At 36.7% G+C, this 71,002-nt stretch overlaps 1 protein-coding gene across 2 annotated transcripts; it reads right to left on the bottom strand.

Annotated features, from left to right (window-relative positions):
- Positions 1-43,428: 43,428 nt before the first annotated feature.
- wnt9a (Wnt family member 9A) lies at positions 43,429-69,551 on the bottom strand. Of its 2 annotated transcripts, none has more exons than XM_005809438.2 (4): positions 69,409-69,551; positions 49,381-49,640; positions 47,236-47,498; positions 43,429-44,463 (listed from the first exon to the last, which is right to left on the bottom strand). In XM_005809438.2, the coding sequence occupies exons 1-4, from the start codon at positions 69,498-69,500 to the stop codon at positions 43,969-43,971; spliced, it is 1,110 nt and encodes a 369-aa protein (XP_005809495.1). In that variant the 5' UTR covers positions 69,501-69,551; the 3' UTR covers positions 43,429-43,968. The 2 variants fall into 2 exon arrangements, with proteins under 2 accessions (XP_005809495.1, XP_023191847.1); XM_023336079.1 differs by lacking the exon at positions 69,409-69,551 and adding an exon at positions 66,371-66,457.
- Positions 69,552-71,002: the final 1,451 nt, after the last annotated feature.

The raw sequence follows: 71,002 nt of genomic DNA, 5'->3' as shown, positions 1-71,002 counted from the left end.
TGTAAAATATCCCTTTCATGCATAGTGGTCACTTCAGTGGACAGCTATCTAAAAGCCATTTTCTTGTGCTTCCTGTGGATTTTTATGTTATAAATGCACACAGACCACTGAAGTGGACACTAATGCATCATAAAATATACCATCAACTACTGGCCATCAGCTGCAAATGCAAGAAATTATTTTTGTTAAATACAATATGGCCGACAGACAAAAAAGCATGAGAACCGACCCGGTCCCTCCTACTGTAGATGACTCTTGCAAGTAAAAAAAAATATTGTGACATCAGATAACCCCTAAGGAACAATACTACTGATGTATTTTTCAAATAACAACTTTGTATTTGGACAAAATTACAATTGATCACATAAAAATAAAAAATTATTGATTTTTACAAAAAAAAATTTCCTACCTTTTTTATGCCTTAAGAAAAGAATTTTAAAAAATGGAAAAAAAAATTCTGACACAAAGGATCATAATTCATGCATGAGAGTCTTTTTTTAATCTGAAAATAGTCCCAAGTTAGATCACAAAACAAATATCCACTCAAAGCTTAATTTTGTTATATTGTACAATTTTAATTTATGTTATCATTGTGCCATGTCAAATGGAACAATTGCTTATAAATAATATGAAATTGCTCAGTTTTATATACATCATCTGAAGTTCCACATTGCGCTGTCACTGCTGCATACATGACTGAAAGATACAGTGTGTAGGTACTGCCACACTGACAGATTACTGTGGTTGTTTTATATCTGAAAATATTTCCATTGAGCATTGGATGTTCATTAAGCAGATTCTGAGATTTATTAGGTTTCTAGTTCTTCCTGTTCCCTGTCTTCAGGCTGAGCTGACATTTCTCCGTGGCTCTTTAGTTTCCGTCTGTTTGTGCACCAAGTGCGATACGATGATGCTCGCAGTTTTAATGGCTTTCCTGTGTCTCAGGGTCTGTTGCCATGAATCATGCCCACCTCAGTGTGCTCTCCAGACACTGAGGTGTCATTTCATAATAAATAACATGTGCTTGAGTGGGGGAGGACGATGATAAGTGAGCAGAGAGAATCATCATTTACTCTCCTGGGGAAAACAAATACATATGGTGGTTAGATAAACTTCAAACAGGGACAGACATCCTCCGAGTAGAGCTGTTTTGCATGTCTCTTTGGACTCTAGAGGAAAGAGAGATTTGGCTGTGTTTAGAAATCAGAAGGCCCTCCCGATAAGATAGATGTGAGATGTCTAAACAGAGATAAGCATATTTGTTGTTTTTTGCAACTGTGAAAGATGCACAGTTCTCCATCTTTTGAAAATCACTGTTGCAATTTAAATATTTACCATGGTACATTTGCAGTCATTTTCAGGTTTATTTATACACTTACAAAGACTTGGTTGTTGTTTTTTTTTCCAAGTTTCAGAATGTGTGCCAAGATATGTTGTTGCCACTAAAAAATTTATGATGTATTTTTTTTAATTTATGAAACTATTTCATGTGGAATTTTATGCTTTTTAAGGAGTGTATAAACAAAAGTCCAGAAAAGAAACAACAATTCAAAATCTTCATGTAGACACTCAGAGAGGAAAAAGCAATTAGTTAGAAAAGGATTACAAAAAAAACACAGATTACAGTTTGAAAACGCACCCAGGGAAAGGTCCATATTTCTGTATACATGTAAATTCTCAAAGGGGGAGTGTAATATAAAACCTACATTTTTGTCCTTTATATCATGTTATAATGTTATTCCTTCATCAAAAACATTCTTGAAGTGAATTTCCTGTGGCAGCCATTGAGGGGATGCATTAATGTTTGCTCTCACAAAGCAATACAGTATGTGGTTTCAACTGGTAACCATATGCAATTGGTTAGAGACAAGAATACAATCATTTTTTTCTCGTAAAAATTAAGCAGATTCTGAACTGATATACCGAACTTATCAATCTATTTTATACCGAATTGATAAATAAGTAAAATGAATGGACTCGCATTGTTTCAGTACCATTTGAAGTCAAGAAAGTGAAGCATTTCATGCTTCACAGAGTACAACTTCAGTTAACTAAAAATTCAGCAGCTTTAGTGCAGGACTGCATTCATGAAATTTCTGGTTTTCTTTTGAGACGACACCCACAGAGCTACATGTACTTCACAAGTTCAAACAAAACCTGAGAATCCATGTTTCCCCAGCATGATCCAACATTGTTCCAAGGTTCCTCTTTTGATATCAGGAATGCTTTGTTTTCACAAAGTTCTCTGTTCGGTACAGTTCAGGTCAGATCTCTGCAAATGGAACTATTTTGGAGTCAGATCAACAAATGTTTCCTTCAAATGTTAGGCATCTTTTTAACCTGAAAAAAAAGCAGAAAGTTGTAGTATTAAGGATCCAGTTAACTCTACTTGGTCATAGTAGAGTTCTGAAAATGCAGGAGGCCAACACCGGCAAAGGACATTATTAAGGTTTTGATTTGTCCAAACTTTGGTGTTAAATTCTGAACAAACAGATTAGAATCAGCACATTTTATAGAAGTATTTGTACAAACAGTGCTCCATCTGAGGTCACTCAAACTGCTTTCTCCACCTGGTAAGATACTGACAGATGATAACTCCTTGGCCTCCAACAAAAGGGGAAACAAATCAACACTGTTAGTTTATGGATACTAACTGAGCACAGTAAATAATGCAAATCCTACACCAAATAATGCAAATACTAAATACAAAATTAATTAATTTGTTTAGAAGGTTACAGACAAAAAGAAAACAATAAATTGCATCCGCTCTGTAGGTGAATTCATCGTTTAGTTTCATATTATTGGTTGTAGTTCAGACAGCACAAAAAAGCCAAAATTAGTAAAACAAACCAACAGCTAATGGACAGGGCCCATAAACTCCTTATTCAGTGGGTTGTGGTTTTATTTTGAGTCATATTTTACCTCCTGCAGCACAATTTGTACAACTGCCTCAAAATGTGTTTATCCACCCTCATAGGGACCTGTAGTTTACAAAAGTGGCACCTGTCAAGTTTACACGAGCAGATAGCATCATTTAACCCTGAAAAGATGCCTCGTAAGAATGCTATTTATCCCGTATTACTTTGCAGCAGCAGAGAACTTGAGAGCCCAACAGACAGAGGGACTTTCCCTGGTGTTTTCACTAGAGAGCTGCATGTTTGTCTGGTACCTGCACAATGAAAACAAACCAGAAACACACAGTAGCTTTACAAATGGAAAAAAAATGGTGGAAAGCTCACAGAACATAGGATCGCTGCAAGGTCGCCATGGTAACATGATAAACATCATCAACCTCAGAATAAAGCAAATAAAATGAGTCACTGATCCTCGTTTTTCATCCCTCAATCCACCTTGCATCAGCAACATATATGCTAAAGAAAACAGGTGGGCCTGAGAGCACTGGGTGGGTTTGTTCTTCAGTTTCAACTTTGGCTTTGAGGTTGTGAAAAAGCTGGTTGGGGGAAAATGTGAGCTGAGGAGGCAGCAGCCAGCATCAGGTGAGTCATTTTATGTGTCACTTCAGGTTGCAGTAGGTCTGAACCACCCGCGTCTTCTCGTGGTCACTATAGGTTAAACGTTGTTGAGAGGGAGAAGGGAAAAATCCCGGTGCAATAAACTTCTCCTTGTCTCTTGCAGGTATGTTTTTTTGTTTTTATTTGTTTAGTTTACACAAACCCGTCTTTTGCAGGACAGGAGGCCTGCAGTACCACTGCCAAATGACTGCATGCACCACTTAGGTGCTTTCCAGGCCTTTTTACCCTATGACACAGACCAGACCAAAGTCTAGACTCAGGTCTACATATGAACCAAATGGCAAGTCACACTTCATACCTTTTTAGGGCATGTTCTGATGTAGCTCAAACGACAATCATGTGGAAGAGACCTGATCACAGCCTAACTTGCAAAAGGGTGACTAGCACACCATAAGGAAGGTTGTAATAATATTATGCTAGATCAGTTTATCTTTGATATTTTGGGGAATTAATACCACATGGTTGCTTCATAAATGCCTTCATAAACACTGAATGCAGTATTATTTTTCTGTTCTATTTTCTAAATTGCAGTTTATTTGTTTTTTGTTTTTTCTTTTTGAGGCTTTATATATTACTGTTGCTGTAACGGGCTATCTGGTTTGTTGTTTTGCCCAACACTTTTGTGCCATGCTTCTCGGAGCACTGCAGTAAAGTAAAGGAAACCAACAATTTGGTGACATAATCCTCTGGGTACTGGAAATGTTTACAAAAACTTGGGGAAATCCATTTACTTGTGGGGACTGTCGTTCTCTCAAGCTCAGAAGTGCATAATGCAAAAATCAACAAACTTTTGACATTATTATTGTCGCTGCACTGTAAGTAAGATTAAAATTGTAAATTATCACTAACAGTATATCTGCAAACAAGTGATCTCAGCATAACAGCATTCCTATATTGCCACAATTTATTTCCTACAGTTGTAGGAAATATGCACGAAGGAGTCCAATAAATGACTTGAGGTTATTGAGAGCTGTTACTGGAAACCAAATGACAACCATCTTTGAAGAAGCAGGGAGAAGACATTCTAAGGAGGAGGTGATTTTCCATCCAGATGTTTTTATTTTTAGACAATTGTATTTAGAATCCAGTGGTTGACCTTTGCTGCGCCTGCCCCCTTCCCCTGCCTCTCCAATATTGTTTAAGCCTTTAATCAAAAGGGCATCTGGATTGCATTGGGTGTTGCAGAAAAAGGCCTGATTGCTGTTTAGCAGACCACGCGATGATGTCACTTTTCATTAATAAAGACGCTACCCACAACCGAAGCATTTATCTTCTGTGTCACAAGATTCAGAAACCTCCAGCTGTGGGACATGACAGCGCCTCTTCGACCACTTTAGTCAACAATCGAGAAAACATGCAGATGCTTCAAAACTCTGCTGCTCTCATTTATGACAGCTCCAATAAGAAGAAAGTTTAAAACAAAGAACAGTTAAATAAACATGTAAAAAATGTATTGAGTACCCCAACATGTTTAAACAGTCCAATTTTGTCCGTCTAATTTTGTCACAGCTAGTGCTCATCTGTTTTGTCCTGATCTTACAGTCTATGGAGCAGTTTTATTTTTAAAACCTTTCTGAATTGTTTCAAGATTTCCTTAGACACCACTTACACACATTTTAACAACAAAATCTTTAAGAAAAAAAAAAAGACTACTTAACTACTTTGTTGTACTTACAAGCAATAAATCACGTGTAAGTGATTTATTGCTTACAAGTGTTTTCCAAACATCCAAGCTGTTTTTATGTCTTTTCCATGCCATAATAATAGAAAACTACTCATGCCTGCTTTCTGCCTAAAAAGGGTGACATCTGTACATCCAAACACACCTGATGACCCAACAAAGCTGTCCTTGATAAAGAGCTCCTCAATGAACTCGTCAAACCTTTTCTCTTCAACTCATCCAGTTCTGACAGTGAGGGGAGGGCTTGGTTTAAGACCATTGTTTCCACGAATCTAATCTGTTACTGTTGAGTCTACACCCTTTTCCCAGACTGTGTCATGACTGACTTGTATTCTGCATAACAGTGTCAAAGCAGATTAAAATCAAATTAGATGATAGAAAAATAAATTTTTTATTTTTTTTCTCCATATAGGAAGCACGGCATCTTCAGCTTTTCTCAAGCTTTTGCCTCTACCTGCGGGTTTTAGACAAAGAGATAATTAGAAAAAGCTTGTAGGATTCTCATAATAATTATTAATGCCTTCTTAAAATGTAGACAACTTGTGTAGCCTGAAGGGTGAACTTTATGACCTTATGGACCCAGTCTAACTCTTTCTGGCCAATTAAACTGCAGTCTCACTTGACATGTACTGGTTTAAGTTTATTTAATAACTTTAGCTTAAATCAGAAAACAACCTTTTTCCTTTACTGCATTAAAATGATATATTTTTGTATTTGTAACAGTGTGCAGTAATTAGTTAAATAATTATAGCCTTTGCTGTTCTGCACTTTTAAAAAATGCACAACTTTAACAAGATGACATTAGCTCGCCTGCGGTGAGCTGCTTCACAGCATGAACAATCTTAAAATGTGTTACTTCAATAACAGTGATCAATGTCTCTCTTTTAGTTTCCACAATTTGACCCTCAGTTTTAGTGACTGGAAATGCTGTCCAACACCTGAACTTTTCTCTGTTGCAAAAAGGGAAATCATTGTGGGATTTTCAGCCTGATGTCCAGCAGTGTGCAGCAACAGACCAGCCCAAGTCTTATTTCCAGACAGAGAAAACACTGGCCTTTTATTTCACATCTTTTTAAAATGACTACCTTACAATACGACTGACAATGGTAAAGATTTTGAAACTATAACTTTTTAGATTTGTGGCACACCTTAATATGGGAAGATGGTTTAAGTCTAGCTTGGACTTCATGAATATTTCTCCCACTTTTGATAAAAACCCACCTGTTTAGAATTGTATTTGAAATGTAATCAAGTACAAATTTATTGATGAAACTTGACTTAATGCTGTGTTTTGATTGTTGATTCTATCAGTGGCGGGCCGTGCATTTCATACCGAGGCCTTCAGTAGTGCTCCGTCTGAATCAATCCAACCCTCAATAACTATTTTATGGCTATAAAACTTCTACAGCTGCGACACACATAAAAAAGCATCAAAAATAACCTGATAAAATTGCAATATTATTTAGGAATATAGCAACATTTTACTCACCAAAAATCCTGATTATTTGTACACAAAATCCAACCTCCTTTCTTTCCTCAAGAAGATTTCAATTGGTCTGTTGTGCAGATTATCCATGCGTTTCAGTTCCATGAAGAAGTCCTTTTCTATCGCCGTCGAAGCTAATGCTGAAAGTCGAGCCTGCCCTGTCGTATTTCTGGCATAAGTTTTAGTTAGTAGACTGAAAGTGGTGTACAAATCCTTTTCCCGGTTGTTACAGGCTTGCTAGCTCCGGAGTTGCCCGACCTTGCTTAACAATGTCCAGCTTTTCTTGAAAAGTCCGCCTTGAAAATGGCTTTGACAGTAAATCTCCAACCAAATCCATTTCTTCTCCTCCTTCACCCATTGTGGGTTGACAAACCAGCTATTAAATCAACACAACAATATCTTTGCTTGTGCAGCTTGCTACAGATGCAGTTTGCTAGCTGTGGCTAGTACACGCTTTGACTATCCAATCAGAGCGTGTGAATACGCTGACGTTACGCCTGCTAGAGGGCCTTGGTGTCGCCAACTCAAAATCTGATTGGTTGAAGCAACAGTTTGATCGACATTTATTTTATGCTACAGGGCCCGCGGAACTGATTGTGAAGGCCTCCAGGCAGATTTCTTTGACCCTGGCAACAAACAGTGGCTGAAATGTGATTGGTTAAATGCTTAAATATGAAAATACACGTCTGGAAACAGCGCAACCAGGGGGCTAGCAATGAGAGGAAGCGGGCAGACCATTTGGAATTATTTAATACATATTCATGGACAAAATATAATTTACATCAGTCTGTGATTCAGATATTTTTAGGCCAGCAGAGAAGGCCTTGCAGGCCCTGACGGCCCACCACTGGATTCTATCTTGCATTGTGTTTCTGTGTTTGTAATGATGTAAACCACTTTGAAATGCCTTGCTGCTGAAATGTGCTATATGTAGAGGAGTGAAAAACAAGTTAGTAAACAAAACCAAGAAGTAAGAAAATAGGCACCCCAACATAATTTTTCATTTTGTATCTTTAATTTCTCATCGTAATAAGTTATTTAGTGTTATTTCAGTTAGTCCGTGCAATTCTACACATGGCCGCTAGGGGCGCTGACGCGCTAGTGACCAAGAAAAGATTGAGCACACCAGAAGAATAAATCTTCCTGTTGAAGGTAAAAGGAGCTCAACGTGTGTGTCTCGTCTTTTCTATATCGCAGGTAAGTAAAAATGTATTTTGATGCATAAATGTGGTGTCCTTCAAGAATTAAGAGGTTATAGACTCGAGAGTCAACTGGTGGGTCACTTTGTACAGCTTTGGATGGATATTGTGTAGAAAACGGGACGTATTTCTGGAGGCTAACTAATGCTAATGCGAGCAAACATTGTACATACGTGTTGAGCTAGCTGAGAAACAGTTGGAGGACTAGAGATTTAATTCATTTTGAACCTATTGTATTTTTCACTTTTGGAAACGGTAAAATATATTTTTCTGGTGTCTTTTCTTTATGGGTTATTTTAATAACACAGAAACAATGTTGTCAAACTCAATGAGTAAATGTTGGGCAGAATAAAAATTGTAAAAGCTATTAAAATAGTTAAAAGCAAATCCATATGTTTTTATTTTGAAAGTTAAAAATATAAAATGTCTGAGGAAAAGGGACAAGGTATTTGAGTTAAAACAAAGCTAATTGGTTTGGATAATTAAAAGCTATCTAAAATATTTTGTCATTCAATAAAATTCATGATGGAGCGTGTTAAAATAATTCTCGTTCGGTTTAAAGGGGTATTGCAGTCATTTGTAATGTAATGAATCGAAGGGTTATTTGTGTAAGTTATACAGTGATACCTGAAGTATTTGATATAAGTATTGCATATGTAGTATTGTATATGGAGTACGGTCATCATAAGAAGAATAAAACTTCCTGTAGAAGGTAAAAGGAGCTCAACGTGTGTGTCTCGTCTTTTCTATATCGCAGCATCACACGTTGAGGGAAGATCACCTACTACATTACCCTCAGCCATCCGAGGTTGCAGGGTAACATATACAAATAAAATTTGATTTGATTTTGAATTGACCCGTATAGTAAGAGAAAAATCTTTGGCTAAGATGCTGCTGTTGCTATTTCTTTCTGGTTTACAGTGAGTATAATCCCATTGCCAGAGTTTATGTTCAATCGAAAGAAAACAGACACTAAAAAATTCTGTTGGTTCATCCTTGTTTGCTTGAATTTAAAATAGGAGCTTTCAAATTATTATATGGTTAGAAGTGGTCTGCTTAAATCTGCTTATTATACTCATCTGTTGCTAGCTTGATATTTAACATGTAAATGGTCTTTGCACTTTGGCGGAAAGCAGTTTCTCTTTTACAACATTTAGAGAACCTTGGGTCTGTGCACTTATTTGTTGTTCTGAGTTCACTGTCAGAAAAGGACAGTGCTTCTGCATAATATTCAACAATGTTATGCAAAAGCAAATATTCACAATATTTTCACAGAAGACAAATCTTCTGCGAAGTTGTTTTTGTGTTGAATGAAGGGAGTTTAACATTTTCATCATTTGAGGGAAATAAAATTGCAGCTTTTTGTGACATGTCAGTCATGAACTATTTTTTACAGATCTTGACACTAAAATTGGATCTAGTGTGCATTTTCTAGCAATCTACGAATTTCTTATGTCAGACAAAATCTTAGATTTGGGTTATAAAATGCAAGATGAAAAGAAAAGTTTTTCTAATTCAGTGCACAGATAAGCAAGTTCTACTTTTAGTTTGGTTGACTTAAACAATCGGGGTCCTCATGTTAAGTGCTATACATTTTACACTAGCTGATGATTTTTAATGATAAAAATGTTAATCTCTTTAAATTTAGTTTTCTGGATGTTTTCCACACCTAATGAGATGAGACAGTAAAGAAAAATGAGAGACATTTATGTAGTTACAAAACCAAAATCCTTCATGAATTTAAAATGCTTGGAAACAAATCAGTATTTAAAGATTCCCATCAGTGAAAGAGGAGCTGAGGTCTCCAAATTTGGTCACTCACTCAGTGTTTTAAGACATTCCTTTGCCATCTGCTTTTAATAGCCATCAAACTCTGCTTTCAATCAACGTTACGTCTTGTTGCTTTGGATTATCTGTTGTGGGACTTTAAAAAAATGCCAATTTAAAAAGATTATTTTCTTAATTCAAAAAATGACATATTGTGACTAAGCTGAAAAAAATGTGGCTTAGACAAAATGTATTTTTTTCTTACTTTTTGTTAATTATGGCCACTCAAAAACAACTGTTCAGATCACAAATATCTATTGAAGCCCATTTTCTTCTGTATTATCAGCTTCTTGCTTGAAAGTCCTGTTGGAGCATGGACTATGTCCAAATTAATCATGGTGTAAACAAGAATACACTGCTTTAATGTTTGAGCGGCCATTAATGAAAGCACAGCGCTTGAAAGAGTTTCACTGATTGCGTCTCTTATCCCAGTGAGGAGTGGGACCTTTCAAAAGAGGAAACCATTTATCTGCAGAGGGACTGCAGAGCTTGCCTGGAGAGTCTCACTGTGATGCTCTTATCATGAAAAACTTGAGGAGATTCAGTTTGTAAAGGCACTCATTTGATCTCAGTTGGTTGTTGGACTGTCCACTGTCAACTGCTGACCTTATCAGTTTTATATATCCAGGATATTTCATCATCTCCCCAGGATGATTAACTGGGCCATTATTATTTTGCAACATGCACGCTCAGCCATGACAACAGCATGCAGATTTAAGGTTGAGGACTCACTTGGCTTGCTATAAAGAATCTGTATTTGTGTGAAAGGTTTTCACCCAGTAAATATTTCCATGAAAGCCTCTCCAGATTTGGCTAATTCTTTTGCTTGAGAAGCAACAGCGCACTGTGATCATACACAGGGTTCTTTCTGTGGAGACTTATTCCCACAACTAGACTTCTGAAAAAAGATGAAAGACCACATCTGGACTGGCAAGGTGGCCCTTAGCAGGTCCACTGAACCATTGCGTGCTATCTGCTCGATCTTCTGAAACCTCAAGGTGAAGGGGATGAACAAAAACACATGCAACTTGCTAGCAATTTCACACTGCAGAGGCAGGTCAGGTCAGGCTCCTTCCCTGTTTGTTTCAGGATATTTCTTTGAACCTTGAGGCCAGAAGTCTGCTAAGTCCATCATAAACACAACATGAATCTTTCTGCCTTCTCCGGTATGTGACCACAACTAACACTCTGAGATTTATAGTGCTCAAAGATGTTAATACAGCATGTAAAAATAGCAACAGTTTTAGCTGTTTATACACAATAATCACAGAGGATGTGAAAAGTTTTAAAACCTGTTAAAGTGCCAGATTTTTTGTGATGTAAGAAACATACCGTCATAAATCTTTCATATTTTTTATTTCATCTTTAATGTGATGTACTTAGTGTACAATTTTACTGGAAAACAAACACATCTACTGGAGGGAAAACCATAAGAAATGAAAGAGCTACTACTTGGTTGCCAAAGTGTCCAAACGTTTAAACTACTTTACTTAAATAACATTCAGATTCTGATTCAGCATTCAGAATTTTTGGTAGTTGTTTGCCACCATCTTACATCTTTATTTGGTAATGTTTGCCTAATATACCTTACAGAAGATCTTTAACAATCAGAAACTGAAACCTCAGTTTCAAAGACTAATACTGTCATCACTACTTTTTGGTATCCTTGTGGTGTTGTATTGCTGAGGCACAGGATATTTTTTTGTTCCAAATTTAACTTGTTAAATTGTTTCAAACTATTTAGTTTAGTTTCATCTGACCAAATAAATAATTCCACGTGGCTTTGGAAGTTTTTTTGCTAGACCTTGGTGTTTTCTTTAAAGGAAAAGGTCACTGTCTTTAAAAAGTACTCTGGAGTACAAAGAAATGGAGAATACAAAAGGTTGTTGTTCTAAGTAGAAAACCACCAGCACTAAAAAGAAATTCCTGCAACTCTTCAATGTTCTCTTTAGGATCTTTGCAATCTCCCTGGCTAGTTTTGGTTTTATATTTTAAAACATAAAATGCTTTGGAGGATGTTCTTGTACCCTGCTGCTGGCGGATATGCTTGTTTGACAAGATCATGTTGACCCTTTGTGACCTCCTTGCAAACATTAATTCTAGCTAAGAGTTCTATATAATTGATGGCAGGTGTGTACAAAAAACATGAAATGCTTGAACTGAATTAAAAGAAATTGGTTTGTTTTTCATATATAGAGAATACATTTTTCTGAAATAAGAATATGTTGTGAAATTACTTATCTTGTAATTTGTTTTACAAAACAAATTACTATTTTGTTTTACAAAAATTGGCATTTTAACAGGGATTTGAGGACTTTTGAAAGTCACAATAAAGCTAGTGGGAACTAGTTGAAACAATGGATCAGATTTCTCGTTTGTGCAGCCTTAAATCTGACTGAAAATAATGTCAAATTTAATATGGTGGTATCTCACCACATTTGTGGTACCAATATGATGCAACAAAAAACATTTGTTAACATTCTATTTTAAGCAAATGTTTAAAATAGAAATATTTTAAAGACATATGTTACCAAACTTCCTTTGAAAGGGAAGTCTGGTTCTCCCTGCTTAGGGTGCTGCCAGACAATGGATGGATGGAAGGATGTAGCTGACAGGCAAAAAAGACTAAAATGATAAGCCAAGCCAGTTTGGAGCAACCACCAGACAATTTTATAAAGTGAAAATTTTGACAAAATTATTATTAAAACAGAGCTTTGGATAACAAGAGAATAAAAAGCAAGACAAAAAGAAAAACAAAACACAATCAGAGACAATGAACACTCTACAACAAACAAATGAAGTATGACAAAAAACCAAAACAAACATTTGTTCCAACTGTAGCCACTTTCTTATTTAAGTCAATGCTTTATTAATGCATTTTGCATACTGTAACATTTAGATGAATGTTCCAAACCAGTAAATTGCAGAAAAACGCTTTTTATTAGCGCCTAATTTCTATAAAAGAAATTAAACTTCAGACAAAAAAAGCTAAATCTATGATTTACAAAAAAATAATAGTAAAAAGATAATGTGTTTCTATTGTTGTTTTTAGTCAGATTAGTAACCGTATAGTTACCTTATTTTAAGATGTAATGACATAGTATGTTGTTAAGTAATCTCAAACTGTTGTAGTATATAAAATTTACGAGTAATGTTCAGCCTGTTTAATATAATTAGTACTAAATGTCAGACAACATAAACAAATATATGTTCAGGCACTTAAGAACTGATTTTCTGTTTATTACAAGTCAATTATTTTTTGTATCACAAAAGTAACAATATCATAAAATAAACGTTGTAAGTCCAAACACTGGACAAGTGCACAGTTTGAAATTTTCCTTTCATAAATTACTCCAGTGATTAACAACCAACTGTAATGTGTTTAGGAAAACGGTGATTTGAGACTCAGTTGGCTCTGTCCGTTCATATCTCTATTGCTGGCCTCCAGCATCTCTGATATTACTTGCTTTCACCCACTGTATGTAATCATGTTATCTATGTGGATCCCTTCCCCTCCCAGCTGGTTGGCAGAAGCCAACTTCTAACTGTTGGATGAAAGGCATCCAATTAGGAGGAGACATGTAGGTCGTAATGTGGAGATTTTTCCTGACAACGCTGGTGGTCATCAAGGCTGGCTGTACAGCAAACTCTCATACTGTGGGAAGTGTACATGTTCCTGTGAGATGAGGACTTGACTCAGAAATGATTCCAGTTTAGACTTTAATAGCATTTTACACCAAGCCTTTCGTATATTATTTTAATAGGGGAGCAGAGCTGACGTAAGGAGGGAGCACTGTTCTGATGGCTCTAAAGGGAGGGGAAACCAAAAGGTTTTCCATTGTCTCAAATTAAGTTGGCAGTAAAAGTGGTTTACTTAGATTCTCACTGCATGCTGTAATTTGTGAGCATTATATTGATAACCTGCATTCAGCCTCACTCATGTGTTTTGTCTGTTCTCTGTTGTAATAAGAAATGATGGCATAACTGAGGGAAGCCAAACGGAATACGATTTCAGCCAGACACTTAAGTGAATCACCAACTGTGTTGCATGTGAAGTGTACATTTGCGTGACTTGCTGTTTATTGCCCACATTCAACTTCGTGACTATCCTCAATATCTGTGCCAAGTCTGAGGCCACGTTTCTAAATCTCTTCCCTTTGTTGGTTGGGAAAGTGGCTTGAGTTCCTTCCCTGGCCTTTTCTGTTCTGCTTCACAGTCATTTCATGTCGTGGGATGTAACATGTGGATGCACTGTATTCAGTTATCTTCTGTCATTTTCTTTTTAATATCTGCACAATATATTCATGAAGCTTCATAATAAAAGCTCTGAAATTATCCTTTGGAGCCTTTGTGCTCGTTCATCTGTGTTACAAGTTCTTTTTTTTTTCTTCATTGTTTTTGCTCCTCAATCTTAAAACCCAGAAATGACAAGATGTCAGAGCTTGTCTGTGACATGTCACAGATGAATACCAGACAGGCTTTGTTCCCCCTTTGCTCCAAAACAGTGGGTTCATCCCAGTAAGCTCCAAGTTATCGCTCAGCTCTGTGAGAAATATGCAAAACCATCTGGAAAACAGACCAATTTTTAAATTAAATGAGAGAGGAATTTATTGAGTATATTGTAAAAATATGGAGCAAAGGTGTCAATCACACAGCAAAATCTGACACAAAGCAACAAGATATGTGTTAAAATAACAAGTAGCATTTATTTTGGAGTGCCTTTCATGTTCTATTTCATGGTATTGAGTAGGTTGGACATGGCAATCTCTTGGCTGTGTCACAACATCAAATGGGCTTGATGTTTTCGCCGGAAAAAATCTTTTCATTAAGCTTTCTCATCACACAACATACACAGAGAAAGACATACAGAATAAAATATGGAATTTTCCAGGACTTTCTATGTTTTTCCTGTGACTATAATACTTTTTTCATTTTTTTCCTCCTGCATTGTAAAAACACTTGTCAGAATATTTATTGTGCTGTACAATTTGTACAAGAGTCAGTGGACATTGTTGTCTTCCTTTATTTATGAATTTGTCCTGTAATTGAAAGCAGATCATTCATATATTGGTGAAAATATGTCAAAATCAGGTATCAAACAGATTGCAGGCAGAAAGTTCCAGTGAGACACTCATAGGGTTAACTGATCTATTGTTTGAACAATATGCTTCAAAGAGGCAACACCTCCTATCTGCCTTCCTCTTTTTCTTTTTTTTACATCCCCTTAAATAAATTGTAATAGACTTATTTAATATTCACTCTTAATTGTCTTTTGCTTCATCTTCTCTGTATTTTTAAAAGTTTATTTTTTTTTATGATCTGAGCCATAAGCTTTGATTTTCACTCTCTTGTTTAGTAATTATACATTCTTGCATGCTTGGGCAAGCAAACCTCAACGGCTAGCACTGAGTACAGGTCAAACAAAGTAATATTCAGCAATATTTTTAATAATGCTTCCAGGAATTGAAGACTGTTTCCAGTATCATTCTTCAATAGACCCATCGCCAGCTGTTTGGAAACTCAAAGATTCAACCTGTCCTTATATTAAGGAGGGTTTCTAAAACTACGGTCAGAAAAGGTACAATGCTGCAAAATATGTTGTAAAAGGAACTTATTCTCTGACATGGAACGCCTTCATTTAGGCTGTTAAAGAGTAAGAGAGAAGGCAAGACTTTCAGGAGACAACAAGAAGGCTAAATCGAGTAAAGTCAATTTGCTTTGTTTTATTCTTTTGAGCTTTCAACATTTTTAAGTTATAGAACAGCTGGACTTGGAAAACTTGACAGGTTTTGGGAAATAGGAGAGTTAAGGATTTACATTTTCATGGGAAACCAGCCCCCTAGTTTACGTTTTACTTTGTACAGAGGTTTGGGTTCTCAGCTATTGAAAAACAATTTCTTACTGATAGGTTGGACTCTGCAGAAGGTTAAAATTTTACCCAGTTTCTAGTGTTTAGCTGTGACGTATATAATGTGTCAGTTCAATACGTATGAAGCTTACCAGAAATTGCGTGAGATCTAAACAACCATCCTCCACTACAGAGAGAAGTGCTGAGCCAAACAAGATGGATGTTAATGTCAGCTATTATGGGGTGATGGTAGCAAAAGTGGAAGGTGTTTGTCCCATAATCGGTGGATTGCTGGTTCAAGTCGTGTCTCTATCATTGAGTCCTTAGTCAAAAAACATCATCTACCTTGTCTGCTGGTGGTGGTCAAAGGGCCTGGTGGTGACAGTCTTGCTTCTGCTCCAGGACAGCTTTGACTACAATCCAGTAGCTCGCCAACAGGGTGTGAATGTGTGCATTGATAAATGAATGAACACAAATGAGAGGCTTCTTACCATTTTTTAAATCCTTTCATCTAATTTTCTGCTCCTGAACTGATTCACTTTTATCTGTCTGGATCTGATGTACTTGAGGGCTCTCAGTAATTTCTCTTTCAGAACAAAGGCCCTTTTGCACTTCATGACCCTAATCACATCTATGACGTACGGGTGATACTCTGCAGTCTGTCAGCTTTCTAATATCTGGAGTCGACACAGCACATCAGCAGACTGCTACTAGCGTCAGGAGGTTTCAGCCGACAGCGTCTGAAAAACTGGGAGGAGGTGTTCAGACAGCAACAATTAAGAGTCCCATCTGAAGAGGGATCATCATTTCAGTGCCACTTTTATATACTTTCCCACAGCCTGTCCCAAGTCCACAGGGACAGCTGATCTTATCAACGTCCAAATGTGTTTACCTAACATGTTAAAAGCAAAATATCTTGAAGAAAATAATGTGATGTTAACCACATGAAACAGAAACCATCAACTATGCCACCATTGTCATGTTATTTGGAAAATATCATTTGTATTTTTGGGTTTTCCAAAGTCACAGGAGACAGCAAATCCCCCTCAAAAGTTCATATCTAAAACTGATACAAGTGGAGCTAATCCAAACACTGGCCCACCCTGTGATTGAATTTAATTACTTGTGGCCTTCCTGACATCTTATTCACTCAAGAAGGTTTTGCATCACTTTTTACAACCAAAAAGTGTAAAGCAGTATCTCTGCATGTCTTATAAAACCCATGACTTTAGCTCTAATTTATAAACTCTCTTTATAGTCATTACAGTATTGTTTGTCAATCCAGCTTGACCATGGTTATGAGGTGAGGCTGGGTTCAGCACAGATCAAGGAGTCATATCCTTCAGTATTTGTCAAGTTGAAATATTGCTGGCAGGATAATTGAAAGGCATGAGGTTGTCAAACTGGCGGCACAGGCACTTTAGAGAACGTTGTTTTCCTTGGGAGCACAGTGAATCTCAGACTGCTGCTTTCTCTTTTTCCTGTATGGATTTCACATTTGCATGGAAAAATCTTTCTTGTGTGTTTGGATTTCCATTGTGTGGACAATATAAAGGGCGCTGGGATGGGATGTGGGAAAAGGGAGTGTGCAGTTTTCTTAAGTGCATGTTTTGATGTCTGCATGACAGCCTTGGTCAGTGGCTGATGTCAGTGCATGCACAAAGTTAACTCAATCTTCTTTCCTGCTCTAAAATCCACCAAGGAAAACCAATGGAAGTCTGCTCCGGCAGATATCCCACAAAACAAAAAAAAATGCTAAACACTTCCATTTTTTATAATAATTGGTCATTATGCAAAACCTGGAGCAGTTTAAGCAGATGTAAAATCAAACATTTGTGGTTGCAAAGATCTAAAATTGATGGAAAGCTACAAATTGATCAGGAATTTTTGTTATGTGAACTGTAAACGGACCTGCCCTTTCATTTAAAAATAAGGGCTGATTTTTATATGCCCGTGGTTCCTTAAACACTGTTTTGAAAGGAAGTATCTCAGTCTGATGATTTGTCCTGACAAATTGTGGTCCCTGACCAATTGGGGGGAAACTATCCACGAGCATTTTTTACCAAAGTATTTACCAAACCTGGAAATAGATTTTTCCTTGAGAACTATTCAGTGTTTTGTTTTCCCCTAGGTTAATTATTTGCAAGATAATGAAAAATAAAATAATTTAAAAAACTTTTTATATCTGCTATAAAATCCAAAAGAAGTAGCTTTATAAATAAAACTAAAATAAAATGGCTTTTAAATTTCTTGTCTATTCAAACATACTGTGTGCCACCATTCAGAATCCTATTCCTCTTTTTTCCCAGCATCCAAATGAGTTCATCAAGACTCCATATTAGGACCTATACTTTTCACTTCCTTTGCCATATAATATTTGTCGTAGTTTGTGAAAAGCTGAATTACATTTCTTTGCAGATGACAATTACCCAGATATTCCAAATGCTCAAATTTCATCAGTTTGCCTTTGTTGCTGTTCTCTGAACATTAGCACAACTTAATTTGGTGTTAAGCTGAAAAGACAGGACGTTCTGAAAAATTGTCTAAATAATAAATGATCAAAACTATTCCAGGGACAACGTTGAAATAGCAAATTCTTAAAACACAATAAAAACACAATGGAAGGGTTGTTTTTAGTCAAATCTTAAATTTTGGATCATTCTTTGTTATAAGTCTAATTTCTCACTCCCTGTTAGAAAACATTCAACTTCCTCAATCACCTTGTTTTTGTTGTGGTGTGGTTATCTGATATGTATAAATACAGTGGTGGTATACCGTTGTCAAATCATACTGGTTGCCGTGAACTGTTGTTGTGTTTCATTTTGTTGTTAGATGTGGAAATCACATAGAATCCTGATCTCTGTTTGCACTTTTGAAGACTCAAATTAGTTCTCAGAAAAAAATTATAAAGAAGGGAGGAAGAGAAGGCAGAAAAATGAATTGAGTTGAAGGAGAAAATAATGAAGAAAGGAAAAAAGGAAAGAGACTGGAAGAAGGGAGAAGAAAAGAAAAATGGAAGGAACCAAGATAACAATGAAGAAAAAGGGAAATGGAAAAGGAACCAAGGAAAATGAAAGCAGGAGAAAAGCTAAAGCAGAAAAAAATAAGGAAGTATGGGTGGAAGATAAAGAAAGACAAAAGAAAAAAATCCCAGGGAAGTAAAGCAAAAAGCTGGTAAAGAAAAATGAAGGATGAAAACTAGCAAGACAAGAAGAAATACACATTCTTTTTTAGTTTTGTTTTGTTTTTTTAAGAATGAAAGGAACAAATTCATTACACATAAGACTGTGTAAGGGTTGGTTTACATAACTTTATTTTTGTCTTGATGCTTTGATTTTAACATTTTAGGTAGATATGTTTTGCTGTTGATAATATCAGCCATCCCTGTGGGCTAGACTTAGACCCAGAACAGATTTAGTGAAAAAAAGGTGAACGACATGTTTACAAGATAAGTGAAGGACATATTAATGAAAATAAATAAATCAATATGTACATTAATTTGAGGGGATGTTCATGACGTGGCTCTGAAACTTTGATAAAATTTGTTATGACTAAATTTATATCAAAAACAGATTTGCTGCTTCATTGCCTGAGCATTTCATCATTTCTGCTCCATGGCCTTGTATGAAGTATTTGACCTTCAGCGGGTGTTTTCTCCAGATAAAACTTCCGTAAAACCCAGCGCCCTTGCTTTCCCTGTTCTTCTCTGGGTTCCCATTTTTATTGCTTTTCCGTCTTTTTTTTTCCCCTGGTGGTCCAAGTGCCTCTATGACCATGGGGTGTTTAATAAGTGTAGACATTTCCTTTGTTAGAGGAAACAATAAATCGCAGTTCATTATTTTAATAAACAAAATGTACTACAATCTTTAAACAGCAAATGACAGAAAAGTGTGTTTGGCACATGCATGTAACAATGAAACACTAGGCACTGATATCCTATGAAAAACATGGGAACCATAATTTTAACTGAATATTTGCAGGGCAATGGTTGATTTTTATTAGATTTGGTTATAAAAGGACCTGACCTGATAGTCATCACTCAAAAGCTGGTGACTTAATATTTGAACATGAGGTAAACATCTGTAACTAAAAATAAAAACACACATAAATAATGTCAAGCCCCATGTAGCCAGGTCTGCAGGTCTGACACTGTCAAAGGTATATGAAGCCCTTTTGGAATCGGGAACTAGAATACCTTTCACTTTGCCCTGACTGATGTCACCTCCGCAGGCTAAATAAAACCACCCTGGATCTGGTTACACGTGCAAGTGAGCTCAAAGATTAAGCTGTCAACTGCTCCCTAAAGTGAGACAAACACCACAGGACAGCTTCAAGTATTCAAAGTACATCAAAAGGTGCAAAGCATTGCACCTCTTGTAAAATTTGAGCCCTTCTCCCAAATGAATTATGAAGTCAAAAATGTTTAGAACTAGGCCAGTCCTGAGTGAAACCAATATGATTACCAGCTATGAAACAGAGATCTAGCTAAAGGGACAATAACTAACGGCAAGTGAAAGTGCTTGATTATGCAGTTGATGAAAATACAACTCTTGATGCAGAAGCATAGTTGTTTGCTTATGTCCTTTCATTGTGAAGCAGAGATCACACCTCTATGAATTGTTCCCTTGCTAATAGGAACAGGAGATGGGACAGGTTACTTTTACACTGCTGATGATGAATGGCTACAATGGCCCAGAACAAGAGTTTCACTATACAACCCCTAGAATATACAGGGCAAAGAGTGTGGTTATAAACTACAGTACTTAAGGTTAAACATCCAATGAAATAGGACAATTAAACAGAACACTAAACCTGAGGAAATCTGAAACACGGTATATGGAATAGAAACACTTTAAGAATATTTGTGACCCTGTAATAAGATTACATTTTAATTTAGTCTTTTAATATAAAAGTAGTTCCAATCTAGACTAATACTGAAACCTGATAAACAAGATTTTTATGATTAAGTGCAAGATGTAAGTAGATGGCTTGGACGGAAGGGCAACAACTTTGTAATTATTTGTAGTTTAAAACCAGTTTTAAAGCACAATTAAAGGTAAACATTTAAATTGTATGAAATCACTCCAATACACAATAGCTTTAAACAAAAAGCAATTTAAAACTCAATCGTGAGCCAGTGCCAGAGCTTAAGGCTGGATTTTCCAGTTGAAAGACAGCTATCCCATCACTTGTGTAAGCCGTCTGACCACAGTAACTCTGGCAGCAGGAGTGCCAACACGGGATGAAAGATAATCCAAGATCAAAATACAAAAGAAAATGAAAAATATGACATGGAAATATCTCATTTGTCTGGTTTTCCATCTCTGCACACTAAAAGCCAAACCAGCAAGGCGGACCCTTGGACCCAGGGGTTTTCTCTTTGTTGAGGAAACTGCCACTCATTCTTTTTTTCCCATTTGCGTGATCAGGGTGACCACGGTTAGGATTCCCCTCTATTCTTCAAAGTGGAAAATTACAGTTTCTCTGGACAACAACTTCCAGCTTCACAGAATACCCTGAAACTTAGAGGGGGGAAAAGGAATTTCCATAAGGCTTGATATAAACATAATTGTTTCACTCAAAACCAATGATGGCTAGATGTGATCATGTTAGATCAGTGGTAAAAAACAATAGAGCAGCCAAAACATTTGAAAACATTTAAGTATAGCGCAATGAAAAAGCAATCACCCTCAGACAATTTTCTTCTGTTTTTGTGTTTGCCTCACTCTGAAAATTTTAAAGTTGCCAATAAAAGCTTAGTGGAGTAAATACAAAATTCCGTTTTCAGATTATGATTTCATGTATGGGGGCAGAAGCTACAATAAGCAGAACCAAAGCTTCCAATGTGTAACTCAGAAGCTTCCAATTTTGAGTTATTTATTTACTTTTGCAAAAGAAAAAAAAAATAAAGACTGGGATTTTTTTCTCCCAGCCTGGACCTGATTTGTAGAACATGGGTCCAGTTCAAGTAGCTTAGGCCACTGGTGGCACCTGTCTCCTCGTCAGCACCAGGCTGGGGAGACTGCCTTGCCTCTTGATCCCTCCATTAATTATTTTCAAAGCAGCAGGGATTTGTATCACTCTCATGCAGGCGCCTGTGGTGCAGCAGCTCCCTTATGAAGCAGATTGGCTTTTTTCCCCCTCGTGCCTTTTGGAAAGAGAGTGCTACTGTGGACGAGAGCAACACAGCACCAGAAACCCAAACAGACACACCGACCTGCAGTTTTAGTAATTGATAGTGTAACAAACAGTCTTGCTGTTAGAGATTGCTTAGTTCAGCTCTCTCTTGGAAAAAAAGTATTTTTCTTAACATTTTTGTTTCACAGATATGAACTGATCTGAAGAGTTCATTTCAATGCACTTATCACTTGATTAGGTCTCCTGTTGCATGTTCAGTGCATCATAGGAGGTGATCAGAGAAGTAGTAAAAGCTGACATTTCTTTGATGGCTTTGAAGGAAGCATGAAGTGCTCTAAAATTTTGTTGTAGACAACTGCTTTGATTATTGACATCAGAAAATAGCATTAAGAAATAGCATGGAACACAGCAGGCAGGCCAGTGATCATACTCCTTACCTTGAACACACCATTCCTGTTGTGACACTTTCCTCCAGACGGGACTGGGAAGACAGATGGAGTCATGCAGAGCAACACTAGAATTAAAACTGATGTTAACAGACACCTTCCATTCAGTCTGATTGAGTTTTTATGATTAAGTATGCATTGTATGTTTGTTGACAGAGATAACTGCACAATACCAAAATTAATACTAAAAAGTTGCAAAGAGTCTCAATAATTTATCATTCAATTTACATGATTTTCTATTCAAGAAGTCTTAAAAAGGGTTTTAAAAAAACAGGATATGGAAGTCACAAATTTCTGGTTTTCTGACGATAGATGACTATATAAAACACACATCAGCCATTGAAAATGCTTTCTAAATAAATTTGACTGCATTTTGACTTTGTTCATTTTTTATATTTCTTATGTGTAAGCCGCAAGAAATTAAATTTAATTATTTACATTATAATTAAAATTAAGAAAATCAAATACAGCAAGAAAAAAAGCCAATATAGAACATTTTTAAAATGTAAAAAAAAAAAATATATATATATATATATATATATATATATATATATATATATATAAAGGTCAAGCAGACATTCCCATCTCAAACATGGTGTGAAACTGCATATATACTTTATTCCTTGTAGTTATTCTTAATAACTACAAGGATTTACAGTGTAAAGGTTGTTAAGATAACATTGACACTTTTAAAATAAACTTCAGTGAACATTAAAAAGTTGCCCATAAAAAAAACAACTATTTCCACTGTCCTCAGAAAAGATGAAGAGATTTAAAATAGCAGGACAAAATGGATTTCAAGTCTTTTAATAATTAACTTGGTAAGCCAATATAAAATCAAAGTAATCTCTGTTCTCTTGGCTCTTGCCCAGATTTCTATGAATCCATCTCCCCATCCAGGATGTAAAATCCTAGCCGCTTTGAAATAGGTGAAATGTTATGGTTCAGCAGACCATAAAAAATACAGAAACTTGAACTGTGACCTTTTCCATACAGTGGCCTATTTTCTGTGTTCTTTGTTTTACATAGAAGTCAATCCAGATCATTAATTTTAATGGCCATTGGCTTCTTTGTCCTTTTCTGATACAAAGCACTTAACATTCCACATGTATTTCTTTTTAGTCCTAAACCTGAAATGTCTGACCAGTAAGTTGTCGCACTCATTGCGTTGTTACTAAGATGCTGAGTAAAGCAAGAAGGCCTCATTCTTGGTCTGTATTTGTTCTGTATTTTGTAATGTCACTGATAACATAATTCCAAGTTAGTTTATCCACTTACAGCCAGACCAGCAAAATGTTGTAGATGTATGAGAAAAGATTTTAATCCTAACGTCTAATGTCTAATTGAGTAAGTTACTCAATTAGACTACATTGAGTGACTTAAGGTTATTTCTTATGTCCTTCAAGCTCCTCCCATAGCGTTTCTAGCTTTTTGACTTTGTCACTTTATGTTTATGTTAGTCTTTGTTGTCTGAATCTGTCCATCTTTCTTTAGTGATTCTAGTTAGGTTATTTCTTTGTTTAGTCCTTCTAGTTACTCTAGCTCTGTGTTCTTTAATTCCTATCTTTAGATCAGCCTTATTTACATTATAATATATTTATAATATTCCTAGATCCTGTATGTTACCTCCCTCACTCTTTTGTGTAGAGCCTGATAGTTTCCCTGTGCCATTTCCTCCCAGCCCCTGAGCTAGCTCCTGCTCCAACTGCTCCCACCTGCAATCAGTTATCTCATTAAGCCAGCTTCTTTGTGTCCACTCTCAACTTCACAGTATTTAACCTTCTCATTGTCACCCACAACTTGCCGGATCCTCGTCTTGTGTTATGTCATTGTTTCTCACCAGTTCTACCAGTTTTTGAGGCTTGTGCCATTACTCACCTGTGACTTTGGACTTAGTATTTTCTATTTATTCATTAAATCTACAAACTCAACTTCTGCCTCCGCCTCTCTGCAACTAAGGGACATAGTTATGTTGAGCTTGCTTTCTCATCACAATGCTATTGGCTCAGACTTTCAAAGGACAAACTGACAGCTTTTTCCTCATTCACTGAACTCAGATTTGCATTATTTGCTGGTTTTTCAACTGATAACTTTATGTGGCCTCTCTGTCTCTTTCTTTTCAATTTAAAGGCATTTAAATAAATGTAAATGCCCTTAAACAAAGGAACATACAAACTTTGTTGTTCCATTTGTTCTAGCACTTCTTTTACCTTTATTAATTAATGAAGTAAAGGCCTATGATAAGTTAACACCTATTCTGAAATGATCATCATTATCAGCAATAATTTAATGCCTACACCTTGCAATCCATGAGGTAGAAAAGGAAATGTATGTCACTAACTGACTAACAGCAGGGGTGCTGTTCCTTTTTATTGCCTACAGGTAAAAGGCCTTAAAGTTATCCCCTCTGCATCCCAAGGGGATTCTAGGAAAACAAACCACCATGTTTGACCTTTGCAGAGACTCTTGTAGCAACAGGCTCCTCTTACAGCTCATATCAGCTTGCAGTGAAGTACAAACAAGGCTCAGAAATAGTAACTAAATAGACAAGCTGAGCAGTCTGACATCTGCTGGGAAAAGTGAACGCAATCCAAATGTAGACTGTAAATCAGTAAAAAGGGAAATGTTGTTTTTTTGATGCACCAATAAATATTTTTTTAATAAAAAGCATGTATTTTTATGCCCTTAAGTCAAAACAATAAAAACATTAAAAGTCAAAGTTTTTCAACTTTTATTCACATTGACACAGGAGGCGATGGTACTGCCAGGAGAGCACCCCATTACTACTGATTTTATAAATATTCAGGCTTATCCACATTAAGCTGATTTTGGTACTTTACTCTGCTGGTCTGCTGTGAACACTTGAGTCTAAATCAGCTTAATTTGTGCTGTGCCACTCTGCGCAAGCTTTGCAATTCCCCCAAGATATTATCATTGTGTGAATTCGCAGTTAAGTCATCATGAATTTTGTCTCGTTTAACAAATAATTTATGGTTGTAATGTGGGGTTTTTTACTTCACCGCAGAAGACGGTTTATTTGAATTTGGTCGGGTGTGTTTTAAACCTCTGGATATAAAAAAAGACTTCCCTCATCAGCTGGGAAAATCTCTGCAAATCTGTGATAATTGATTTGGGAAGGAAAGACCCTCAAAATCCTGGCAGATGTGAGTTATGGGTGGTGAAGTATCCAGGACCAGGTTATTGTGGCGAGACAAGCGGAGATATTGTGGTCAAGGAATAGGCTAAACTCTCACGGTGAAGCATAGTGATCCCTGTGGCTGGCTGAAAGAACAATTACAGGAAGATTAAAAATGCTTTGAGAACAAACACGATCATCATTATTACGAGCAAGAAATAGAGATATTTGTTTTTCCACCAAATGCTCTCCGCCACTTTGGATTTTAGACATTTTTGTGGAGTTTAGAATGCCAAGCAGAAGTCTGGGATTCATCTCTGACCCTGCTCTTAAGGTGCTGCTTGAAGCATGCTGTGAGAAGGAAATCTGATTCTTCTTTAAAACAGACCAAAAGGGGTGCGTGTGTGTGTGTTTCCTATTAAGACCTTACCATCAATTACAACTAATGTTGAAACTTTACACGGTAAGTGACAACTTGTTCCTGCTATGGTACTGAAGAAGGAAAAATGACCAAAATCATTATAAGTCTAGAGTCCATGGAATTAATATTTACTCATAATTTCAAATTAAGTGGATGGGCTTCAGTCTAATTAAAATGCTTGGAGTAAAAGACTCAGATTGATGGTCTCACATCAGATGAGACCAAAATAAAACTCCTTGGCTTTCATGAAAAGTTGTGTGGCAGAAAAATAACACTACACATCACTCAATATAAACTCTCTTCAATGAAACATAGTGGTGGCACCATCATGCTGTGGGGATGCCTTACTTTAGCAGAAACAGGGGAACTAATCAGACATGAGGACAGCTGTATTAGACTGGAAACTGGTATGGAGATTTATGGATAATTAACATCATAAACATTCTGAGCTACAATGGATCATTTATATCAGGAGTGCCCAAGTCCAGTCCTCAAGAAATACAACCCAGTAATTTTTAATGCAGCCCTTCTCTAACATACCTGGATCAAATGAACAGCTCATTACCAGGCAGAGTTGAGATACAGCTGGTGAGGGAATTCAGGCTTTTTGAGTCAGGTGTGTTGGAGCAGGGATGTATCTAAAAATTACAGGACTTGGATCAAAGGAAATTCCTGTTTTGTTTTGTTTGTGTTTTTTAGTTTAAATTTACTTTGTTGTTGAAAAAAGACAATTCACTTGAGCCTAAATTTACCAATTTAAGAATATTTTAACTTTCCATAAAAAGAAAAGAAACTCATCCTCTAAAAAAATTCTGAAAGTGTTCATTTGCGTCACCTTTCAACTATTGGCATGCTAAATTTGTACCATGCATAAACTGAGGCTGGTGCCACACTAAATTTTTCTAAGGGCAGGAAATGACCTGACTGCACTTTGGACATCCAACACATTAAATACTAATAAAGTACATAGTGAAGTTTGCGGTTGTAACATGACAAAAAAATAATTATTGCAAGTTCCTCTGTGGAAGAATTTCAGTTTAAAAATTTGGAAAATTTGACTCGGATTAATGGGAACAAATCACAAGTAGCAATTAATTGTTGCAGGTTTCTGTTTCTGCTAAAAAGCTATCAAAATATTTATAATGATGGCTATCAAAAGCTCCTCCTTCTGCACCAGCACTGTGATTCAATCTTCCGAAAGCCTATTACCTTCGTTAGCCTCTCCCTGACTATCTTGGGCAAAATTCTTAACGCAGCCAATGACAAGCTGGTCACACAAGTATTATGTTTTATGTTTTCCCCATTGCTGTCTAATGTTTCACATTGAGGTTGGGACCATCAAGCAAACTATAGCTCACAAAAGAATGGGCCCATTGATTCTCTGAGGAATAATTTTAGAGGAGGGAGTATTTAGCACGGGCTCAGCTAGAGAGAGCTATTAGCTTCTTCTCCAGCTCTGTGATCCATGACTGCAGAGGCTCATTTTGTGGAGAGAAAGAGGACCCTCGCTTGGCACTGCATCCTGAGTCCATTCACCCTTCAGTTTGTGAGCTGAAGTCATGTTTTGAGAGAGTGAATGCAGATCTTCTTTATCAAACGTCTCATTTGAAGCTCACAATTTACATTTTTAGCTGTTTTAAAGCAAAGCAGATCCCACATTTATTGCTGCAGACAAATGTCAATTTTGTGTTTCAAAGAAACGAGTGCATTTTCCCCTGCCAATAAAACAAGACCAACTGAGATTGGGCTGATATTCTTAATTCTAAGGAGAAACCAGAGTGGTCCATCATTACCTCCTCCTCACCCCCCTTTTTCCCATTTCAGCACCACACCGAGCTAAGATATCAGCTAACACATTATCCTCTTAGCCCTGGAGAATGATAGCCAGCAAGGGCTCCGAGCCAGCAGCAGTCACACAGGTCAGGGAATAAAACTGGCATTGCAGTTACCGCAACAGTAAATTTAACACAGATCAGATATTGCTCACTTGTTGATCTGTTGAGCTGTTGCACAGTACAAAGGGTTGCTCACGCACTTTTCTCCATTTCACGTAACTTCATACATCAATAGGCACTAAACTTGGAATATAAATCTTAAATAATTGCTTTTATATTTTTAAAAGGTTGTAAATATTTAAAACATTGTCTGATCGGACTATAAATTCAAAATGGACATATGCTGCCAAAATAGCCCTGTTGTAAGGTTACACTAACATGACCATTTATGAAAGAGTAACATTAAACCATTATCCCAATATCACTGACTATCAGGTGACACTATTCTGTCGGTGTTGCCCACCACGACTGGCTTTTTCAAGAACATTTGATTATGTTTCTTGGATCAGGCCACTCTGAATCAACAGAGGAAGCCAAACCCACCAGGTTTTTATGATTAAGTACACAAAGTCTGGAGGGTTTGATTCCAGAATGCTTGCCAAGTCATTTTATGTTACTTTGACAAGCCAAAAACTGAACTGTTCAAATTGCATTATTAGCTGTCAATGAAAAATAAACAAGTCTGTTAGAGTCGAGAGATTATTTGCAAGCAAATCTGGCCTTCTCTCAGCACAGTGCTTTAATCAAAGACATTGTATGTAAAGACTCCTGAATGTGACATGTCAGTGTCTAAAAACACTGCAGTACGCCAATGCCCTAGTTATACTCTAAGATCCACCTGTGCTGCAAATTGCTCAACTTTGCAGCGCTTGTCTAGACACCCAGCACCTGCTGCACATTAGACTGTAATTGTCTGTGCTGTCGGATATTCCTATTTAACAAGACAACATCTGATTACTTCACTTTTTCCCCATCTGATCTTTAGATCATTCGCCACAACCTGTCTTGCAGAGGCAAGCACTTGCAGGTCAGCCTATAACCAACTAACGTTTGTCACAAAGTGTGTGGTTTGGGGCTCCAGGGGAGAACCAGGAAGGTGGCATATCCGCTTCACATTAGTTTTGCCGTTCTGGCAGCGGCATTGTCAACTTGGATGAAATCGAACACCTCCACACTGCTTCAGTGGAAGGTTACAGTGTTTTCTGGAAGCAGTCCACACAGTCCCGGTCTTCGCCAGCCACTTTCTAGACCAGCCGCGCAGTGATGTCATTATTGCCTGTGGCTACAATTCAGAGCAGGGTACAAACTGAAAAGCAATCACAGTTTGAACAGCATGACCACATTTTGATAACCACTACTTTTAAACATCATTGAGCATGGCTCATGTTTGCTTTTGCTCATGTGGTGCAAATGATCGGAAATAAACAGGTAAACACTTGATGGTAATGAGTGCCATCAAGTGTTTATAATAACTGGTGACGAGTCTTTCCATTTCTGTGGAGGAAAGTTGGTCAACTCTTCGTAGGCCGTTTTTCAATTCAGTCGTATTGGAGGATTTAAGGTTGGGCCATGGCATCTCTACTAGATTTAAGTTTAGACTTTGACTGAGGGTCTCCAAAACTTTATATTACCATTTTGAAGTGGACCAGCAGGTTTGATTTGGATCACTGTCCTTCTGCATAACCCAAAAGTGTTTAAACACAAAAATGAGAAACTGATGATCGGATATTTTTCTTCAAAACTTTCTGGTTAAGAGCTAGAATTCATGCTTCCATCACTTAAGGAAAGTCATTTGCATCACAAAGCAGCTTTAAGTTTAAGAAAACAATATTTGCGACACAATTTTTTAAAATAAAGACCATCTAGCCTCTATTACAGAGATGAGGAAGTTCTCCCAGTCTAGAGTAACATCAACCTGGAGCAGTTAACTCCCCCAGCTCTAGGACAGCTGTGCACCCTTAGCAGGACTCAACTCATTACTAATAGTGGAATGAGGCTCATATGTACTTTTTTCTTAAATGTCATAGGTTACTTTACAGAAAACACAGCTGTTAAATAATTAACTGTATATTTTGGCAGGACTAACAAGAGGTGCAGCCAGACTTTGCAACATCAGCATAATGCTTCAAAGTTGGTACAAGTGACCAAGTGATTATTTTGCCCAGTGTATGTTTCTCTTAATGTGAATTACCCTCTGGAATTTCAGAAAAATACTGAAAACGCCAACAAACTAAAGAAACAAAAAGTTAACAAATATATAAATAAATATTTTAAAATTTGAGTAAGTTAATATATTCAGGTAATGTGTCAATTTATTTGACTGTCAGAGCTAATAAATAAAAAATTATCTTTTATTTTCCATGGAGCTTGGATGAAATGTTCCAGTATTGGTATCAGGCCTGATACTGACAACAATCTTGGATCAGATGACAGGCTAAAGGTTGCACATTAAAATGTACAAAGTGTTCGCTATGTACTGCTACACACATATTCTGAAGATATTATTTTCAACAAATGATCTCATTGTTTTAACATAAAACAGAAAAGTAACAGCCATTCCCACTGCTGCTAAACTAAAATAGTGACATAACTGTTCTAAAGTGTAGTTCATATTTTGAATTTGGCACCTAGACTTTGGAATAGTATATACAAAAAAAAGACAATCAAGTGAATTATTTGTTAGTGAAAAATATAGTAGCTGCTTGCATTTAACTTTAAAGATAGGGACTGAAACTTTAATGAAAAATGATTCTCAAATAGTTTTAAGACCTTAGTGGTAAAGTAGTGATTTTACTCTATGCAGTTTCTCAGCCAAATGTTGACTAGACAATGATGTGAATATGAAACTACTGTTTAACAAGCACAGTTCCAGAATTGTGTTGCTTTTATTTCTGTATCTTAATTCATTACTCCAGCGATCTTTCCTTCAACATTTCAAAATGAAGTCAAGGAAACATACCTAGGAAAAACAGGCAATGTTTTTGAAAATTTGACAGAACCAAGACATATAACTAAAGGTAGGTGGTCTATTCAAATATGAAAACATTCTGGATATATTTTTAGCAGGTTTATATATATATACTGTGTGTATATATATATATATATATATATATATAAGCCAAATCTGTCATCGTTGTACAAGATCGATCAAAAAACAAAAAACTAATGTTTTCCTAAACACATTTTTTTTTCTTTTGGTAAACTTAGCCGTTATTTTCCAATCAGTTGCACCTGCCACTTCTGGTAGAAGTTTCCTACAATGGGTTCCAAGATCTGAACTCATGTCTTTTGTCAGCAGCTAAAGGAGAAGTTTGTGACTAAAGTGTGAGGGCATTTACAAGAACACTGGAATCTCTTGAGACCATAGAGACATAAAGGTCAGGTTGCATTACACAACATGCAAAACGAAACTATAACAAAGTTCCATGGATGAAGGAAACTGAAAAAAAAAAAAAAGCTTAATTTCCCCCCAGGACAAAATAAAAAAGCATTACTGAGTAAAAGCAGCTTATGACCCAAAACACAGTCTTATTTGTGAGAAATTATGCAATTTCTTCAGTTTCCTCGGTGTGTGTAGATGATAACTGACACAATATAGATTTTACATCTGATAAAAACCACAACATGGAGGCAAAGGTTTAAAAGCATATTCAGCCAAATGAATCAAGCCACTAGACACGTTATGAGGCACATGGTTAAAGCAAGCAGAAAGCTTTTCGTGATCTAGAGGTGAAATATTTACAGCATCAATCACCTGATCTCAATCTGACACAGCTGCAGCCTATTAGACCCCACAGTAAGCGGGGCTGGAGGTAACTGCCTTCTATGCCTTTGGAGAGCAATGCCACACCAGAGCTGCAGCTGTTTGTAGGTCAAATAGAGAACTCTGGCTAGACCTTAAAAGCAAGGGTATTGTGCAAAAGTTATTTAAAAGTATTTTGTACTGAACCCCATAATGTTCAAAAAACTTATTTCATAAACTTCTCAGACAATGTCTGAAAAAGGCCTAAAGTTGTGACTGTTTAGTTTGTAATAAGAAGTAAGTCAAGGTAAGGTTTGGGTGTTTAATGTGTGCCCATCTTGACATATCAAAGTGGGAGCAAGTACATAAAAAAACTAAGATGATCTGCAATTTAATGGGAGTCATGTCTTAATAGAAAACAAACATTTTTGCTACATTTACTGTTAGGACAACAACATAAAACTGTTAGTTCTCCAAAAACTCTCACTGGGCCAGTTCAGCTGTTACTAACTCTTTAATAAAGAAAGAAGTAAGTGACTGTCCCAGAAGTTACAGAATTATATAAAGTAATTAGCATAAATGTCTGTGTACATGTAATGTTATTACTAATAGTAAGGTACATCTAATGCATACTGTAGAAGAGGAAAGTAATTCAGTTCAATTTTGTTTCAGTTTATATAGTGCCAATTTACAAAACAATCCAATTCAGTCACACATGTGTTCCAACTGATCGTAGTTATCAAACAATACAGTTCAGTTTAATATTCAAATTGGTAAAATAAATAAATAAATTCTATTCAATAAATCCAATAGATTGCATCAATTCATTGACTTGAAGCATTCGCTCCCTCCTCCTGAACAAACATGTAGTGACTGTGGGCATTTGTTACACTGTGTCTGACAGTTCTTCATACCAAGCATGCATGTTGCGGCAGTTGAGAGAAAAACTCCCCTTTGGCAGAATGGAAACTACAGCAGAACCTGACTCTGTCTCAGCAGCCATCTAGTATGAATGGATATTTGAGAATACAGAGCAAGCTCACAAAAAATAAACAGAAGCATTGATCTTGAAGTACTTCCCATGTTGGTAAATGGGGAAAAATATTTGAAAAAATTAACTCTTCTAGGTTTGAGACCAGTAATAATCTGTTGAAAGTTGAAGGGTTTTTCCTCTTTCTTTTAATCATTTGGTTTGATATAGACAACAACCCAGCCAGTGGCAGCTCCCAGACTATGGCATGTTGCTCTATCTGCTGTTCAGGGAGGCCTGGGTTGCCTGTGAAGGAACCCCTCGTATCACCCACTGCTCATCAAGAAAGCGAAAGAATGAATGCTTTCACAAATCTCTAGAAGTTCTCAAACACAAAAAATAGCGTCATTTATCTCTAGTCACCTTTCTGCAAGAGTTGCTTGAAGGGCCTGAATACATGTTCGACATATAAATTTGATTAGACGTACTCTGTCATCAGTAAGTTTTGCCTTACTGATGGGGGCACTTATTTATTTATATTAGGAGTAGAGGTGAAATTTTGAGTCTGACAAAGCAGTTACTGTAAAATCAGATTATATAAAAAAAAAAGAAATCAAATGGCTACAGAGAAGACTTCTTTTACTGTTTTTAGCATTTGAGATATTTCATCCTAGTCTTAAGATTTCTTTGGAGAGCAAAAAAATCTCTCACTCAGCCCGACACTTATCTCCTTAGCATCTGCTGCTCACTCTCGCTCTTTTGCAACCTGAATGGACTGCAGGCCTGCCTCAACATGACATAGAAAACACAGTGTTTTATTGTCTGTGATTCCGCTAAGCTCAGGGTCACCACACTGAAAATGAATGAAAATAACAATGATTCGCTCAGTAGTAGGATCCACACTAAAGAGTGTTGTGGTTAGCATGCATGGCCTGATAGCAATTAGATATTTTGAACCCACTGATCAGAAAGGATGCAGCATATTTAATTAATCATAACATTAAGCTAGACTGTGCTAAAAGCTATGAAAATTTGCTTTTCTTTAATTTCATAACTTTGACACAATGCACACTCTGCAAAATCAACCAAAATAGTTTGGGGCTCTTTGCTAAACTTAGCTTATAAATATGTACCCACATATTTATAGGCTGTCATTTGCCCTATGTCTTGAGGACCTAAGTAAGACCTGGGGTCACTGAGAAGTAAAACTGCAAGGTGCACTCATCCACCCCAGCTGGCTGCAGCCAAGGAATGAAACTCGCTCTGACAGCTGCAGCTCTGTGTTGAATAAAGCGAATGTAGAGAAAGGCAGAAGGAAGGAGGCAGTTGCTCAACCTGTCGACAGCTTCTCCAATATTCAATAAGTCAAGGTGCAGAGCCATTCCTGCGAGGCTACAGCAGCTCCGTAAATAGCTGTCTTGCATGATGAGTGTGTTTTTTTTCTTCCATGGTAATCTTGCTCATCTCTCTCAACAAGCCTTCTAGGCTAATTGAAAGCAGACGTGAAAAAAAGAAACGACATTCAAGTATCACTGACACAAGGAATGTTTCTTTGTACTGGATGGTTGTGCTTTTACTGTCCTGTTTTAACATGTTTCAAGAAGTTAAGAATCTGTCTTTAGGTCAGCACGTTTCCAAATTCACGCCTTGTTTCATTATTTTTTAAAACCAAATAAAGTTGTGTGCTTCAGGAAGTTCCCCATCCCATGTTTACATCACAAAAAGAACAGATTCCTTGTTGTTGTGACTCAAATAATATAATCTGAATGTCTGTTTTTTTAAACCCTAATCTATTAATTACTTAAAGTGTTAATTATTTTTAAAGCAAGACGTATCTACAGAAGATCATTTTAAAACATTAGAAACCCACATCACATAATTTAGAATAGTTTAGCACTTTTCAATAAGCCCACCAAAGATTGCTACCACTATTTCCTCCTGAAAAGCAGCATTTCAACTTTCCCACCATCTTCTTTCAATATATCCACCCCACTCCAATTGTGACTTAAGTATTTGTTGGATCCCCGCCAACATGTTAACTCCAGTTAAATCAATGGATTAACAATTTCGCCCAACTTTGCCACACACACACACCCTTACCCACCCCCACAGTCAACACTGCTAATCTTGGGAAGCTGGCCTAGGCCATCAAATGATCAGATTCACACAAAATAAAGACGACCCCCACTGACTGTAGTTTTTCCTTTTTTTCCTGTTCTCACGAGAGACTCCCATTGAATCAACCAGCCAAACTTGTTGAGATTGCAGTGACAGACCCTCAAGCACCTCTCTGTTAAACGAAACCCCACTAACCCTGCAGGATTCAATTCAGTAGGCAAATTCTGGCAACAAAAACAGTGAGGGTGGGAATCTGGCTAAAGCAAACTATTGTGCATTTGCAGATGGGATTACTATCTCCTTAACATGTGTTCCCACACCAAATTTGTCACTAATACCGTTATGGTAGAAGTGGTGAGTAAATGTGTGAGTTGCTTTTCCATATGCCTTGAAGATTTATTCTGTTTGTGTTACACTTTCTTAGTTTATGGGCACCAGCAGTAGTTTCACTGCCTCCTGTTATTAGGCAGCCCTAGATGTGACCCATGAGCTCAGCGTTACTTTTGAACCCCTGCCACGCTGTCTGGTACAGTCAGCGGGGCAATGTGCAGCTGTGCAAAAACTTTGGGCTGCAGGGCCACTTACACAGACACACAAAACATGTTGTCACACTGTTTGCCATTCCACTTGTCATTCATTCTGACTTCTCCCAGAGCAGCAAGAGCACATTTTCGCAAGAGAGAATGCAGGAGGAAAAGCACTGCCTTTTCCTGTGTTAACATCAGCCTTTCCCATATTTTAAAGTTTTTCCAAGCTGTCAAGAGAACGCATATTTCAAGACCAGTCAGCCATGATCCTTGGTAAAGATGAGTCAAAAAATATATATATATATATTCGACATTAAAATTATCTTTAAATGGAGGAGCATTTTCTCACACGGCTTATTATTATTATTATTTGTAAAATCTAACATTTAATTTGATTATAAGCATTTTTAATTAATACATTGTTTTTAGTTTTTCAGAGTATTAGACTACTTTAACTAATTAGTGATCCTTGGCCTCCTACTTCTCATATACACTGAAGATGACTTGCAACAAAAACACATTTCCCTCAATAAAATGTGTTGACTTTCTTTATTCGGGAAATGGTGACAAGAAAATATCTGATGGGATAAATATGTCCATATTTACAGCAAAATCAAATAGTTTTGAGCAAATGTAACTGTAAAAACCAAAGCAGGGGGAGGATCCAAATAAAGTCTTCTGTGCCACCATGTTCGAGCAAAATATGAAATGCATTTTTTGTTTGAACTCTAATATAGCTAATGTAAAAATATTCTACATCTTTTTTTCACTCCTTACAATATTTTCTACAGTGAGGGACAAAAAAAGTACAATTATTAATTTAATGACATTTAAAACAAGCAGGAGAACAAGTTTTTTTTCTGTAGGTTTTATCCAAACAACATACTGTCAATGTTCTGAAAGATATTTTGAGCTAAATTATTAACAAGTCAAGAAGTATTATTAAAACACAAAGGAAACATATTACGGTTAGCCTAGTGCTAAGACAAACTGCAGCGCATGAAAACCAAAGGAGCAAAACTTGAGTTAATTGAAAACATGAATAATGTTTTACTAATGAATTACCGGTTGGGACTTACTCAAAAATGTCTTGGATTGATAGAGGGGAGAAAAACATTAGGTGTGAAGAAACATTGTTATTGTTTTATGAAGTTCTATTAATTATACACTCAAAGAGATCAATAGAACTGGAAAACCCTTTAAAAAATATGCGCTTTGGTAAGTTTATATTCTTGCCAGGAGACAATATGGTGTCTTTTTTTTTTGCTTGTTTGTTGTCCTTTTCAATCACTATTATGAATATTTGTTGCTGTGTGAAATGTTAAACAGAATCACAATAAAAATAATTTAAAAAAAGAACCAAAGTGTTTCATGTTGTGTTCATAGAAAACCTCTCCAAATACTGGTAGTAAAAATAAAACTGTGTAGCAAAAGCTTACTTTACCATCTTAAGGTCTCTGAATAGGCTTATCCTTTATGCTTGAGAGCAATACCCATCCATCCTTTTTCCTCTCTTTTCATGTCATTCTACATTCTTTGGGTCAGCGGCGCCTGGTCTAGTCGCGGTGCCGTGTATCCTGATCACATAAGCATAGGAGATAATCCTCAGGACAGCTGGGGAATCTTTACTGCACAATTGAAGCATGAGCTGGATAGCAGCTTCACAGTCCATCTCTGTAAAACCCCCACACTTTCATCAGCCTGCCATGGTAGCACTCCTCCCAGCAACGCACACACGATTATCACAGCTACAACTGATTTCCACCATGCCAGCACACATACACACACACACCCACACGCCGACTATGGCTGCAGGTCAGCACAGCTGCAAAGAGAAACTTCCACCAGTGTACAGCGTTCCCTCATGTACTTTTATAATAGGAACATTTGGAGAAAAACTAGACCCACAACTTCTCCCTGCTGTCAATATTTCATACAAACTTGATGCACGAAACAGGTGGTGTCCTAGTTGAAGGAAATTTCCCAATCTAAGATGGCCTTTCTTCTTTTCAATTCTGTGTTGTATTGAATAATCACTGAGCGATCTTCAAAGAACTTACTGTCAAAATGAATCGATTGACTGAGGAGGACATGCCCGCTGTACATGTCCTCCTGGTGATAAATCAAAACAGTCTCTGGTCTAATATATCTACTATGATAAACTGTTTTCCTAAGAATAGTTTCTGCTAGAAGACTTAGCGCCGCTATCTCCTTAGAGATTCTGATGAACAATAGTGTGTTCGTAAGAATTCAATCAAGGGTTTTTAACGTCTGCTGAGAGGCAATCCAATCCTTCTGGTGAATTTTTTGATAGAGAAAAACATCCAAAACCCACGCTCCTGTCCCAACACCCTCCACTCCTTACCCAAAAACCCCACTATAGGGTCTCTGGGGCTTTTCCTGATACTCAGCTAAGTTTTACGAAGAAGGAAGCAAATGTCCTAATATTATTTATCTCATCATTAATTGTTTTATTGTTCATTTTTCCAGAAGGAGAACACCAACTCTGGTCCTCTTGGAAATTGTAAAATTTATGACCCATGCAAAATTATTCATTTTAACTGGAGCAGAAAAGCAACATGCTAAAGAAAAGAGCAGTTCCTGAAAAATGAGCTTTGTCTTGTGTGGCTGACATTTTTATGATTTTGAGCAAGTGTTGAAAAGCTCCGAGCCGGCTATCATCATCATCCCAAGCATTCTGGTGAGAGACCTCAGTCATGCTCGATGAGCTTTGTCCCTGTAGTCACTGGGAAAATGTGCAGGGACCTGGATCCTGGAGTGAAAAAACACTGATAGCTTTTACAGCTCATCGTATCATGAGACATATTTGAGATATATTACACGCCAGTGCTCTTCCTGGTGTTTAATGATTTAAACAGCTTGTTCTGTTATTCTTCTGAAGTGTTTATTGAATATTATTTGCCACATCATGTATAAAAAAAAAGTGCTCCTCAAACAGCTGCATTACACTTTCCACTCATTCTAACTGAGGAGATTATTCATCAATTTTGGCAACCTCCACAGAACTTCTATGTACCACTTGATATATAACTGTATGTACATACAGCTGATTGTTTTCCTTGATGGAATGTTTTTTGATTTTTATTTTTTTACTTTAGTCCTGTTTTTAAATGTGCTAAGCTCATGTGCTTTTAAAGCTAGAGCAGTGGTTCCCAAAGTGTGGGGCGCGGCAGTGCCATTGCAGGGAGGGGCGTGGGAAGCGGTATGGATGAATAAAAATAAAACAGTTACACAAAAGTGTTTCACTGTAAAGATGGTTTGTAGTGTGTTTTGTTTTGTTTTTTTGTTGTTTTTTTTGCAACCTGAAGTGTGAAATAAACTTCAGTGGAGTTTGAAAACAAAATATGTGTATAGGTTTATGTCTGGTTGAATGAGGTGTGTGCCCAGTTGATTTTTTTTTTCTTTTTGGGGGGATTTTATTGCAATCCATAGGGGGGCCCAGAAAATCTTTGGGAACCACTGAGCTAGAGAAACCGAGCTTGATCAGTGATCTAAAAGACGGATAATCAAGTGAGGGTGTAGGATATAGGCAAAGAAGGTACACATAGTAGACCTCCAGCAAACCTTCCTAAGAACTTGGAGTTAATCATTATTTCCACCTTCCATGTTTCTAGAGAATAAACATACATGTTTATGTTGGAGACATGCACAAACAGGAATAAATAAACTGCAGAAAGAGTCAAAGTGTCATGACAGACCACTCAGCTGCAAATTAGAGTATGCATTATCTCTGAGAATATGCTTGTGATTCAGTCAAAAGAGTTTTAATAAAACATGATAGTTTCTTCTTAAATACAAATTTAGCTGTTGCTAAAGGCCACTGGTCATTAAGTTAGGCCCCATCAGACCTAACTTAATGACCAGTAATACTTCAAGTGAATAACTCATCTCCCTGGTATCTGTTAGTGGATGGGATAAATAACACAATTTTTATTTCAAAATTGAAGTTTAGCAGCAGGGATAATGGGCAAAAGGGAGGATTTCAGTGAATTTGACAATGGTCAAAGAAACTCCAAAACAGCAGCTCTTTTTGTGTGTTCCCAGTCTGCCCTTGTCAGAGATTATTAAAGCACTTTCAGATATGTTGTGTAGTGGTGTAGAAGAATGAATCCTCTGTGAATGCAACCCAGTTTAAAAGTAACTTCACTGATTTGCATTGTTGTAAGTGAATGCTTCTCTAAGAGGATGACAGTTAGAATGCACATAGTCTAATTGCAGAACACTGGTAACTCAGAATTCAAATTTATATTAAAGGCTGTTGCAGTGCAGAATGTTTTGAGGATTCCAGCCTGTGGAGGGTAAAATTTATGAAAGCCTTTTAGTTTCTCCTTCAACAATGGAAAATCCCCAAAGGAAGAACAGCTGACATCAAGAGGGTCTTGCTCCTGGACTTCTAATTTACTAACATGTGTCAAGTATATTCTAGGCTTTTCCACTGATGTTTCAAGCATTAGAATAGATGCAGTCATAACTGTGTTGTGTTTTTCCAATTGAACAAGAAGCTGCCACTCTCAGACTAGGATAACAAATTCTATTTTCTCTTGGATTAATGGGGCTTTGAGGCTTCACAATGAGGCCTCAAGATATTTGCAGGACTGTTGACAGAGAAAACTCTGAAACCTTCTAACCCTTATCTACTGAGGCGAGAGATCGTGTTGAGATATGCCATGTCTGACTACAGTAAAGCCAGAACAAAAATATGTCATTGTCAGATTAATTTGTTTTGGATAAATTAGTTTTACACAGATTTAAAATCTCTTGTGCTTCAGTAATGTACAGAGCACTGTAGTTGTAGTTTTGATTTGTTTGTACTAAATCAATAAAGCATGTCAAAGCAAAGTTAGTTTGATGCTATGTTATATTGCAAAGGTCCTTACATCTGTATCAGAATCCTATAAACACCTAGTTTCAACAATGACGTCCTGTTTCATAGCATGAAGCCATTTTGGCTTGGCCAATGCTCTTCCGTAAAAAGGTGGGTCTCAGACAATTTTAACAGCAGCCCAGGGATTTGAGATACAGAGCCTTGTAGCCACACCCTGCAGCCCTTGCATCTTGCTACAAACTGTAGCATTGTGGGAAAATCACTGCTGGTATGTTTTGTTTATTTGTTTTCTCGTGAAAACAACGTTTAGTGATAGAGACAAAAGTCCATGGTGCATTATGGAAGAGTCAGTTTTTCAGGTGAAGACTAAGTAGTTTACCTACATCTCAAGAAAAATGAGATTTTGACAAAATGTGGAAAATCTTAAGAAATATCAATACTTTTATAAGTCAATGTATTTAAGCAATAGGACACTAGCTGAGAAGGTAGTACATGCTTTGTATGAACTACTGAACTACTCCATATGCTACCAAAGACATCAAATGATGAAAGTACAAAAGTTAAAATTTTAAAAATTCATTTATTATTTCAGATTTTTTTTTCCGCCTTTGTTATACAAAGATGTTAAATAACTTAAATACATTCTTACCAGTCATTTGCGATCTGTTTATGCCTACAAGCTATACACATGAGGTAGAGGGAAAATAATTTAGAGTTCCCATAAGACAAGAATAGGTGGACATGGACAAAACTCAGTTGGTGTAATAGTTTCACAAAATAAAATACACAGTTGATGTGTGTTATGTATCTGGAAAGCACAGCATAAATCCTATCAAAATGCAAACAAAGTAGGACATAAATCAATTCATACAGACGGGGTCATTTTTTTAACACTGTAGGAAACTATATGGTTGGACAGCTACAATAAAAATTAAAAAGATGCTTAACAAAAAAGGCAATTATGTGATCAGATCTAAATCAATAAAAAAATCTGGATGACCGTGATCATCTTCAATAACTACAGGTGCATTGATTTATTTCTTTTTTTTTTTTTTTTTTAGGATTTATTAGTGCTTGGATATTAATTTTGACTTTACATGATACAAGATTTAAAAATATATTGCTTTGTGAAACCTCAACCCCAAAAAGGCACAAACACCCATAAGAGAAAAAAAAAAGCATTATAAAATCCAGGATATAAAATCAATTTAAACTTTTTATATATTTATATATTTACACTGAACACATGCTCATAATATTTTCAAAAATAATTTATCTCTTAATCTTTTCTACAAAATAAAATTTTATACATGATCCACTGAATACTAAACAGTGCAGAGCTTTGTTTTTGAGAACATAGATGACAGTGAAATCGAAATATGCATCATGCTCCTCTTTTTCCTTGACAGCTTGTAGGCCTATGTACAAATCAAGAACACACAAAAGAATGCGATCTGTGTGAATTTAGTGTATCTGTCATATCCGTTGCAAATCCATTTAATTTAATAGCAGAGAGCTGCACAGCGCTTGGGCCAAAAAAATGTGGAAAAAAAACATAAAACACCACCAGAATCTGTGGGGAGCAGGCATTTATCCTAAGAGTCTCAGCATAGCTATTATGGTCACCATGTAGCGTGCAAAGTTCTGTGTATGTGTTTTGACCAGTCTTTATTTGGAGTGCCATCTCCTATCAAAATGTTTGGAATTTGCCAAGTGATGTTTGCATCCTAAAGCATGAATTTAATGCCAAAGTGAGACTAATGAATTAAATATACTCTGATTAGCTAATTGTCGTACTAAAAAATTCTCAATTTTGCAGGTTTGAAACAGTGATGATGCTGAACCAAATCATTTGTTTTGTGGGGGTCCTCAAAAGGTTTGTTTCAAATTTTTGTAAGAGCTAAACATGTGCCTCAGTTTTGTCGCTATACCACAGGAGAAGAAACCATTGCTACTTACATTAACAGAAAAAAATTAAATAGAAAAGATCTGCACTTTATTGTATCTATAAATACAGATGTAAAATACTTTAAAGGGAATTGGGCTTCAGTGCGCGAATGTTACTATAATACAGAAATGGGTCCCTCACTCAGTAGTTAATTCTCACCAGAATAATGTGAAGTTATTCTGGTGACTTCACCAGAATAACTTTGCACTGTTTGCACTGTTTTCCTAAATATGCAAAACACCAAAAATGATTTTTCTATTCTAGTAAAGGAGCATTATTTTGTGGAAGTAGCATAATCTGACTAAAAAAGCTAATAAATAAGTTTAACATTCTGACAGTAACTGCTGCTCTTTAGTTTTGTTTGCTTTAGTATGAGATTATGCTACTGCAAAACAAGAGGAATGCATTTAATATCTTTTATTTGAAACTTTACTAGGTGTGCTGGTAATATTCAAGGGAGTTGCACATTGATAGTTTTGAGGAATTGTACTTCTTCACTTTTTGTCGAGTTTCACCCTTGTCTCTCTAGCATTTAGCAGCTGGTTAGCATAGCTTATCCTAGCACTCTGTCAGCCTATAAAAACCAGGTGTAAATCTTTCACACAGACATCACAGATGTTATTCTCCTAATTCAGGCTTAAAAAAGCAAGAAAGTAGAATTCTTAAAACGCTGAACTTTTGCTATGAAGTGTCGCTGCAATTTATATTGTAGAGTCCTATTAAGACCCAATGTGTTGACTGAGTCACATATAGTAAGGAAGAAAGGTGGACTAACTTGTGTATAAATAAATCTTCACTGGCTTCCCACAGACGGCAGTGGTGAAAGTCCAGCTTTATGTGTAGGCATCAGTTTGTGGAACATCACATAGACATCGGCCTTATCAAAAATATATTTATGCCAGCTACAAGGCATAAACATACATATTCACTAGAGCAAATCTGCACACTGTCAGGTTAGATTTCAGTCTCAGTTGCCCCAAACTGTTTAAACTTCTACTGCACACATTGTAATATGGCTCAATCAAATTGTGGCAGCTGAAGAGGAGAGGCAAATATGGAAATGGTAGGGAGTTACATTCCTACAGTTCTCCACAGTTTTCTTTACAACAAAGTATAAAAAGAAAAACCAATAAAAAAAATATGAAGCTGCACAGAGCTCCATAAAGTCTGATCAGAGTCACATGCCACATGTCTGCTGTTTAAATGATAATCTGCTGCAACAACGCAGGCCTGAACCACTGGTATCTCCAATTTGAAATTGTCTGTATGTTTTTCATATTATTTTATCCTCATAGATATAGTGGTTTAAGTTATTCCCTGAACACTGGTTCGCTCAAGGCTAGGAATAGCCTAAACTGATTGGTTTAGTTGTTTTCTGTTAATTCATTTAGAAACAGTTTCATATTACATTACTGAAAATAAAGAAAAGAAAATCCTCCTGGTAAAGGAGTAGTCCCAAAGGATCTATAAATTATCCACAAGACATCAAATACAAGTGTGTTGTTTTCCAAAGGCACTTGCCAAAATGGATTAAAACAAAGAGAGAAAAACAACACAAACAAAATGTTTGTGTTTTTAGTGGTTTGATTTTACATAGTTACATAAGTGGCTTGTATAATATCACTAAATCATAACTGGTTTTATTTACATACATATGCAAACACACAATGTGTGTGAGTGTAAATATGTGAGTGTAAAGTTAATTTTACACCCAGTCTTTTTTTTTCTTTTTTTTTTTTGAAGAGTCTCAGAATATGATTTTAACTGGAATAAAAAACATTATCACTCAAACATTTGCTAGAGTGCAAAGGCACACAAGATGAACACACACATATTTAACATACTCACACACTCTATTGTTCTTTGAGCAAAGCCCATAAGAAATCAGTTTGTGAAGCCATCCGTGTATTTATTCTACAACTGGATTATTAATTTTCTTGGAAAATGTTGTCTATGGATATCTGAAACAGGTAACAAAAAAAAAGCTTTTTTCCTCAAGGCAATGATGTGATTAAAAAGCTTGAGATGGTAACCCAGTTGTCTGAATATTTTGCAGGACCCCTGAAGCCCACATTAATCCATTCAAAGTGCTTTTTGCTTTTTTTGGTTTGCTTCTCAATTTTCTGCAGAACGTTGTTCCGACAATAGCAGCACAACCTCAGATGAGAACAAACCAACCAGTCTTCTTCATTACAAAGACCTGAATCACAAAGACCAACCATCTTTGACTTGCTCCACTGATTCTGAGGCAACCGGTAGCTGATGCTTTACCCCTTGCAGGTGTAGACTTCTTCTCTCTGCGTGCACTGCTTGCATTCAACGTAGCAGCACCATCGCACCTGACACTGGCAGGGCCCGGTCACCTCCCTACTTTGTGTATTGTGGCCCCTCCCACAACAGATAGCATCACAGTTCTGGTCTTTGTAGCACTTGCGTGCTGCGGTGCCTGCTGAGTATTTGCTGGGTTTACAGAAGCTGGGCGAGTCTTCAATGTGTAGCAGATCCATAGTGCGAGGGATTTGATCGCTCAGACCAGGCAGGGAGTGCTGCTGCTGCTGCTGCTGGTTTCGGCCTGTCGAGATGTCTCCCTCTCCAGTGGCCTCATTGGTAGAGCTGCCGACCTTGACGGAAGTCTCGTAGCGCAGCTTCAGTCGGTTGCCGATCTCATGAAAGGGCAGGAGCTGCCTCCAGCAGGTCTGGACAGTGCAGGAGCCAGAGACACCGTGGCATTTACAAGTAGTCTCTACTCCAGCCTTGATTACCTGAAGCAGAAACAAAAGATCCTTGTTATCGACTATAAAGCATTAAAGGCATAAAAGCAATGTAATTTCACAACCCTTTGTTTAATAAGCAAAACTTGGAGGAGTTGAATTATTTTCTCAATTATTTCAAAAGGGTGAAGCAGAGTTGCTTCAGACTGGATAACTATTATATTCATTGCTTGTTTTCATAAAATGGCCAATTAGAGGCTTTGCTTATAGCTTGTAACACAAAGGAGAGCATTATAATACTGCATCAAGACTTTAATAATGATAATTAGTGTGTGGGAAACCTGATAATGATGAAAATCTTGGACACAAGTTTTAATTTAACATTTTTACAGGTATTATCATAGGTCAGGGTAAATTATTGCAAACAAAATCCCACAAACAGAATTCATTGCTAAAGTCTTACATGTTTGAACATGTGAACAACACACTTGCCATTTGATGTGTTTTATAAATCTTGGTTAAAACCATGTACCATGTCTATTTGGAGATTATTATTTCCAAATAATGTCTGCTCTTGTCCATTCTTGAGTCTTTATCCATGTATACTGATTAGATTCATGTGTTACTGTGTTAATATTACCAGTGGAAATTATTACTTTAATAAAAAAGAAAATTTAAACTGACATTTATGTCAAATATAATACTTTTGTCAAAATAAAGTTGGAATTTCTTAAGTGGAATTTAATGCTTCTAGATAGTCTCGTTTAAATGTTTCTATGGAGTTTGAACTTTTTCAGAGTCTTGTCATGTTACAACCACACATTTCTATACATGTTAATGGTGTTTTACATGGTAGACTAACAACCACTGCATGGTTAAAATGACACAAGAATTTCATTTTTTTCATATTAAATCTTAAAAAGTTTAGCTTTCATATCCATTTGATCCCCTTGCGTTAATACTTAAAGTCAAGATTTTTTTATTTTTTTTTGCAAAACAGATCAACCTCAGTCAGATTGGATGGAAATCATGTGATAAATTTTATATTGGATTTAGGTCTGAACTTTGGCACAAAGACATGAAAATTATTTTATTAAAATTATTGCACTGAAATAGTTCTGAGAGCACGTTTAATGTCATTGTCCCCCTGAAAGGTTAACGTCCACTCCAGTATTTTGCAACCTCAAACAGATTTTTTCATGAAACTCCCAGTATCTAACTAATTTATTTTTTCCATTGTTTCTTAAAGTACAAAACTTTTATAAAATAGTTAAAATAGTTAGCACATTGCTGAAGTTGCTTTCAATTCACCAGTGCAAGAAAGGGCTATTTTCATTTTTTCATAATTAAAAAAAATTTAATTTCATAATTTTCTTTCACAAGTTTTCTGTGTCCTCAAATTACTGTGGCAAGCTGCATGTTGCCAAATATGTCAAGTGAAGAGCCAATGGTTGTCTTGTGAATTGATTCTCCCACCTGAGCTGTAGATCTTTATTATATGAAAACATGTGGAAAAATTCAAGGGGTTTGAGTACTTTGGCAACTTAACGCTTTTAGTACCACAACAAATGATTTTATCTTCTCTTAACTTAGCAGTCAGCCAAAGTTCATTACAATTTTAAAAGCAAGAGGAAAATAAGATCAAATCTCTGCGTCTTAAGTGTAGTTTAGAGAGAATCTTTTTTTTTTTCTTTTTTTTTTCTCCGGCTGTGAAAGAGATCAGGGAACAGGAAGTGCATATTCATCACACCAGCAGGTCAAAAATTTTTGACTGGTCAGCTTTTAAAATGTTTGGTGCAGAGGTTAGCACATTCCAGTTTTCTCCTCAGTGTGGGAATTTATTTGGAGCAAATGTAGTACGACTTATACCTCCTAATGTACAAATTACAGTTCCACTCATTCAAAATATAACAAAAAATACTCACAAAAACTGTGCAAAAGTGAGATCCTATCAAGGAATTGTGTTTGCTAACATTTCCGAACCACACTTCTACAATAACTGATTTTGAAAGAGTGGAAACAACATGTCCCAGACTCCAACTTTGCTTTGACAAATTACAGTCTTTCTTTATTTTTTATACTGCTATTAAATAGGCTTCCAAGATAAAAGCCCTGTATTTGCTCACCACAAACAATTGGTTGGCAGTGCTAGAGCACAAATGAGGGTTGCTCCCAATCTAAACTGAGGGAAGAAAACAAATATGGACTAACAAGCAGTTTCAGAATTTACCATATTTACACTAGCAGTTACTTTAATCAGTCCAAATTATTTTATTAGCCATGTTTTAAGCTAAACATTTCTGTGAGTTTACCCTCCAAACGTTTCCTTCTCTCTGCAGTTTTTCTGATGGCCCTTAATAATTTAGGTTCTTAGATAAATTTGAATTCCTAAATAGAAAAGCAAAATGTTTTATTGCACTTGGGGCTTACATAGCTGACATATCTGTCCAATATTATTTATATCTCCAAATAATCTCTGCTCTTGTCCATTCTTGAGTCTTTATAAGTGTATTCTGGTTAGATTCATGTGTGCTGTAGTTACTAACTGTGTTAATATTACCAGTGAAAATTATTACTTTAATAAAAAAGAAAATTTAAATTGACATTTGTGGCAATTATAACACTATAAAATTCCTGAGTAATAAATTTGCTTTCTTTTAAAGCTACTCCCTAGAAGGGATTTTAATGAGTCTCAGATGTACATAAATAAGAGTTTGCACAAGATTAGAGGAACTGTCAAAAATTGATGATGCGAGGGGAAAGATGCTATAATTTTTTACCTTGAAGAAAAAAGAAAAAAAAAAATAAGAGAACCTACTTTACCTTCATCCCCACATTTGTGTTGTGCGTGTCCACTCGTGCACGCAGGTCCTTGTTGGAGCGTTTGCCCAGAAATTCCTTGACAAATTTATTGGCATATTTCAGGTTGTCTCCACAGCCTCCCCACTGCCAGGCCTTGCGGTTCTCCAGGTCTGGGGCTTCGTCACACGTGCAGCGCTCCATACGTCCTGCACTGCACGCTTTGGCTAAGGCGTGTGTTAGGCCCGCTGAGGAGATGGCATACAAGAAGGCTGTCTCTTTGAATCCTGGGGAAGCATTTTTAAAATAGAAATTGTAGAATGTAGTTTTATATATTAATAGTCAGAAAAAAAGGCATAGTATTAATTTTTAGAAAGTTTGTGAATTTCTTCATGCATGTGTTTAGAATTCAAGAAGGGTGCAATCATGATCTAGTGACTTTCAAATTCAGAATACAGACTTCTCAAATGGTAAGTTAGGAGTATGAATTAATATTCAATTAATCTCTACTTCATTTTAAACCATTTTGTAATCAGTCTTTTTTTTTGCAGTGGCATATTAGTATTAAAGGAGTAGCCATGAAATGTAAGTGTTCGGATCTTAACATCTGTCATCCCAATGCTATGTAGTTGATGCAATGCAAAATTCTGATAATAACAACAATGTAATCCAGACCACAGTTGGTACTATAATGTCCAGATTGGCTGTCAAATCTTTATCTTCAATAATTTGCAACTACAGGGTCTTATGTGCTGCTCAAACTCCTCCATCTAAGGAAGCATTCTACTCAGCAATACAAACAATCAGCAATCCCCCTTTGTATTTTAAGCCAGTGTTTCCCAACCCTGGTACTCAAGGCACACTGCCCTACATGTTTTAGAGGTTTCCCTGCTTGAATGTGCCTGATTCAACTGATTGCAGTTCAACAAACGCCTGTTAATCAGTCATCAATTGAAATCATCTAGACTGAAGCAAGGAAATGCCTAAAACATGCAGGGCAGTATGCCTAGAGCACCAGGTTTGGAAAACACTCTTTTAAGCAACCAAAGTGGCAACATTTTCACAATAAAATTTGTAAAGTACTAATGTCAGCAATTAAATTGCGATACCGACAAACAAATTAGCAGTGGATAAAACCCGGTTCAGATTTCAGTTGCTGGGTTAACAGAAATGAAACAAAATAAACATTTTTGAGAAAACTTTGCTTTTGTAAGTTTATTTCACAAATCAAAACTTGTTTAATGAGCCCTGATTTGACTCATCAATTGAAATTTTCACAAACAAAACTGTTAAACTGTGTCAAAGAATCTCTATTCAGTATACTGTAGAGTTACCCAGTTCAAGTTTAAGCAGTATGACAGATTTAGATTGGCAGCTATTGGTTAGCCACTTATGGTAAGCAACGGTTGTCACCCAGACGAGAAATCTATTTAAGCCAACTCTGTCAACAGAGCAATTCAAGAGTTAGTTACTTTTTTACTTCAAAGTGAGAGTCTCAAACATTGACACTACAAGGTGTCATTTTAAATAATGTACTTTCAGATCCAGGCCTTGTAACTCAGACTTATTTCATCAGACAACGCCACATGGTGACAGCAACTAAATTACATTTAAAAAAAGACCTTGTGGCTGCAGATCTCTTTACTCACCTAACACACAAGAGTATTTTATCACGGCATGCTCTTATTTTGATAGAAGGACTAGTCAAGAAACCTCAGAGAATTTCATTTGTAGATGTTGAATGCATTTTTTTTCTTTACTTCTTTTGCAATTGCAACTGCAAAATTTCAGTGTCTTATTTCAAAGGGAACTGACTATAACTGGAGTATCAGTCAGACATGGTGTGAAAATTTGTGCAAGTGCCATTGCACATTATGCTGTTTTGTAAAAGTGCGATCAATAATGAAGACCCACACTAATAATAGATTCTGACAAAGAGTATTCAGTGAAACCTTACTCTAAATTGCAGAATCAGGACATTGACCAGTTTTCAGACACTTAAATTGTTACAGGGATCTGCCTGTCCATGTAATTACATCTTTAACTTTAAATATCTCCTATGTTGCAATGGGGTTTAATTTTACACACCTGTTATGTGCTCTCCCCTTGACTGTAAGTAGGACTTTGTATCTAGAGATAAGAAAATAGTATGTTATAATTTGCTCTTACCTCTTTTTAATATGTTGGCGCGATGCCGCCCCTCTAATGTGCAATTCCACCTCTCAAAGCGAAACTGATGCTGGCATTCTAAGGCACTCATAATTATGGCCTCCCTCAAGGTATCCGCCACGCCCGGGTCTCGTCTGCACATCCTGCGCTGCTTCTTTTCCAGTTTGAGACGGTCACAAAGCTTGTAGTGGGCCCTACCCGTACTCTCTTCTGGTAGAGAATTCAGTGGCAGAACAGACAATGGTTCATTACCGGTCAACCTGTAGGAAAAACACAATGTAGAAGGGAAAAGTGAGGGAACGCAGCAGCGACATCAGATAAAGTTGAAAAGCCATACTGCAGAAACAGATCAGGAAGCATAGCTGGGAAATGTAATGCGAAAAGCTTAGTTAATGTTCAGGTAAACTCAACTAGAACAAAGTTAATGTTCAGGGAAATTCATCATTTGTTAGAGACTTAAATAAATCTTGATACAGGATTGTCAGTGTAGGACAGCAGAGGAGGAAATGTTCTGCTTTTGTAGTGAAGTTCCAGAAATTGGTCTCATTTGAAGTAATTGAAATACATTATGCTAATTATCTTAGAAATTAGAGATTTTTGAGAGATTTGATGTTAATCATTCAGTGACACATCCAGAATGTGACAAATATGTCATATACATGCAATATGACATGTCATCCACAGATGTATTGTGCAAATTAAACATAACACCGCAGGATTTGCATTTATTGGAGAAGTCTTAGCATTTTAAAATTGACATTCCTCTGGCCCAGAATGTCTTGAATAAGTTTACATTTACATACATCAATGAGTTTTATTGAAAATCTAAATTATCAACCAAGTGAAATTACATTAAGTGGTTTTGCAGTGGCCTACATAAAAAATTTCAGTGTGTGTGCATTTCTATTTAGCTTCCTTTAACCCTCCCACAGTCTTAAGACAATGGGGGGTTTTTACCTTGTGCGTGGTCCCCGCTTTTATTAGGTTTTCAGGAACTGACGGGCTGATGGGACACCCACTTCCCGTTTTCTGACCGTGACATCTGCTGTGCACTTCTTAAGAGTCGCACTAAGACGGTTTGAGGGTTAAACTGATGCACAAAGGAAAATTCAGTGCCACCCATTCCCTTAAGAAATCCACAAAGAGAACTCATATAACATGAGTTTAATCTTAATTTGAAACCGTTTAGTTTCAGGATCATAATTGAACTTATGGGTTTTTCTGGAAAGCTAGTCAGAGTTTATGGGTAGATGAATGGAGATAAATATAGGGCAATCCTGGAGGAAAAAACTGTTAAAAGGGGTTGGTGACTTGAGACAGACGTTTACTTTTCAGCAGGATAGTAACCCGCACATAAAACTTGAGCAACAATTAAATGACTTAGATCACAGTATATTAATCGTGTTTTTGAATGGCCCACTCAAAGTCCTAACCTAAATGGTAATTAGAATGAACTTACATAGCAATTTTCCAGTTATATTGACAGGTCAAAGCACTTTGCACAAGAGCCACGTTCGCCCATTCACACTCACAAATCATAGGCAACTTGGGATTAATGCCTTGCCGAAGATTAGAGGAGGAAGATGGAATTGAACCTAAAGCCTCCTGATTGGAAGACGGCTACACTGATGTTGTAACTACTCACTGATTTTGACAGATGTTAAAAAGAAGAATAGCTATTAAATTCAGTCTGGAAAGTTGGTAAAGACATACCCCAAAACGTCAATACAAAATACACAAGTACAATGCAAAAAAACATGCTCCACTTAGCAAACAGTTTATAAAATCTTGTAAGAATTTTGTTCCACTAAGTGAAAATTCAGAAATTTTTGTTGGTGTATTACATACAATCCAAATAAAATCCACTAACATTTGTGACTCTGAAATGACAAATTGACAAAAACATTTAAGGTGGATGAGTCCTTTTGCAAAGCACTGTCTAATAGGCAAATGTTTAAAATCTCAAAGCAAGGAATGAGAACATGTGGTAAACGTGTATGCCTTTTGTCAGTTTATATAAAGGGAGCCATCTGCACATTTTAATCCACTGCCGCACAGCTGGCAAAACCTATGACCAGTCATCTCAGTTTGTGATAGGAAAAGCAGAGTGTTACTTTTGTAAACACACATGGGGTACATGACCGTCAGCCTGTGACCAGTTTGGTCACATCGCCTTTCAGATCTGGCACAGTAGTTGCTCATTATGCGTCTTTTCTGGCCTCCTTCATAGTCAAAGCTGAAACTGAAGAATACACAGATTTAAAGAAAGCCACAGCAGCACAGCTGTGGAGGTGTGTCTTTCTGCAGCTTTATTTTTATTTTTAAAACTACATGTATTTGCGTAGTGACACCACATTCAGTTGATTATTGATACAGATATGAAATATCAAGATGTTATTTTTATTATGGTTAGAAAAAAACAGAGACTGAAATTTGAACTTTAAAAGCATGTAAAAGCAAAGGTTTTATTGATGAAGAGAGCAAAGAGAGAAAAAGTAAATACTTCAGCAATCCAAAGGATTTTTAGTTTATTTACTTTTATTTGAAATGATGGCAATAACCTAATCCCTGATCTCTAGGTCATTAAGCAATATGGATAGGTGATATGTTGACCTAAAATAATTGTTATGGTCCTGTTCAAATATATGAGCATTTAACATCTTACCTCCAGCAGATCACTCTCTTGATAATTTAATTTAGAATAAATCCATATGAGTTAGTCTTGGACCTAATTGCTAGTACAAGATTAAATTGTACATGTACAATACAAAATAGATACTATCTATTTTCTTGAAACAACCCCAACCTGAGAGATGTTATAACTATTAATGTGAAATCATTTCATAGACTGTTAAACCATCATGCTGTTTGTATTGAGTGGTTGTCAAGAGATTTTTGTGCACAGAAGGTACTAAGATTGGCAGTTGGGCTCTACTGGTGATCTGTGTGCAAAGCACTTAAAGTCAGATTAACTATCTTATAAAAGGGTAAGGCCATGTAAAAAGCAGTTAAATAGCGTTCATTTACAAGATCATAATATGTTTTATTTTCACTATTACATCATGCAATTAAACTGACTGGAAACATTTTACATATTCCATTCTCAGCATGTTAACCACAGGAAGATCACTGATGGCACACCACCTCCTATCTACCTTTCTATTGTAAAAATCACTGGCTTCTTTGTCAATAAATTCCCATTAGGAATCTACAAAAGGTTTAGAGGTTTATGTGAATGCTACAATTTGAACCTTTCAATTTTTGTCTGCAATTGTCGGTTATTTACACAGAAGCAGATTGGTATTTACAATGGAAATACAGGTAGAGAATGTTGTACCATCGATGATCCCAGCAGATTGCAGTAAGCTTTTATGGCATTTAAAGTGAATAATGCTATTTTATTGAGCTTAATGTTGAATTTGTTTTCTGTTAAGTAGTCCCTCTGACTGGAAATGCTTAAATTGGAAATGTTTCACTGTCAGTAAGTGGGTCATACAAAAAGATAATCAATTATGCATTATTTCCTACTTCCATTTCCTGTGAAAGCATTAGACAGTTCTGTGTAAATAATTTCCAAATGGAAATGTAAAAATTGTTTAAAGGGTCATAAAACAGAGCTTAGAAAAACACTCTGCTGTTTTGGGGTTATTTTTATATAGTGGAAATACACTTTGTTCTTGGCTATTAAGGGTAAAATTTTAACTAGTAAGTGTTTGGACAGAACCTCACGTGAAACAAACTTAACTATCCTTTAGAATTTTATAGTGATCTGTAAACTGGTTAAAATATTAAGTAAATAGCCCTCGAGACTCTTCATCCTTGCAAAAAAAAATGTTTCTTCGTTTTCACATCTTAAGGCAAACAAATAATCTTCATTTCTCCTACCAACCCATCTTTTAAAAGTTCTACACACAAAAATCAATCATTATTACAGAGGAGTTAATAATGATTAACTCCTCACAGCAAATGGGAATACTGCCACAAACTGTATTAAAATAAAACTATTCTTTCTAAGGTGTCATGCACTTGCCAAGTATCCACGCCAGGCTAGGTAGCAATCCAGACCCAGGACTGGTAAATGGAAATCTGTATTGCTTCCCCTTTAAGCACTGTATTGCTTGTCAGAGAGAAATCTGTCACTGCTCACATTCAGTGCAGCCTGTAACATAAGGTAACAGGAGTTCCTCAGCAAGAGATTTGTTTTATTAAGTCCAATAACTGACTGAACAGGCTGAAATGTTTCCCCTTTAGTCCTCAGTGCCACATCGTTGGACTTTAATGGGTCACAGATGCTTCAGTTTGGGATTTGTTTTAACGGTGCTCAGCATGTTCATCAGTTAGAGCAGTCAAGTTTGAGATGAGTCAAAAAGTCTTGCTTAAACATGACATAATTTACTTTTTAAGTGCATTTGCCTCATTTTACATCTCCACTAATCACAATTGATTTAACCTTTTCAAAAGATTATTACTTTGTAGAAAAAACTGAAAATGCTATAACATTGCCCCAAAATTGTAAACAAAAATCACACAAAAACTCTCTAAACAATAACTTGTGATTTGTTAAAAGGATAAATTAACATGAAAAGATACAGAATAACACAAAAGAATGTCCAAGTACATAAAATAGTAAGACATCACAGATGAAATAATACATAAACACATAACAAAATATTTTAAATCAATACAACAAAAGCAATTAAATACATATGAAATGATTATAAATTTGTAGTATATACAGGTGGAAAACAAATTCTAGTATCAGGCAGTAGTCTTGATGAACTACAATATTATTACCTCACCAAAGCAATTTTTTCTCAAAAATAGCATCTATTGTAACATGTTTTGTTTTTGTAACATGCATTGTAACAAAAACAAAAAAAGACTGACACTGAGAGGATTCAACTGTTGAATTGATTCTTGTTTGAAGCAAAAAAAGATGGACTTAGCAAAGCTCAAGGAAGTTAATTAATGGTATGATTTACTACTGTCTACTGTATCTTTTGGATAAAAACATACTTTAGGCAAAATGGCATGAAGGCAAAGAGTCCTGGAAGAGGGAACAGTTGTTAATATCTCTAGAGAAGAAAGTACTGGCCAGCTTCCTTACTTGTGCAAGGTTTCCGCTCTGTGATTGCAGTCGAATAATATCACATACACATACTGGTGCAGTTCCCTCAAATGTTCAGACACAAACCAAACTAAAACACAAAGCTTTACTATACTGTCACAAAGCATTATTAAAAGTAAAGCTTGCATCTTGAGTGAAAATGGAAAACTGATGAAAATGAAAGATAATATTTTCTCTAGGAGCAGGACCGCAACTCCTGCTGTCACACAAAAAGGTCAGACATTCCAATAAGATGATGTACCGAAAGAGTATCAATCTGTTGTTTTCAATGAGGAAGGAACTCATTCAACTCACTTTGGGAACAACAGAATTGCAAAAATATTTAGTAGCTGATTCACAAATATCTAATCAGATTTCAGAGAAAAGGGAATCCTTGGTGACTTTACATCCTTTTAATTAACCAGAGATTAAGTCATGAAGTCTCATATATGAGGGATGAAAAACAAAGGAAAAAACAATCAATGGCTGCTTGAAAACTAATCAGTCATGCAGATAATATGGTTCAAAAGATAAACCATGAGAGAGAGGTAGAAATTGCTTTCAAAACTATAACTTGAAACAACATGGTTCTTCCTCAGGAGAGCCTGTCGGTTTTTATCCACTAAGCCCTAACGTGAATATTTCCTAAAGTTCAAATGCTGCCTCTATGACAGTTAACCCAGATTCAAGATTCAATAGATTATTGCTTAAACCAATTGCACAAACAAAATGAAAAAAGTAGGGTAGTCATCTCCCATTTCTCAATCAAGGGAAATGGTCAACATATACCATGTTCTGCATGGAATTTCCACCCCATTTCTCTGCATGTATTGGCTCTTTCTGGGTATTCCTGCTTACCCCCACATCCAAAAAGTAGCGTGCAACTGGTCACAAGTTTCTATTGGGTCTGCATGTGTGTGTGGGTGTGTGTGCATAGTTCATTTCATTGTAAAAGACTGGTGAACTGTCCAGGTTGTACCTCAACTATGCTCCATTGATCACTGGAGATGGGTACCATGAAAATTAATTCCCTCTCTAGGATGTTGAAACCCCATCAATTGACATCTCAATAGCCGCAGGTTTGCCATTTATACTAAATTAAATACATAGCAAGTGTATATTTAACTAGGCCTTATGATGAACAAAGTATTGTTTACCCTAAAATATTCCACTTAGTGTATAGCGTAGCTTGTACTCCTCTACAGACTTAAAAAATATTGTAAGACCTCTGTTTTTTTTATTTTTTGCCTTGAACACAATATTATAAAGGGCCAAATCACAAAGATGCTAGTAAAAATAGATTTATCTTATATGTGTTGCTCTAAATGGCTGATATTATGGCATACTACCATAAAGACTTGTGTGCAAGTGTTTTTTGTATTGGAGAAAATAAAAATGCTCAAAATGACAAAGAGAATCTGAGCTAATACCCATCTAGACATCAAATAAAAGATTACTTTAAATTTGCTTGTTGTATTAACTAGCATAGAAGTTTTCTCTTGATTCTTTAGAAAGTTCACATGACCCAGTATATCTGTGTCTTGGTTCATCTTTTTTTCCTGGAAAAAAAGATAAACCTAGCAGGCCAAAGTAGCCTCTGGCTTTGTGTTCTTGTCTTTTCTTTTGACAAAGAATACATCAGGGTTTTTTCTGCCCCCCCACCTCCCTTTTTTTTTCTTCCAATGATAAGTTTTACTTTGTCTATTTTGGGGACAAAGATATTGGGTCATTTCTGTAATGAAGCACATTAATCTTTGATTTTATTTCCCATGGAACATAACTGACTCAGTGCTTCAGTGTTTAGCTGTGTCTCTTTTCGATATGTAGCCATTGGCAAAGCCATATCTGCCATTGACCACATATATATATTTTTTTTCTTTTTTAGAAAGTACTTCTTGTCTTCTCAACCCCCAGCTCTTCATGTCTGATGGTCAGATATATGCAGCCTGGTTCAAATGGACTTTTGTTCCTTTTAAAGATCCTTTGACTGTCATCACATGGCTGTTAAGGAAGAGAATAACTTTTTCCAAATAATATTACATAATCAACTGAATTTGTGCTCTACTAAAATTATAATTGATCTGGACTGTACAGAACCGAATATGTCACCCAGTACAGGATGGCAATTGATATGACTTGAATATGATATTATATCAAATAAATTAGACAGACCCTTTTCACATCCTCCTCACTTTCAGTAGCCAACCTGTAACAGCACACACCTTCTGGGCAAAAAGAGGGGTTCTGTCCATGAAAGACACTTCCTTCTATGATACATAAAATATTAGATCGATTCCAAACAAAATTGACCTGACACATTGATGTTGTGTTCTCTTGTTGGTTAGAACACAACAAGAGAAATATATCAAGACATGTATCAACTTTAGAAAAACCACTAAATATAAATGTCATAATATATGACATGTAGGCACATTAGGAAACATACCTAATTATAGAACAAAGTTGGTTGCATTAGAAGTTCAACAAACAAAAACTATTTTTACAGGATGAACATGATGAATTAAAGAATGTGTTTTCATCTCATGCATCATTTTCTGAAGGTGTTTTTGTTTGAGGTGTTGGCACAGCAACAGTGGCTACCCATGGAACATAACACCAACATATAAAACTCATTATAATCCTATGTGAAGTTCTCACTGATGTTTGCTCAGCTTTGCTTTTTCCACTCACACACATGCGTCTCTACACACTTCTCACAGACATTGCTGACATACTCTCACGGTGCACCTCCTCCACTGTCTTTTCACTTAGTAACACAGGAGTTTGTTTAGTCCCTTCTCTCTACCTGTCAGCGCCTCCCATTGCCCGTGACATATTTACTTTATATACATTTTCCATTGCAGCCAGTTCAAAAAACAGCTCATTTCACATAGTGGAGCCTCAAAGTCAGTCCCTCGAGGAAATTATTGACCAGCTCTCTGAATTTCACCATCATCGCTCCCTCTTATGGCTTCACACTACAGTCCTGCAAGTGACCCTCAGCTGGTCCTGCTGCAAATTCTTCATTAGTCATGTAAATAGAACAGAAAGTATACTAAACATTGTAGAAAAATCACTAATATAGTGCAGTTTTCTGCATGTGCATGAAATCCAAAGGTTTGGAGCAATGCAAGTTGAAACTTCACATCTTAAAACAGAGATTTTGTCATTTATACAGAGGACCGCTGAGAAATTCAAATCAGATTATTTGTAAAACAAAATAATTGTTGGGATATTTCAGGGATTTGTCTTGTTTTTTGGGGGGGGGGTTTTGTAGCTCGCATCCAGTGTCCATTTATGCAGCACTAATGCTGCCTTCATTTTTTTTTCTCTGCAGTGTGCTTGTATCTATGTGCAAATGCATGTGGGCTCCAATGACCTTAAGTCAACACCTATACGAGTCTGTAGTGGCTGTACGCGCCCAGACAGAAAAAGCACAAAAGCCACAATTTCTCCATCAGTCTGAACTTGCAGGTTGTGTGGTCTTATGTCTCCAACATCATAACCAACCCCCTCCCGCTCCTTAAGCTTCCCCCCTACTTTCCAAACTTCCTCTATTCCCACTGGTCAATATCTCTAAACGGATGTCAATCACTCGGCCCAGCTGTTTGCTTAAAACAAAGCGTCCTCTGGACAAAACCACTGCTGTACGAGAACATAACCCGCAGAAGACAGTGACAGACACAGACATGTGTCCTGGAATAGTCTAACTGTCATGAAGACAAACTACCCTGCTCACTTGAGGCTAATCTGTGTGCAATAAATACAAGAGATATTAATCATTGAATTATATACTGAGGTCTGTAGAAAGTTTATCTTGTTAGGACAGATATATTTTTTCCTTGCTTTAACTTTTTCTTCCTGCCGTCTCAGCCGTTAAAGTGCCCCCTTTTTTTTGTGGCAAAGTTACATACTTTTCCTCAGAACTCTTGGATGAACTTCAGACCACCCGGTCCAACTCCCATCTGGTATATCACAGCCCAGGCCATGCCAAAGGTAGGAGCAATGTGAGCGTGTGTGGCGTTTTCCCACTGGCCCACTCTATTCTCTGGCTGACAAAGTGCTCCATAGCTTAGACCTAAATAATTGGAGAAACCATGAATCAGTGTCGAATGACTCTCTGGGTCAGGCAGTCTCAAGACTATTGTTCACCTCCATGAAGTTTATGCAAGAATAAATCCTATACTAGCCACTTCTCTCCATGGTGATATTGATCATTTTCCTAATTGTTAAAAAAATAGGAAAAATATACATAAGGCTAGAATTAGATTAGTCCCTGGCTGACATTACTAGATATTGTGATGTGACCTAAGAAGCAGGGGGTCGCACACTGCTGTGACATAATGAAAAAGACTTTCAAAACCTAGTAATGCTGGTATTGGAATTATGAATTTGCTATTGGTTGAGTAATTACTCCTTCTATCGAAATGTCATGAAATACTTAGGAGCTCTGATTTTCCAGTGTTTGAGGGGAAGTTGATTATCTTCTATGACTTAACAGGATATGACCTAAAGTTATGTCATTTCGTCCTGTCTGATCATTTACACGGACACAAATAAAGTATGTTGGGAAACACCCACACACTGACTGATGGGGTTTGGTTCATGAACATGTCTTCTAAAAATATTTTTAATTTGAAAATAAGATGCCTAATATTCATAAAGTGCTTTGTGGTGGCCCAATAGTTGGACAACAGAGGCTGGGTTTGGGAATGGGAGTGGGACTATGGAGCATGATAAGAGGTTTAACTGCTATGTGAGAACTCAATGCGGCTAAGGTCAGCAGCTCAGTTGCAGTCACTGTGTGACTGGCACAGATTGGGTGTGCAGCAGTGTCCGCATGACTCCCCTGATCTAGCCCACGGAATGGCACAGAGCAGCCCTGTACCAGCGCACCAACACCCCAAACACCTTCAGGCACACAAACTTGGCTCCGACATGAGCAGAGATTGCAGGTGTTTGGTAAGAAAAATACCAAGACTAGAAATATCATGCTTGCTTCAATATTTTCAAAACTGAACAAAATATTACAATTATTGGAATAAATTAAGATCCTGACTTTTTGATTTGACTATAATGTCTTTGCAGTGCAGTCTTTCTATTGTAGTTTATAGTTTTGATTACTGGATTTTAACTGAACATCTAACATCTAATTTTGTTATTTCTAAACGATCAGTTGAATGGTTTGCAAATGACCTCCTAGGTAGTATAAACGTGGGGGCATATTACTAGTTGATAAGGAGGGTCCACAAGGTTTAATTTTCAGCCCATAGTTGCTTCATAAATATATACAGATCAAGCACAGCTTTTTATTTCAGTGATTTAATACTCAGTGTCTACTGCTTCAAAGGCTTTGGGGGCTCTCAAATACTGTACAAGAACAGCTCTGTCTCCTACAACTTGTTTTAAATGCAGACAAAACATTTTATTTTATTTTTTTTCACAAATTCAAAGAGCAAGGTTGGCACTGTCTAAGAGAATATAAGAAATGGTCAACAGTTAGTGTCTACTTCTAATTATTTTTTATTCTTAATAAAAGCTTGTCTTTAAAGACCGTCTATTCATCAACTCAAGTATTTATTAGGAATGTATTAAAAGGAGCAAGTCCTGATTTGCCTTTAAAGTAAAATGAAAACCAGTTGAGTCAATCCTTCTGTCCATTACCGACTATGGAATTAAACTGCAAATAAATGCATCTTGTTTGCATATTAGAAAGCGTATATCACAGGTCAATCAGCTTGGTATTCTCGTTACTAAACATAAACATTAACATTACATAAACTGATCAAGGACTGGTATTAATTTACATACAAAGCCAATCTGGGTAAAAGTCTTCTGACTGACCTTTAATAATGATGAAAATCAGCAAATCATGAACTTTAATACACAACACAGTTTACATTGGTGTTTCCAAGAGCAAAACCTGAACTGGGAAAGAAGGATTTTTGGATCTATAATCTAAAATAATTAGCTAATTAAATATATTCAACTGATCTATTATGAACTAATTTAGGCTAACCTTCCCATGGTCTTAATAGACAGAGGTCATTTAGACCCCGTGAGCAAGGTGTGTGCGTTTGAGAGTTTTGTTTGACCATCTAACAGGACAGCCCCCACGCTCCCTATGTTGTACAGTGAAATTTTCCACGCTCCTTCTGAGCATCATGCCAAGACCATATGAGGGTTAAAAGAACTTTACTTAGGTGTTTTGTTCAGCACAGTTTTGTTTTTTTTTATTCCCTGGAACCTTGTTTTCTTCTGTATGCAAGTGTCAATTCTAATTCTGTTCTGTCTTTTCTGTAAATAAATTTATATAACTAATTTCAAACAGTTCAGTCACAAACACCAACCCCTGTTTCTGCCCTTCTGCCATTTTTAATTTTCAGGGCAGTTTTCTTTGAATTTTCTGTCCCCACACTTGTGTATTTTTGGTCTGCCTATGTTTTCATTTAACACTTTTCCCAATTTTATTTGTACTTGCTCCAAATTTTAGACACACTGACACTGTTGATTCAGCTTGTTGAAGGGGATTTTTCATATTCCCTTCAACAGAAGGATATATAATCCTTTCCATTGTTTCAACTGACAGCTCTCTTGTTAGGGACATATTCTCTGTTTTGTCTTAAAATTTGGTTTAAAAAAAAGACAGATTACTAGATGTTTTCTTACTTTTTTCTAATCTTGATGTGAAAATTAGATCAATTATGTAATTGAATGCATCATGTTTAACAGAACATGAGGCATGTTAAATAATGTTTTGTGTCATTTTAGTGATCAATTGGACTAAGAGAAGAATTTGCATGCTCTGAGAAGGGAATTTCAAGTTCAAAATATACAATCCTTACTAACCAATAAATAAACTACATTTAGATTCTGTGGAAAGTAATGAACCATGAAACTTTTATCCTTAAATTTTCTTTTGATAAGAGGATGGTAAAAAGGAGCCACCCACTACAATAGAAGAACAATAGAAACAACTTAAGCCATGTTTAATGAGGATGAACAATTTGTGCTTATTTTGCAGCCATAGAACAAAGGAATCTCGCCAGTCATAGTTAAAAGAATTAAAAGAGCCAAGTCAATTTCAACTATTCAGCTTAGAAAAATCCATGAAACTTTAATACAGATCATCTGTCATACCATTTTAACCTCTGTTTCATGCTTGCAGTCCAAAATGTAATTTGTACTGAAATATAAAATTCATGTCATCAGTTGTGGAAATAACTGATGAGAAATGTGAATCCAATCCAGACTTCTTTTTACTCCAAGGTATTTTTTTTTTTTTATGTTTTGGTTTTGTCAATCAAAAAATTTTAATGGTGCTCAAGAAGCCCATGAACGGGTTCCACAAAGTTAAATTCTTGGTTCACTGTTGTTTACTTTATGCATAAACAAACTGAAAGAGCAGTTCATACTCAAAATATCACTTTTGTGCTAAAGACAAAGCAAATTATTGTTCCACAATATATATAACTTGTTAAATAAATAATCCTGATAAGAAAATATGTAAATAATCAAAAACCCCTAATACCATTTCAGTTTTGTTAATAAATTCACCTTGATCCAGAAAATCAATAAGGGTTTCTGCAAGATTTAGTTCTTGGTCCAACATCGTTTTATAGATAAATTATTTTTTAAAAAAATGAAATAAATCTATGGCAGAGCATTCCATACTCATTAATTTTCAACAGTCTTTTAGCAAGTTTGTAAAATAGTTCAACTGGGTTCAGTTCTTGGTCCAGTTTTTCTGTTTTCATAAATAAACTGGGAGAGAGCAATCTGAACTTCTCTTTTTTTGGTCAATCAATAAACCTCAATGCATGTTACATGTGTATTCAATTACCTCAGACTGTAAATGAAAAGACTGAGAAAAACCTCACCTGTGGTTAGATGATGGAAAACACCGGACATAGTGGCCACTCTAACTAGCATCATTTAATCAATGTTTTTAAGTGTGTCTTGAATCTATTAGTTTTCCAGCTGCAAAGTTGATTTGATTTTTATGACCAGTAGGTTTCCTTGACTTCTCTTTTAAACTATCAACTAATACAGCAGGCTTTAGTCGCCAGACTGGAACAGCCATCTTTTTATAATCAGATATGCATTATAGCTGCGGTTTCTTCTACATTCCGATGGGACTGGAGCTGTAGGATGTGAGCATGCCAAACACAATTTAAAACCCTGGTCAAACCATGTAATCTTCAAAAATATCCTGTACATCCATGTTATTTTACACTGAAAGTTCCTTAGCAAATCACAACAAAGAACACTGAAGCCTTTATAATAAAGGTGTAGCAACTTTTTGTCATTTACTTTGTTTTATTAGATGTACGGGCCAGCTTGGAGTCATCTATGGCCATATTTCTTCTCAAATCCATCTAGGAAAATGTTCCTGACTGAGGATCCTCCTGTATACTAAGACTTATCATGGGTGTAGCAGAATTTTCCACGTGGATGAACAGCAGGATTCAAAAGAAATTATGGCTTGGCCCAAATCTGAATGTTTTAAAACAGAAGTAGAAAAGGGAGCTCTGCTTTCTTTGCAAGAAAGCATATGATCATTTATCCAAGCTTGGAGGTTTGCATAACCTCACTTCCACTGCCAATACATGGGTGTAAAGACAATCCTATTGACTTGGAAGTGATACCCTTAGAGGTGTGGCTGTAGCCACAGGATATCCTATGAAGTTGGGAAATCCCTCTATCAATGGTACTCCATGCCCTTGCTGCACAGCAGGGCTAATCAGTGTTTAAGGCTTGGTAATGAAATGCCTACCACCGCTCTCAGCCAGGCAATGGCAACCTGGGCCCACACCAGTTCTGCTGCTTCTAATAAGAGGTAATCACACAGGAGCCCCCTATAAACTACTGCAGGAATGGTGGTTACAGCAAGACGCTTTAAAACAAATTCTAAGATCTGAGTCGCGCCAAAGAGGTTTCTTTAAAAATATGCACCACTTGATCCACAGAAGGATCCAGTAGAAGATCCAAAGATGAGAAACATTACTGACTGAAGTTTGCACAGTGTTTTTCAGAGTATGTCCGTGAAAAGGTTTTACATTTTTGACACTTTATAACCAAAATTGTACATGTGTTTTATTTAAATTGTACTTGTCAGACTAACTCAAAGTAGTGCATAATTGTGAAGTGGTTGAAAAAGGATGGGTTTCAAAATAAAATTCTAAAAAGTTCAGTGACCTTCTGAAAACACCAAACCACTAAATTGCATTCTCTTGTGTGCAGCCTGGTAAAAACCAGCCCATTTTTCTGCTCTTTGCTTCATATTCTCTTGAGAAACAATTGCTTGCTGTGTGCATGGATTCTGTTAAAATGTAAATTTAACCCAGTCGCTAATGTTTGTCCATGACTTATGCACCAGTTCGACACTATGAAGCTTACCAGAAATTGCCTGCATTGTAAACAACCATCAACCACAGTGAAGAGAGAAGTGCCGAGTTGAACGAGATGGCTGTTAATGTTGCTGTGGGCCTTGTTTAAGTCATTCAAAATAGAAATGAGGTACAAATGCAAACCCCCCAAGAGACTGCAACTAAAGTGACAGGATGAGAAATGAGATCATCAACAAAAAAATCAACCAAGATTTCCATTGCCACTCTGGAGGAGCTGCAGACACAGAAACAATCTACCAATACAACTACTACTTATCTTGCACTGTAGAAATCTAGTCTTTATCGAAGAGTTTCAGGAAGTAAGTTATTGTCAAACAAACTTTGGTCAGGGAACACAAATTAAACTTTTGGATCTTGAGAGAAATCACTATGCGCAGTAAAAAACTAACATTGCACATAACCCTGAATGTATCAATCTCAATTTCACACATGGTGGTGGCAGCATCATGCCATAGTGATATCTTTATTAACCAGAGACTGGGAAGTTGATCAGTATTGAAAGGTAGATTTATTGACAGAAATATTGATTTAAATGTCAGATTTCCATGTAATCTGACAGAGCTTCAGCTGTTTTGTAAAGAATGACCAAATGTGTTAGTCTTAAAGTACAAATATGGAGGAGACATACCCTAAAAATCTTGAAACACTAAATGAACCAAAAGGTGGTACTACAAAGGGATGAAAACACATTCTCCATACAAATGAAAAGTTTTGAGATTTTGATTTGAAAACATGTTAAAAATACCCATCATTTTCTTTCCATTTCACAATTATGCAGTCACCAAAATCTCAATAAATTCAAGATTTTGTTTTAATGTGATTAAAATGTGGAAAGTTCAACAGATATAAGTAATTTTGAAAACCAATGTAGAAAAAAAAGAGCAATAAATTGGTACTCGACTCATTTGTTCTGCTATTTTTGTGCCTCTTGCTTCTCACTTTTATTGGCCTACTGCAAAAAAAATGGTTTGTCCTAAAGCACAACAATGCAGCGTGAGTAGCAAACTGATAACAGATATGGTAGCAATTTAACATCAACTACTACGCTTGCATCTTTCTGGATGGCGGGGTGTCTAATTGGTAGATTCCAGTTGCATGACTGTGGGCAGGCTTCCTGTATATGTCGCACACGACAAACTAAATTAAACAGAAAAAAAGGGAAAAAAATTCTTGACTCAGTTTGAGGACCCACATTCAGCAGAGTTAACAAGACCACAGAATTACATGCCTTATACAAACACTCAGATTTAAGCCAACAGAGGTACCTCAGGGAGCAAACATGGGTCTAAAATTTAAGAAAATAACTCATCAATGTCATGTAATTTTCAGCTGAAGGAGTTTCTTTAACTTTTCCCATTCAATCTGTAATGATAACTGAGCAGCAGATAGGCACCTGCCACAACAAGCTGAGGGAACACACACAAAAAAAGGGCTTGCATTCTTGTGGCAAAGAATGACAATTTATGTGGGTGCTCGACTACGCCAGGAATCCCACCCCGCCCTCGGGTGAGTGCACTATGGGCAGTAGAGATTGTGTTTATGTTACACTTACGCTCCACCGCACTCTGGAAATTGGGTATGCAACATTGACTATTTTCAGTAAATCAGTACCCAGGAGGCCCTAGGAAGACTCACACTCATGGAATATTTATTTGAACAGGTTTGTGTTTGCGTGCGTCCTCCCAAGTTAAGGCCGCAACATCGCTGGTGTCAAGTTTCTGAGAACCTTGCCACGAGGCAGTCACACTTTGAATCTGAGTCACCTGTTCAGGCAGTTTCTGTATGCTTGGCAGTACTCAATCGTATTCTCCTCTGACTGGGCTGTGTAATAATAAATCTGAAACATGATAACACCACATGCTCCCCACATCACAGAGAACAGAGCTAGAAACAAGTGCTAATTGAATGAGTCAACATGCATTGTCATTATGACCATCAGGGCTGGTGCAGATGCCACTTTGGCACACCAGTTTTAAAACACATCACCTGCCAACGTCAACAATGGCAACAGTAAGTAAGTCAGGAACAGAAAGCAGAGTTGCATTTGTTTCTTCTAATGTGATACAGATGCAAACTGAACCTAAACACCAAATCAGAGACAGGAAAAGCAACTGATGTTCATTACAGACATGCTTTTCCTTAGGGTTTTCTCCCATCATAGAGATTTTATTGTAGTTTACAATAATTTGAAATTTGTTATAAACACTATGAGTGGCAATATTTCAATTAAATATTTATGTTTAAATTTGGATTTAAAGGAATCATGCAAAGCAGAAAATCAAATATTTAAAAAGTAGGTTTCCCACTCTGCAAAATTATTTTATGGAAAGACAAAAACCCCACTTCAGCTGGTGAAAATTTCTCACATTAGAGTCTTACAGCCCCTTAGGGGGTAATTTTATATGGTCTCTTGCAGATTCACCACAGTTCACAGACCACCTAATACCTCTGGATCCTGCACATCCATACCTACCATAAATTTGACTATGCTGGCAACGCCTCAGGTGTCATCACTCTGCAACCATTTGTCTCTGTATCTGGAGAGCACTAACGACACCCGTGAGGAATTTTTGCTAAGAGAAAACAAAACAAAACAGGCAGGTAGCTCTTGGTTTGTTACAGTGCAAAATCTTTTCAGATTAGTTACAGGTGAAATATGACAATTGGCCAAGTGGACCTCATTTTAATGGCCTTATCAGAACCACAGTTAGTCTGAGGAATAAGTGAACTCAGCTACTGCACAAGTTCCCAAAACCTGCCAAGTCCCCTTCGAAAGAGCTTCTAATTTTTACACATAACTTTATGTTTGGTTAACAAGAGTAAGAATAATTTTACTGGACAGTTTGATTTTTTTTTTAAAGTTTAGATCATGTTTCAAATTTGTGTAGAGTTTGAAATGGACTAGTTAATTCTCCTGAGTGTACACTGAAACTACTGTCAGTTAAATTGGTAAAGATAGACAAAGGATGCACAACTTTTTTTATAGTTGTAACTAGAGGGATAAATATCTGTCTTTATTTTAGAACATACCATTTCAGTCTAAGGCATGGGTCTTTAACTTAAGTCCTTATGGGCTGGAGTCCTGCAATTTTTTGATGAGTCTCTGGTCCAACACATTTAAAATCAAATGGCTGATTTACCTGCTTAGTACACAGATAAGTTCTCCAAAGTCCAGCTAATGTCCTCATTATTTCACTCAGGTGTGTTGAAGTGGAGGCACATCTAAAGGTTGCAGGATACAGGCCCTCAATGACTGGAGCTGAAGACCCCTGGTCTAAAGTTTTGCACTGTTCACTCTCAAATTGCTGTCATCATGACTAAAGAATAATAAGAAAAAAAGTCTTGCTTCCTTGAAAATATGCTCTGTCCTCACTTAAAACTATATTTCTACACTGAGTTTGAACACTTCTTGCACAAGTAATCTCCTTTTCTGTTTGTATTCTTCTCTAACTTAAACGTCCTCGTTCATGATGCAAGCCTGCTTGCACCGATTTGTCTTCTCTGATAGTGGTTTCTTTTTGCTTGTGCCAATCAAATGGGTATGACAGTGTGCAACCATGACATCATTCCCTTCTTTAGCGGTGAGTTCATGGTATTCAGAGAGTTCATTCCAAATTATGGAAAAATGTCTGAATTTAACTATACACTGAAATAAAGACTTTTGACTATATAGTTAAACATAGTGCAAACCAAAGGGGGAAAAAAAACGTTTCCCTATAGAGGGCTCTCTAGACCTCACCTGACATATGACTGACAACAAATGACAAGTGGAGAAGTGTCTGGTCAGGTTTTAGTTTGGAAAAAATTAGATGGAGGCATGTTCCTGGCTCGCCAGTGGAATAATGCTGTAAATCACCAAGCTGTTTCGGATCATTAGCGCTATTCAGATTGCATTTGTAAGCCACCTAGGATCAATGTTTCTAAGTAAATAGTAATAGTAAAAAAAAGAAAAAAAGAAAAAGAAAGACACTGCTCTAGTTAAAGTGCAGGACCCGTTTGTCTTAAAGTATATTTAAGAAATCTGATGTTGGTTAAGTAACAACTCATCAACTTGTGTTAAATATCCACTGCTCAAAGCAATTAGAGACGAACAGTGTAAAAGGGATGTGAGAGGTGCTGAAGTGTGTGTGTGCTCATTATTCTGTACCATTGTAATTTTTGGTTATTTTATACCACTATTTTCAGGTACAAAGGGAGCTGTCTGCTGTGAGATATTTCATACCAGCCATGCATGTAGATGTACCCACCAGGGGGACATTATGTACCTGCAAACAATCAACAAATGTAATTTCGCTTAGTCTGCTGTATGAAAATTTATTTTGATGAATCAAAATAAATAGCGTCCACAAACCTAAGGACACTTAGACCTATTTTGGTTGGTTCAGGGGTCCTTAAGATCTTAGAATTTTTCATGATTTATAAAAATACTTAATTTACAATGAAAAAAAAAACTGACCAATGGTAATGAAATGATTGCATGTTTTTAAATGCCAAATGAAAGTATAGAAAGGGCAGTATGTAGATAGGGATGGTGGTTGATGGGCATATCTCAAAGTGGCCCCCCCAAGTCTTTTTCTGCCCAGGGCTCTATAAAATATTGGGTCAGCTCTGTCTGAAAGTAAACATTAAGATACTGAAACTGTAAAAAAGGAGCATTAATTGCAGTGAAGTAAAAGTTGTGAGTTACACCTTAAACCCAAGGCATTCCCTTACCCCCCAAATCCCTCTAAATTAAACATTATTGTAGATATCACATGAGTCATGAAGGGTTCAGAATTGCAAATTAATACCACAACACGTGTTCCAAATGTTATTTAAATTTGACCGGGGCAGTAGAGAAAAAAGTGGGGGCTCGGGGTGGGATCTCGCCATAGCGCTGCGATGTTTATGCTGGATGGGGGGAAATTTCTGTGCAAGCTGGGCAGACGATTCGGCCACCGGTTCAGTTCAATCAGATTGCTTTATTGTTACCAGCTGTTGGGTCCGAGGCGCACACAACTCACCTTTCGCTCCGCGCGGCTGCGTCTCGGAGTCGACTCAGGATGTGATTTTACAAACGCTTCAGCAAAACAATCAGCTGACCGCTACCTGCCATTCAGCTGACGCTCAAAGAGTAACTTTACAGTGGGTGCTGGCTCAATTGTCGGGGGGAAAGAATGGGGGTGAACTATATCCTCAGCCAACATTACTCCGAGGTTGCGTGTCGACCTTTAATAGACGCTGCTGTGCTGATAGTTGCCCCCTGCTCCCTGAAACTGCAGACAACCTGCTGCAGACACCAGCTGCGAGGCCTCAAAGTGACACTTCTCTGGCCCTTCATGCTCTTAGAATCGCAACAAATCATTGTCATGCATACAGTGCAATTTCTAAACTGAGCAAACCGTTGTTATCAAAAGGTAAAAATAAATAAATAAATACCTGCTTTGTTATTCAGGAAGCAAAGAAATCAATGAAAGCAGCATCATAGACCTACACTTACTTGCGTGTGCGTGTGTGTGCATCAGCTCTTACCCGAAGTAAGCTGTGGTTGGTCCGGGCAAGCTGAGAAGATGCACTATAACTGTGAACGATAACCATCCCAGGAGTAGGTGTCCATCCAGCATTTTGCTGCGGCTCCAGGGCAGATCATTTCGTTTCTCCTGAGTAGCTGTGTAAAATCCCTTGTTGTAAGCTCAACACTTCTTATACAGAGAGGCGCTGCGCTCCTCCCATGAACAGAGAGAGAGAGAGGGAAAGAGAGAGAGGGAGAGTGGGGGGAGGCGGCGAGGGGGAGAGAGCGGCATGGCAATACTGCACTGATTCACAATTCCCTCTTAGGTTTCGCTGAGATTATTCATCTCTCGGTTTGACTTAATGTATTATTAGTGCGACGGCTTCCTCTCTGTGGGACTTTTTAAGCTCTGCACAGTTGAGTTTGATGAGTTATGTCAGGCTGAGATTAACTGGACTGTTTGATAAAATGCTTTTAGTCAGTGACAGTGTGTTTCCAGGGAAGTGTAAACCGGTACAAACAGATGTAATTCTGTTAAAGCATATAAGCTATAGTTTTGTTGTTGTTTTTGGGCAGATACACAGAAAATCAGTGTAGCTTCATTTTTTTTCCTTTTTTTGTCTGTGATTTTCCATTTTCCATTTGTTCCATTTTACTAGAATTACTCAAATATTGAACAATGCTTTTCTTCATATCAGATTAAATTAACTTTGGTTAATTTCATATTGATGATGGAGGGTTCAGGAAAAATTTCTTTCGTTCAACCTCTCCTCTACTTTGCCTTCTTTGGTCTTCAGTATTCTGCTCTGAGGACTCCAAGGAGCAGCTGTATTTATATTGAGCTTAATTTTCACACATCAAGTCAAATCAGATGGTTGTATATGATTTTATTTAGAAGTGCAAGAGTAAAAGAGGGGCATTGCTCTTTTACAAAATCCCAGTAAAATAATTCTGATGTGTTGCTTGTATTGTGACAAACTGTGAAACATCCAAGATATTTTCCAAGTGACCATATGCCCCACTGTTGTCAATAAGTCGATTTCATTTCTTCAAAAGTCAGAACGTGTTCCAGAAAAGTCTTTAGATTATGTACATCTAAGCACAAGCATAAGAGATTATGCATCAATTCCCACACAGAATAGAAGGCCAGTTCATAATAAGTTGAATTTTCTCTAGAATAACTGCAGGCATTTTCTCAAGAAATCTGAATGAAATTAAGATTAAAAACCTTTAATCACTTCACAAAAAAGCACATTGAGCAATATATTGGCAAACTATCAGTTCTCAAGGCAAATATTCTGAACTCCTTGGCAAGTCAGCTCCTGAACAGTATTTACTCTTCCTACGCATTTGATTGCATAAGATTTAGAGATTACCAAAACCTGCATTTATTGTCACAGTCAGACAACTGTAATATGCAAGCTCTGCCAGCTCATCTAGACTTGTTTTCAATTTAAATTTTGAAAGTAATATTTTAAGTTAGTGTCACATCAGGAAGCAGAACCAAAGCAAGGTTCTAAGGTTCAACATTTCTAAACTATTTACGAAACTGACCGCATTATTTCCAGATAACATATCTTTCCAAAAATAGGGGTCTTTTGTTTAAAATAGTTC

Source organism: Xiphophorus maculatus, chromosome 6 (genome assembly GCF_002775205.1).
Source record: "Xiphophorus maculatus strain JP 163 A chromosome 6, X_maculatus-5.0-male, whole genome shotgun sequence".
Classification (NCBI taxonomy): Eukaryota; Metazoa; Chordata; class Actinopteri; order Cyprinodontiformes; family Poeciliidae; genus Xiphophorus; species Xiphophorus maculatus.
This window is presented reverse-complemented; position numbering and strand designations above follow the sequence as displayed.

Bases quoted from the DNA above. Each gene is read 5' to 3' on its own strand.
- wnt9a (XM_005809438.2), bottom strand. From the start codon at position 69,500: ATGCTGGATGGACACCTACTCCTGGGATGGTTATCGTTCACAGTTATA. The intron at 49,641-69,408 runs GTAAGAGCTGAT...TTTTTCCTACAG, and splicing joins CCAACCACAGCTTACTTCGG to GTTGACCGGTAATGAACCAT. The intron at 47,499-49,380 runs GTAAGAGCAAAT...ATGCTTCCCCAG, and splicing joins CGCCAACATATTAAAAAGAG to GATTCAAAGAGACAGCCTTC.